Source organism: Myxine glutinosa, chromosome 1 (assembly GCF_964187855.1).
Source record: "Myxine glutinosa chromosome 1, kmMyxGlut1.1, whole genome shotgun sequence".
NCBI lineage: Eukaryota > Metazoa > Chordata > Myxini > Myxiniformes > Myxinidae > Myxine > Myxine glutinosa.
This window is the reverse complement of record NC_136261.1, coordinates 94,455,914-94,519,425: the sequence shown is the minus strand read 5'-3', so window position 1 is coordinate 94,519,425 and position 63,512 is coordinate 94,455,914. Positions and strand designations below refer to the sequence as shown.

The window sequence follows — 63,512 nt, the reverse complement described above, 5'->3', positions numbered from 1 at the left end:
AAACCCTTGTATTATTTTCCATTTCTTTTTAAACCCGTTCTCGTTTGAGTTACTCACTTTCCAGGTTGAAAACGCTGGCGCGCACGAGCCGGGAGGTAAGCGCCTCCGCTTCTTCCTCTTCCCTCCTTCCTCCTGCTTAGCATAGTCAAATCCGTATTTGATCGTCGCCTCCATTAAAGCCCGTTCGGCTATCCACGAGCTCACTGTATTAACCGAGGGATTCGCGCGACAATATATATATATATATATATATATATATATATATATATATATATATATATATATATATAATATATATATATATATATCTATATATATATATATATATATATATATATATATAATTATGTATATATATATATATGTGTATCTATCTATAATTCCAGTAATCTCTGTGTGTGTGTGTGTGTGTGTGTGTGTATGTGTGTATGTGTGTATGTCTGTGTGTTTGTCTGTGACCGCTGTTTCTCGACAACCACGGGTCCGATATACTTGAAACTTGCCAGGTATATTGCTGGGGACCCGAGGATGTGCCTTTTCAAGGTTTCATATTAATCGGACAAGTAGTTACCGAGCTATGTCCAAAAAACGATTCAACCAATCAGAGAGCAGCGAGTTATCACGTGTGCCGAACGTGGCGAACAGACTCTGCCTCGGACGGCACATTTGAGAGCGTATTCATTTATTTCACGTTGGCAAACTATGTTGGCGTTAAACTATGTTTTAAAACTAATTTGCGATTCTTTCGCTTTCCTGCGCGTTTGTGCACGCTATGGCGATTTCTTTACCAAACTCCGCAAGCCGTTCGCTTTGGACCAAACCATTTCATGTAAATAGAGGGGGGGGATTGTCACCGTACTCGCAAGCCGTTCGCTTTGGACCAAACCATTCCATGTAAATAGAGGGGGGGGATTGTCACCGTACTCGCAAGCCGTTCGCTTTGGACCAAACCATTTCATGTAAATAGAGGGGGGGGGGATATAATTTTAGATATATATATAGTACGGGCATGCCCTAGTATATATATATATGTATATATATATATGTATATATATATATGTATATATATATATATATGTATATATATATATATATATATATATATATATATATATATATATATATATATATATAGATAGATAGATAGATAGATAGATAGATAGATAGATATATATTATCCATCCATATGATGAGTGGATACCAGAGATAACGTCACCGCGTGGCAGGCGGGGCGTATCGCTCCCAGCAAGGTGCAGCAGCAGCTGTATGGGACACCTTGCTGGCGGTTCTCCACTGATGATATGAAGGTCGCATAGTGACTGATATATATATGTATATATATATATATATATGTATGTATATATATATTGTTGTGGATTTGAGAAATTGTCGTGTAAATTGTTGTGTAAATATCACCCTCTGTAAAATGTAATGAATTGTTGTAAATACCTCCAAGTGTAAAAGATCAAAGGGCGTCCTCCTAGTTATTTCATATACCACACGTAGCCAATCATATATCCTTCTTTTACAGTTATCTACTTATTCTATGTAGGTTAAGGCTCTGTTCCCACTCGTTGACATTCTCCATTGCACCAAATGAAATAAGGTAGATCACCTTTCAATCCCAAAGCCCCATTCCCAAAGCCTCGATTGCCAACTGCATTCGCCGCCATTGCCATGTGCTCCGGCTCGGAGAAGAAAGGCGTGTCTCCACCTCGTCATAGAAAGGAGGAGTGAGTCGGCCCCGCTCAACCAACCCAGCCAAAGGGGTTTGGCTTGAGCGGGCGGAGAAAGAACGATTGGGGAGGTTCAAAAAGGTTAGAGGGAGGGGCATATATAACCCGCACCACGAGGCCCCCACCTCAGACGAGCTTCAGAGAGAGACGCGAGACGCGTCCTGAGATGAGCCAGAGAAGCGGCAGATGAGCATCAGCCTTGAAATCCACCACCACCAGCTCGGAGCCACGCAGCTTTGACCCCGCCAGGGTGCTAGTATAGCGGCAGCCCACACGACCGCAGCTAGGGCATTGACGGCGGCTGCTGAACGTGCCGATCGAGGAAGGGCGGCGGCTGCTGACTCCCGGGCCAACCGTGCTCCGGTTCGAGCGGAGCGTTCCTCTCCTTCCAGTCCCTTCATTCCTGCCTGCAATTTCCCCATTCGTGTGAGTTTGCTCGTAGTCTGTTTTGTGTGTCTTGTCCTGGGGTATTAATTAAGACTGCATCGGTAAGCTAAGGTGCACTGTGTCCGCTTCTTCTTCTTCTGTTTTTACTTTTTTATCATTCCTTCTCCTTGGTTCCTTTCATTGTGTAAATAGTAAATAAATCATATTTGTATTTCTTACCCTTTGCCTTTCTTTCCTCTACATCCGTCGTTGTTGTCTTTTCCCTCATTGGACACCTGTGGCACGATTTTGGCCAACGTTTCAGGATCGGGTTAGTCTTGGTAACAGTTCGTGCTGCGGTTGCTAAACACCGCTCGGCAATCAAGTAACATCTGTCCGCGGTACGAACGGGGCTGTGCACCGGCCTTTCCGAAGGTCGCTGTGCAGCTTCAGGGACCACGTCGGTCAGTCACAAACGAGGGGACTAATCCCCCCTCAAAGGGGAACCATAGGCCGACGTTGGGTTCCGCAACAATATATATATATATATATATATATATATATATATATATATATATATATATGTATATATATATATGTATATATATATATATATATATATATATATATATATATATATATATATATATATATATATATATATATATATATATATATATATATGTATGTGTATACATATGTATATATATATATATATATATATATGTATATATATATATATATATATATATATATATATATATATATATATATATATATATATATATATATATATATATATATATATATATATATATATACACATACATATATATATATATATATATATGTTAGCCATTAGGGTTTAAACCCCATGACTCAATTGATCATAACATCTGAAATTATATATCGTGCTTCTGAAAACTGATTTGAACTCAGCTGCAGGCAGAGGCGGGTGGACAAAATGTGGTTTCGAGGCTCGAGGTGCAGGATACAGGAAAAACAAGTCCTTGAATGTATGTGCCAGACAGAAGATAAAATGCTCACAACCCACGTACAGGGAAAACATGTTGCCAAACGCCTTCTTCACAAAGGGAATAATTAATTATATATCTTTGTAGTTTCCAGTGTGTCTCCTAAATCAAGGACGTAACCAACCTTGGAAAAGAAATATAGACATTACATATCCTTTGATTGTTATGTATTCAGCATGTGTATTCAATCATTAATCTACTATTATGCTTAGTGTCATGAAAACCATTGAAGATATTATGAGAGCATTTCCTTCGGCCTGCGCTCGGGTCTGATGTGTTTAGATAAAGGGCCAAAAAGGGTCACCCTATCCTATGCTTACATCTTTTCTGTCTAAGTTTGGCCTTCTGCAGGAAGGGACGATGGTAGGTGGGTCTTTACGGCCCAGTTTGCTTTGTCTTTAGCGCAGACTCTTGTCTGATATTTTTGCTATATATGAAATGCCTTTTTACTGATTTTGCAGCGAGTGTCTTGAAATTGCCTGCTGCGTGTCAGGCGGTGCATTCTTGAGCCTTGCTCCACACTGTGTGTTTGTAATCGATTTTATTAAACATTGTTGCTCTGATCCTCGTTCTTCTTCCTTCCCTTGAGGTCTTCGACCCACAAACCTGGTGTCAGGAGTGGGATCATCCAGGTGTGCAGACGAGGTGGTTCCTCACGTTCCAGGTCGGGAAGGAGGCCCTGCCGGCATCTAATTTGGGTAAGCATTTTTGCACATCGAAATTGAAAGCCTCCTGCCTTACTCTGGATGTGTGGACCTCTGTCGGCTGTACTACCTGGCTTGTATTCCGAACTATATTTCGTTTAACCAGAGCAGCAGTGGGTAACGAATCGATTATACAGGGCGCCCGAGATAAGGAGGGATACCCCTCAGGTAAGCTCCCGGCGTGGGAAGCAGGTCGACCCATATGTGGGTGATAGATAATAGGTGTTAAGTTACTCCGGCGTGAGAACTGCGTTTAAGGCTAGAGATCGGGGGGCGTCCCGATCTTAGGACTACCAGGAGGGATTAACCCAAGAAGGTAGGAAGAATGGGTAATAAGGTAGGAAAGGAGGGAGAGCCTTTGAAGAACACTCCAGCATTTTACATGAAAAGAGAATATGGGTATGCTGCTTTGCAACCGGGCAAGGCATGGGCTGTATTGACCAAGGGTTTGAGTACGCCTTGGCCAGAGGAAGGGTCATTTGCAATAGACAGGTTGGATGTGCTATATGGGGCTTTAGATGCCCTAGAGAAGAAGAAGAAGAGACTCTCACCTGATTCATGGAAGGTCTATAGTTGGTGGAAGGTGGAGGCCTTGAAGAGACAGGCAGCCTCCAGACAAGCGAGTTTGCGAGGAGAGTTGGGCAAATACCAGGATGAGCGCAAACAGGGTCGAAAGAAGCAGGATAAACAGATGAAGGCGCTCGCAGCGCAGACAAGCCAGAGGCTAATGGTAGCCCGGATTAATTCCGATAAGAAGGAACAGGATGAGGAAGATGAAATCCCTGTTTCCTATTCCCCCCATGGTCCAGTCCCAGGATCTAAGGCACGTACCCGACACCAGGGCGCTATAGGGGAAACAAATGGGAGACCCCCTAGAGTTCAACAGACCCCACAACCATCAGCCCCTCAGGTCGAGGACGATGGAGATAGCGGCACAGACACCCCGGGGTTTCCACCCCCGATAGGTCCAGGTCAGAAAGTATATCCGTCACTAGTGGAGTATCAGGCACCAGTGCAACGTGCGATAGAAACAAAGGGAGTGTTCCCCATGCGATGCGTGGGAATAGATGCAAACGGCGTGGTAGTAAGGGAACGAGTGCCGTGGAAGGAATCTGATTTAACGGCCATGCAAAAGAGGGTTCAGGAAATGTTGATCGACCAACCTTTGGATATAGTAATATTGCTCCGTCACTGGATTACAGAGGATGCCCCGGATTGGAGAGATATTTGTCATTTGGGAGCATCCATATTGCCACCAAAGGTATGGGCAAAGGCTAAAACCCTTTCATTATGGCCAATAGACGACCCCATGGCTCGGGTGCCACCCATGGCCGGAAACGATTGGGTCATTTTGAAAAATCATCTCCTGACCAACATTGGCAATGCGCTAGCACCACCTGGAGGACCAGATTGGGTAAAAATTGGCAACATAAAGCAAAAGGCAGGAGAATCAATCGGCGATTACCGAGAGAGAATAGAAAAAGCAATAGCTCGATGGGGCGGGTTAGGATTAATCCAAGTCGAGGACCTACCCACTCCCCTGGTGAACAATTACCTAGTAGAAGGGCTTCGGCCCGCATTAAAAAAACAAGTGCATGCCGTCCTTTTCGGTTGGAAAGGAATGGGGACCAATGAATTATGTACAAAACTCGAACAATGTCCGGGCTCCTCCTCGGAGGAAAAGAAGGAAATTAAGGACGAAATGTTGCAGATGTTGGTAAGGGAAAAATTGGCCCAGCAACAAGCAACAAGAACAATGGGGAGCAAGAAGAAGAAACAAAGGGGGGCAGAAATAATGGGAAGTGACAGTGAGAGTGGGTCAAGTGATGACGAGACACTCGGTCCGGCACTGCAGGCAGCTGTGATGCAAGTACCCCGGGGACCACAAGGACCTAGTGGGCCAAGGAATCAGACGTGGGGACAACCCCAACAACCCCAACAACCCCAATGGGCCGCTCCACCATGTTCTGTGCTAGGTCCCCCGCCGGCCTATTGGCCACCACAAACACCCATGCCAGGATGAGGGGATGGTAGCGCATGTTACCCTTAGTACCGCCAGAGGATGGCCACCCGAGAGCATTGGATGGATGATGGACCGACTGCGGAAAACGCCAGTAAGGCGTCGATACAATGTTGAACACCGAACGGTCCATGTGTTGGACAACGATGAGGGGTTCATAATCAATTTGGCACCTCAGGATAGACGAGTTAGATTTGAGATGGTGGAACTACCACCCAAAGCGGCACACATGGTTAGAGCGGTCCCCACGACCCCAGGGGACTCCGATGGGTTGCTCGACACCGTCACCCCGTCACTATGGGCGCAACACGAGAATGAAGTAGGGCGCATTAGGGATGCACCCCCGTTGGTGATTCCAATTAAAGAGGGGTTACCTTTACCACACATTCGGCAGTACCCACTTCGGCACGAGGCCGACGCAGGCATTTTTCCAGTGATAGAATCGCTCGTGCAGCAGGGAATAATAATCGAAACCAACAGCCCATGTAACACCCCCGTTTTCCCAGTGCCAAAACCAATGACAGGAAAGTGGCGATTTGTGCAGGATTTGCGGGAGATTAACAAAATAATTCAGGGTATTCATCCGGTTGTACCAAATGCAGAAGTTCTGATGACTTCCATTCCGCCAGAGGCTACACATTTTACAGTCATAGACTTGTGTTCCGCCTTCTTTTCAGTGCCAATAGCTCCAGAGTCCCAGTACCTCTTCGCTTTCACCTTTAGGGGGAGACAATTCACCTGGACAGTGCTTCCGCAGGGTTTCGCAGATAGCCCCACCTTGTTTTCACGGGCGCTGCACCGCGATCTCGCGGATGTCCAGTTGGAAGGTGGCTCGGTGCTGTTGCAGTACATCGACGACTTATTAATCTGCTCTCCATCCAAAGCAGCCTGCGAGACGGATTCACTAGCGCTGTTAAATGCGCTAGCCGAGAAAGGCCACAAGGTAGGCCGGGAAAAATTGCAATTTGTGCGGGAGATGGTTACATACTTGGGACACGCGATTTCGCATGGGAAACGTGAGCTCAACGCGAGCCGGGTCACTGCCATCCTGGAAACCCCGTTGCCTCGTACACAAAGGGAGGTGTTGCGATTTTTGGGAATGGCAGGGTACTGTCGCACATGGATAATTGACTATGCGTTACTAGCAAAACCTCTGTATGAGGCGACGAAAAACGACCAGCCACGGATGGTGAACTGGACTGACAATCGAATACGCTGCTACGAAGGGCTCAAATGAGCCCTGGTAACGGCCCCAACCTTGGGCCTTCCCGACTATAAAAAGGCCTTCACACTTTTCACCCATGCAGTAGGGGGATTCGCGCAATCCGTGTTAACTCAGACTCATGGAGATAAGGAACGTCCGGTAGCCTATTTCAGCAAAAAGCTTGATGCGGTAGAACAAGGCTTTCCGCTGTGCTTACAAGCCGTGGCGGCTGCCCGATACGCAGTTGAGCGGACGGCCGACATAGTAATGGGACATGCGGTCCTTTTACAGGTACCGCATTGCGTTCATACGCTACTACAACAGCGAAACACACAGCATCTCACAGCCACTCGACTGATGCAATACGAAACGGCATTAATTATGGCACCTAACGTAACGGTGATGCGGTGCACCGTTCTTAACCCAGCGACACTTTTGCCAACAAAGGAGGAGGGAGTCCCGCACGTTTGTACGGACGTGGTCCAGTTAATATCAACGGTAAGGCCTGACTTACAGGACACTCCGCTACAGGAAGCCGATCACACCTATTACGTCGATGGTTCAGCCAAACGGGCATGGGACGGATCCCTGTTATCTGGGTACGCAGTATGCTCGGATACAGAGACGGTCGAAAGCGGCCGCCTCCCGCCCACCTGGTCAGCACAACAAGCTGAACTGTACGCACTCACGAGAGCGTGCGAAGTAAGCGAGGAAAAGGCAGTGACAATTTATACTGACTCGGCATACGCACACGGAGTGGTCCACGACAAAGGGGCCATATGGAAAATGAGAGGGTTCCTCACTTCAGCGGGAGCACTCATCAAAAATGGGGACTTAGTACGAAATCTGCTTCATAGTATTATGCTACCACGTGAAATAGCTGTAGTTAAATGCCGAGGTCACCAGCGTACAGACGACGCTGTGGCCCGCGGAAACGCCCGAGCCGACGAAGCAGCAGGACAAGCGGCAAACCAACAGGTTGGGTATAATATGCCAGTAGTTACGCGCAAACAGGGCGCTAAAGCGACCGCCCAGGCAGACGTTCCGACATCCGCACCTACAGAGTTCGATGTAATACAATTACAAGCCGCGGCCTCAAACGTAGAACATCAAGATTGGATTAAATTGGGAGCTCAGCGCCCCGCGGAAGGACAAATGTGGACGATTAACGACAAACCCGTGGCACCGCGAGCTTTATTGCCATGGTTGGCACGCATGGCGCATCAAAATGGCCATGTGTGCCATAGGGGGGTGATGAGGCAGGTCACTTCCACCTGGGCAGCACCAGGCCTTTCGACTGTGGTTACCATGGTCTGTCGCTCGTGCGCTATATGTCAACGGCACAATAGGGGGGCTCCCCCCAGGCGCCGCCACAACGCGGGCCACCCGGCTCCGGTCGGGCCGTTCTGTCATATCCAGTTCGATTTTTTCAATTTACCGCCTTGTATGTCCTTTAAGCATGTATTGGTAGTGGTGGACATGTTCACCAAGTGGGTAGAGGCCTACCCATGCGTCAAGGCTGACGCTATAACGGTGGCCAAGTGCCTTTTGCGGCACTTCATATGTCGATTCGGCGTCCCGCAGAAAGTGTCATCCGATCAGGGCGGGCACTTCACAGGGGACGTCATTAAAGCCGTATTAAAGGCCTTGGGGGTGATACAGTCGTTCCACTGTGTTTACCACCCACAATCGGCGGGACTTGTAGAACGAACGAATGGCACACTGAAAGGTAAGTTGGCAAAGATTTGCGACGAGACAGGCCTTAAGTGGCCGGAGGCCCTTCCGCTAGCGTTAATGAGCGTGCGCTCCACTCCAGGGCGCACCACTGGTCTCTCTCCGCACGAGATATTGATGGGTCGGCCCATGAGTTTGCCGGTATCGGCGCCAGTGGATATGGCAGCACTTGAATTACCTATCATGGATGACATGCTTTTAAAGTTTTGCATAGGTCTGTCCCATGTGGCGCGCAGCATACATGAACGTGTTCGGGAGGCCCTGCCGGAGCCAACAAGCAAGCCTATCCACACCTTCGAGGCAGGAGATTACGTGCTGGTGAAGCATTTCACCCGTAAGACTGCGCTCGAACCAAGGTGGACGGGGCCATACCAAGTTCTCCTGACCACACCAACAGCGGTGTTTTGTGAGGGCAAGTCGTCCTGGGTACATGCCACACATTGTAAGTTGGCCATACCCACAAACACAGACACCTCAAACGCACCACCACAGATCGAGGATGCTGCACCACCGCCTGTTAGGGGTGGCGATCACACTTAGTTTAATATACCGCTTTGCCAGCACTGCACCTGCCGTGTCACGCCTCAAGTGGGGGGACATGAGGGCATGGGCGAACACGGAGACATATGCATATGGCGACCAAACCGTTAAGGTCTACCGGCAGAGAGTTATCTGGGGTCAGAGGATAAATATACCCTGCTGCCACGTAAAGGAAGACGTATGGACACGGATAATGTGGAGGGCGTTGTACACAGACTCACAGGGAAGGAAGACAGGTTTTGCTGCCCTCAGTCGTATAAAGCAAGCGCCACGACAAGGCGGCGCACCAATAGTAAACATGGCCAGGGCAGGTTACAAATGGGGAAAGGACTCGAACAATTTAACCACGCATGTATTACTGAACAGCGGCACTACTCTGTTACTACAATGTGAATTCATGACCTCACAGAGCTCCCCCTACGCCTATAGGCCACCATGCATCTCACACATATTAATTCCGCACCCACGGATCGAAAGCAAGAAAAAGCCAAAGGAAAATACGTATTGGACAGTGACCCGTGCAATGGCGAAGGTACAGAACCGATCACGTTGTTGGGTGTGTATGCATTTTCCTCACACCAGTACGACAGGGATAGAGATGGTAGTGCTGCCCCTGTCCCTACGAGATATGTGCTCAGGACCCTTGCGTACCCCATGTCTGACCACAACTTTGGAGCTGATAGGCCCAAAACCCCCAGCAGTGTGTTCCCGGGTGTTTCGATATACCCCACCCATTAAGCAGGCTTTGTTAGACAAACCACCTGACCCAGTCTGGGTGACAGAGCAAAAGGGACGGGTGTGTCTTATAGGAAAGGGACACGTTCAGATGGGAACCTCGGAATGCACCCATACCCTGCCATCCGACGCCAGAGGGAGAGAAAAGGGAGGCCCCCTTGTAATAACCATAGATGACCAGGCCCAGCATAACGTAACCAAGCTAACCATATCTTGGGGAGCACCAAGCGCCACCCGCGTTGAAATTAATAAATGCATGGCCTCGGCCCTTATCCCACCCCATGGAGTGATGTTTATTTGCGGAAATAAGGCATATCCATACCTACCCGAACAGTGGGGAGGGACTTGTTATCTGGGATCCATCTTTCCCAAGGTAAATTTGGTAGATCATTTTAATGAAACAGGGTACACCCCTACCCACGAGAGGAAGAAACGATTCTCTCTTTGGAACCCGGATGGAACAGTAAGACTGGACGGACGCTGGTGGCAGGTCCTACTAGGAGCATTTTTTCCCCAGGCGGGAGTGATTATGAATGATTGGCGAATAGATAGTCTCGCATTAGTAATGGAACGAATTGGAAACGAAACCCGCATCGCAGAACTACAATTGGAAGACGAATTAGTGCATATGCGAACGATGGTGATGCAGAATCGAGTGGCTTTAGATATGTTGTTGGCAGAAAAGGGAGGAGTATGTGGGGTAATCGATGGAAAATGCTGCACATATATCCCCGATCACTCGGAAGGAATAGAGGCCTCAATCATTCGGCTTAAGGCTGCGACCCAGGATCTCACGGATAGCCGAAAGGAAAGGGAAGAAGCCAATAATGTATGGTCCAGCATATCAGCCTGGTTCAGAGGATGGACAGGGGTCATTGTAAAATGGCTATTGACAGGCCTGGCCATAGTCGTGGGAATCGTACTCACCGTGGTTATAATGAAATCCCTAATCATGATTTGTGTGAGAAAATGTTTCACAGGATGGACCCCACCCACCGCCACCAACGGGATGTTACTTTCACTATATGGGAAGGATCCAAAGGCCATTGGTGAACCGGCCAACTCTATCGTCTCGGACCCCCACGATTGGGTTGATGGCCTCGACGTTTCGTGGCAAGAGGATGTGGCTTTAGGGATCTACGATTCCTGGCTTGAAATCGATGAACCTGTTGATGCTTGGGATTCTGATAATGATTATGATTTTAGTTGGGATGATTATACCTGTGATTTAGAAAGTGTAGGTTCTTTTAAGAGCTATTGCTATTATGCCAGCAGTGAGGAGCGGATGGCAAACATGTATCCGGGATATCCGGGAGAACCACCTTCACCACCACTTACACCACCCGTAACAAGCAATTTGGGATCGTCTCAGCTTAAGACACCCAACACTTTGAATACTGACGTTGATACAGACTATGTGGAGATGGAGATTTGTGATTATGAGGAGATGGATATTGGTGATGACGAATGTGCCTCCTTTTCTTCCACAGAGCAATCACATGTACAAGGCTTGATGGCATTGGACGTCGATTGTTTGCCCTGATTCGCGAGGACCACACCTGCATAAGGAGGGCCCCAAATCTGGCTGGCAACTGGGTCGCACCTACGCCGTGGCGAGGGTGGATTCGGGATCCGGCCGGGCGGCAGCTATCTCCTAACCAGGCGCCGTCGTCGCGAATTATGGCTAACAATTTATGCGTTGAATGTTAGACGGCCAGTTAGGGCCGGTATCTCTCTTTGAGCATGCGTGACGCTGTGTCGCGCCTGGCATGTGACTAATTGGGATGCTGACCACTGGGGTATACGGTGTCTTTCCAAGGAGTTGTCTTGTAAAGACAAAGGGAGGAACTGTTAGCCATTTGGGTTTAAACCCCATGACTCAATTGATCATAACATCTGAAATTATATATCGTGCTTCTGAAAACTGATTTGAACTCAGCTGCAGGCAGAGGCGGGTGGACAAAATGTGGTTTCGAGGCTCGAGGTGCAGGATACAGGAAAAACAAGTCCTTGAATGTATGTGCCAGACAGAAGATAAAATGCTCACAACCCACGTACAGGGAAAACATGTTGCCAAACGCCTTCTTCACAAAGGGAATAATTAATTATATATCTTTGTAGTTTCCAGTGTGTCTCCTAAATCAAGGACGTAACCAACCTTGGAAAAGAAATATAGACATTACATATCCTTTGATTGTTATGTATTCAGCATGTGTATTCAATCATTAATCTACTATTATGCTTAGTGTCATGAAAACCATTGAAGATATTATGAGAGCATTTCCTTCGGCCTGCGCTCGGGTCTGATGTGTTTAGATAAAGGGCCAAAAAGGGTCACCCTATCCTATGCTTACATCTTTTCTGTCTAAGTTTGGCCTTCTGCAGGAAGGGACGATGGTAGGTGGGTCTTTACGGCCCAGTTTGCTTTGTCTTTAGCGCAGACTCTTGTCTGATATTTTTGCTATATATGAAATGCCTTTTTACTGATTTTGCAGCGAGTGTCTTGAAATTGCCCGCTGCGTGTCAGGCGGTGCATTCTTGAGCCTTGCTCCACACTGTGTGTTTGTAATCGATTTTATTAAACATTGTTGCTCTGATCCTCGTTCTTCTTCCTTCCCTTGAGGTCTTCGACCCACATATATATATATATATATATATATATATATATATATATATATATATATATATATATATATATATATACAGTGGTACCTCGGCTTACGAGTGCCCCAACGTACGAGTTTTTCGGGATACGAGCCGTCGCTCGGGCGGTTTGTTGCTTTGGGATACGAGCCGAGATCCGATGTACGAGCTCAAAAAATTTATTTTTTTGAATTTTCCGGTTGTGGCTTCCGGTTCCGGTCACGTGGTTATCTTGCCGTGAAAGCATCTCTGCTTGGATATAAAACACGCAATCGTCGAAATACATTAGCGAGGAATCTCCTTGCTCCAGCCGGTGACGTCATCGGCGGGGATCCCCCGCCTCCAGAGTGGCTGGTCACGTGACCGCCAAAGCGTGTCGCGCGTGCGGGTATAATGAGCTACACCTGTGGATCACGTGACCACGGAAGCACGCCTCGCTTGAGAGGCATGGCTTTCGGTTTGCGTTTTGCTTTATAAGGCGCGATAAATGGGCTTTTGAGTGTAAGCGGTTCATGGCGTTGACGGTTCATGACGGTTCATGGCGGTTCATGGCGTTGACGGTCAAAAACCCATTACATCAATTTTACCAGGCACTGTACAGTAAGTACAGTGGACACCAAATGCACGGTGGAAGGCTAGAAGTAGAAGATCGTCCAAGACAAGTGAGAATAAGCCATACTTTGGAGATGACGTCATTCGCTGGTCCGATAACCAAAGATGTGGTATAAAAAACCAGGTGAGCTAACAATGCAGCAATGAAGGAATTCGGCCAAGGCACCGGCACACAACGACCTACCTACATCGAAAGACTCAATGCCAATGGTGACAGAAGCCAAGACGGCCGGCTTAAACACCGCCGAAAGACCACGGTGTACCAACTTACGATGCAGAACATCTTGCACTTAATATGATGACAACAGGTGCCATCCTCTGACGTACCATTACAGGTACAGGTACAGTACACGTGAGCACAGAGCAAAAGTTCACTGAAACCGAGATTAAGAAAAAAGAAAAAACACCTCGTGGTCCGTGCTCGATATCCGAGTTTCAATCTTTTCAAACACATGATGCTCTCGGTCACGGTATCTCCTGCGAGCTGCTTCTCCTTCAACCACACAAACAACAACTTCTCCATATCTTCATGGATAGAGGTCCAGTTTATTTCTTTACATTCTCTTGTATTATGTACAGTATATACGAGGTCGTGCTTGTTTATACATTATTTGTTATTTATAAAGTACATTTTTGTTATTTAAAAGCACCTAACAAAAAAAATTGGTGTTTTTTTTTTGAGGCTGGAACGGATTAATAGCATTTCAATGCATTTGAATGGGAAAATTTGCTTTGACTTACGAGCGATTTGGCTTACGAGCTCCGTCACGGAACGGATTAAACTCGTAAGCCGAGGTACCACTGTATATATATATATATGGAGTCAGTCTTGCTGACTATATATATATAATATATATATAATATATATATATATATATATATGGAGTCAGTCTTGCTGACTATATACTATATACTATATATATATGGAGTCAGTCAGTCTTGCTGACTCCACCTCCAATGACGTATATATCTATATGTGTGTATATATATATATATATATATATATATATATATATATATATATATATATATATATATATATGTATATTTATATATATATTGTTACGGATCTTAGAGACGGCACTCCCCTTAGCAAGGGGGGAGGGGGGTTAATCCCCTTGGCCCGTTAAGCTGGCCGTCTCTGGTCCTAGTACTTGAAACGCTCTTCTGCGGGGTGGAATTGATCAGGGTTATTGGTCAAGGTGGTCTCCCGAATACCTTCACCAATCCCTCCGCAAAACAGGGAGACAAGTACCGCTCAAACCACGGACAAGATGGTATTTGCCGAGCGGTTTAGCAATCCGCGGTCCGAGCCGTTATCAAGGGACTAAAGCCGATTCCGAGTGTTGGCCAAATCGTGCCACAGGTACTCAATCGAAAGAAGGGACTAAAGCGATCGGATGAGAAAGAAGAAACCAAAGGTAATAAATAACAGACATTTATTAATTATGTACAGAAAACCAAAGGAAGAGAAACGAAAGTTATATACAGGACAAAGAAGAAGAAGACACACAGGGCAAGCCTTAAAACAGTCTTAATTATCAACGCCCAGACAGAACAAAAACAGACTCACACAAAAGGGGAATAACAGGCAGGAATCACTGGACGAAGGAGAAGGGTCCATGCAGGTGAGAGGGTAGGGCGGTCCGGGCCGGTGCGCAGCGTCGAAGGTCGCTCCAGTCCACGCTACGGGCTCGAGGTGAACAGCCTGGTGTCAGCTCCACGTAGTCGTTTTCACACCCACGGTCGGACAATGTCAATTGACGATTGAATTGTGGTCGCCGACACGGACCCACTCGCCGGATCACCTCTCTCTCTCGTGCCTTCTCACCGACTCGTACCTTTTCCGTCCAACTCCTTCGGAACCCTCTCACTCAACTGGCCAAGCAGTCCCTTGCAGCCCTTTTTATTGCTGTGTTGGAAATCAAGCCGCGGGCTCCGAGGGCACGCCTACCAGTTGGCTCACCGCGGTGCTGGTTGGCCGGTAAGGGCTTGCTGACTCCACCTCCAATGACGAGCCGACTTGCCACACCTTGTTCTGGTGGCTCCTCCCCCTTCTTTCTCGGCCCGACCACATGGCCAATGGTGGCTGGTGGGGAGTTAGAACACCATTCGCACCGCTTTTGAAGGGAAGTTTGGGCCTACTATTATTTGATTAATGCAATGCAGATTCAACTACTGGGAACAGATCCTTAACTGAAACACATAATAATGAAATAACTACGAAGAGGTCCTATGGTTCGCTACGTGTTGTTCATGGACTAACTAGGGTGCGATCTTTACCAAGCCAATTGATGGGAATATTTACAGGGGGACATTTATAAGGGATACATTTACTAAATTTACTAGTGAAGGTTCTAAAAACCGTAACAGAGCACCCGTTTTTCCTCTAGGGTCGTCTCGCCCCTAACTAACTTTACTTAATGTGACACTCAGGTGTAATAACCCTCTTCCATTAACCTTACCCTTGAGTGCGACAGTTTTAAAACAACTATGTATGTCCCACCTGCTACGTTGCATCCTACCTAACAGACTCACACCCACAGGATAACCGAATTGCGGAATGGTCTTCAAACTACACATACATGGTGGGGAGCATTATTTACAAAAACACTAATTTGTATTTACACGGCAAACCCAGGACCTGTCATTTTGGGAGACAAAAAGGAAAAATCTGAAAAAGAGGAAGAGCATGCACTGCACTGCACCAATACACCATACTCAAGTGCCCGGGGATGCTCAATTGATATTGCAGTGCACCCCCGAGCACAAAAGCATCACAAAGCACCAAAGCACCAATCAGCACCAGAAAAACACCAAAGCACCATCCAGTGCTCATTGCACACATTTCAAATAAAAACAAACAAACTGTTGGCCGGTTCTTCTTGCTGCTCCTGCTCTTAGTTAGGGGAGTTATGAAATTTGAAATTACCGGCCGGACTAAAGCACCAAATTTTCACAGCAGTTAGAACATTGACTTAGGAAGATAATTAGCCTCTCCAAACAACTTTTGGCCCCCTATGAGGCCCACAGTGGCCCGTGCAAGATGATACACTTTGGTCTCCATTTATGGATCAAGGGAAGTAACTCAACTTATCTAAAATGATTTTTAATAAATAGATAATGTCTGTGTGCTCTAAAACATATCAGAAATCATAAACATGCATCAAATACCATTTTAGGTGTATAAAACTCTCAAATAGTTATATTTTAACAGTATAATAAATGATTAATATCGAATTACCTCTCTTGAAATAGCTTATATTCCATCAAAGCATAATGCACTATCTTTAGCTTGATTTTTCCTGTAATTATCCAAGAATATTTATTCTACAGTTGCAAAGTAAGGATAAAGGAGTGATGTAATGTGCCATTTACAGAGTTACGTTGCATGTATACGCTATCATAACATTTAATCATTACCGGAACTGTTATTAAGATATTTCACAGTTACATGTGCACAGCCTGGTGCATGGAAGGTCACTCTTTTTACATTTACACCGAACGCAGTTTCCGGTACATCGGCACTTAATCAGTTCGCCACAAGCCTCGGCCGCCTCGGGAAGGGTCATCCATGTGGGTTGTAGGCTCTGTTCGTCGTCTTCCTCCCATCCCCACTGTAGCGGTGATGGGAGATTTTGCAGCGACTGAAAAAGAATAATTATGTAGAATGTAACAGTGCTAGGTAAATTATTTAGCAGAACTTTATAAGATGGAAGATCAAGGAATGAAGACTGTCATGTGGTATATTTATATTATTACCTTGTGTGCCATCATCCAGACTGCTGATTGGTATATTGCTCGCAGAACGTGAAGGAAAAGAGCGTCTTGAGTCGGTGGAAGATTTTCGAAACTGCGGGATTTTTTGCAGAAGAGGTTCAAACGTGTTTGATTCACGGAATCGCTATCGGATGTTTTGTCATATACGAGTACAGTAAATCGTTCGAGTGCTTTGAAGACGCCCGAAGATATGTTGATGGCTGCAAATGGGTTGCTTGATATTTCGAGGAACGTTTGTGTTGCCTCAGGGAACGACTTCCATATTTTGAATATTGTCTTTTTGCCTTTGCCCCTGAAACCTGAAGTGGAATCACTGCCGCTGAATGCGTGAAAAAATGGTAACGAATTGGATCTATCATGTCCGAGGAACTCATAAAGTTTGTTGATCGAGATGACTTTGAGGTCCTTGCCTACTCCAAACTCCACATTTATTTGCAGTTAGGGGTGATCATCAACTATTTGTGAAAACAATCCTACCAAAATAACAATCACGTCGGTATCAACAGTTTTTACCACAATATTCTTGTGTCCATGTTTAGCTGCGTCTATCAGATGGACAACAATCCTGGTGTCTGCTTCCTCGTGATCACACGGTCCAACCGAACTGTCATTGCCCGAAGTTATCACCGGTCTGGAAAAAGAATGTTCCTCTACTTCACGGTTTAGAAATTGAAACAATTCCGTTTTGTTTCGATTGTCACGAAGAAAGTCAGGCCATTTTCTGGGTATTTTTGCGGTAGAGGTAACTTTTCGTCTTACACCTTCGCCTCTTTTCTGACGTGTACTCGCCTTGAAGCTCTTCTCACGATATTCATCCCAAACAATGTCAATGCGCGATCGTGATGCCTCTTTTTCGATATAGGGCAAGAACACATTCTTGGAATATTGGTCAAACGTCGTCATTGTCGTTGGCCGAAGCATGTGAATGAGAGCCCCGCCGTCGAAGATTTTACAATCATGTGTGCTGTTTACGTTTGACTCGGTCGGAGGAATCTCCAATGATGTTAACAAGTCCGACTTTGTTATGCTATGGAGCTTCCCCTGTTTCTTTGATCATTGGGCTTCCTCGTGGGCTTGGTCGAGAGGCATGGTTGAGAATCTGTGGCAGGTCTTCTGTACCACCCAAGCTTTCCGAAGAAGGTCTTTGGCGTTGCTGCTTAGTGATGTGAGGTCTCGTATGTGGACGGACGCCCACCTGCTGTAATTGTGGTGGTCAAGCGTGAAAAACAGGAACATGAGAGCCTCGAGAGAGCGTACATACAGGTCGAAGTTATTCTCGCGGTGAGATCGTATGAATGTTAATACAGTCAATTCCGTCCGTAGAATCAGATCCCAATAGAAGAACGTTGGACTCTTATCCAACATTTCGCCACGCCACTGTTCGTACTCAGTATCTCCGAACTCTTGCTTGTATTCTTCGAACGCTTCCTGTCTGAGATGAAAGAGTGCGCACGCTGTTACCTGAAAAAAGACAAATTTATGAGTAAATTAGTAATAACATACATATTTTTGAAGATGTTCATTTACAATATTATTATACTTGTGATTTTAATTGTTTAATGACTGTGACAATCATTATTGTGACATGCAGGCATGGAGACAGTGACCATTTTAACTAACCTGGTGGGCATGTCTTGTCCGGGTAATGTGCGACACTTTATGAAACGAGTCTGCTGTTCCAGTAGTTGCTAATGAGGATTCAACAAGAGATTCAGTCCATCCAGATTTGTCCATCAGATCACCTAAACTGTTCAACAGTGTCTTTTCAGTATGGAGGCCGCCTAGCATGATCAGCATTTTCCCCTCGCCATATAATTCTGGAAAGCGCCACTGAAGATACTTGCATTGGGCATACATGGGACAGTCGCAGGCTAGTATTGACATCTGACCAGGATTCAAGAGGCGTGTTGCCGATATTAGGATGTCCATGCCGTGTTTGATCATTGCAGGAGAGTCTGCCTTTTCCATGAAGAGAGGAAGAAGGGAAATAATGGCTGGTGGAGAAGTTGGTGATCGTTCTTTGGCTGCGTGAAATGCCGACCAAGACATAGCCTCGTAATCATCAAACTTCTCGTGCGTTACAAGTTCTGATGTTGAAGCCAGCCAGTCATTCTCCTCTCCAATAGCATCGTGAAGATTAGATTCACTCGTTTGCGTCGTGATTTTAGGTACTTGGATAGTTGCCTTGCAGAGCGGAGGAACTATGGTGTAGCTATCTGGTAGATCGTACGTTCACCTAGATGCATCGGCATTAATTTCATGACGAGCTTGACCCTTATTATGTTCAGTGGGATGCTGCATAATTGTCATTGCTGTTCCATGCAGTGATCCAGAGGCTGTTGTGCTTGACGGGTTATGATCTATGTTGTCAATCGTGCCCACAGTTACAAGATCATGCCGAAGTTGCAGCGGACATACTAGACCATCACTGTCAAACTGGGCCAGCTGTTTTTGAGAAATTGATTTTTCGATTTCTAGTACACGCTTATATGATATGCTAACACCTAACTTTTCAAACTTCTCGATCATAGTCTTGCTCCTCGTTGATGTGTGAATGTTCAATCCTATATATACAGGAGCGGGCGGTTCGTGCAAGTGAGAATGTCGTTGTTTGGAAGGTGCTGAAGATGAGGATGCTGCTTTTGGCTTAGGCCGACTCTTCCCATTGTGGATCAGAAGTTGAGTGATAGTATTGGTTGTGGTTGTGTCTCATATATGTCCTTTCAAATTGGCACCATACAACAACATTGAGATTAGTGTTTTAGTGTTTGGGGCTATATCTGGCAATTTTCTGAAAAGTTTCCATCAAAGCTTATTGTGTCTTTGAAAATTTCGTTTCTGCACATTTTAGCAACTCTGGAAAATAGGAGTGCTTCGGCACCGTAGTCACGTGTTTCTAACACTTCTTTGATCAGTTTTCTCACTCCATCTGGAAATATTAGAAACACAATCTTATTAACGGTCTGTTCCTGAATTCCATATTCCATAAAATGGGCGATAATTTTTTCTTTCAGACGTGTTTTGTTTGTGGTGTAATCACACCCCAATTGTTGTAGCCTACTTTGGTGAAGATCATACAGATCTTTGAGTCTGAACATATTTGTTTCTGACATTATTTGTTCCTCGATGTGGTCAACCAGCTCTACAAATGCTCTTCCTTTGGCTCGTTCATGACTACTGTCAGCATTCCTGTTCCTGTTTCGTATGTGCGAACGATACACATTTTTATACTTCGTCATACACGATGAGTGGTATTTTGCCTCGATGGCTATCACATCTCCACCAGCGAGTTTGGCTAGAAGATCCGTGTCCTCCATCTCGGTTGCCATCGTTCTCAACCTTACGTCTATATTGTGCGTACAACATTCATGTAAATCTTCATTGGTGTTTTCAGAACAAAATACACAAGACATGGTGATGATAGTACTGTAGCTTGATTTAGTATCAGACGAGGAGAGGGACTGTCTTTTCGAAGATCTCACTACGTTACCAGAGACGTTGTCATGTTTTCGCTTCTTGTTTACCGCACGTGTTAACATTGTGTCTGTAAACACCTGGCGACAGGAGTTGTGCCAACATGCGTTGTTCTGATGGAGAATTTCTGCGGTGACGTCCTTCGAGAATGAAACTTTAACGGGCATAGCATCGAGATCTTGAAATTTCTGTACGTTCTCTAAAAACGATGCGTATATTGACAATGAATCTGAGTTTTGCCTGTTCTTTGGACATTTGGGTAAATCCGTCTTTTGTACTTGGCAGATTACACACCTGGACCAATCGATTTCCTCGGCCTCATCCATTTTGTAATCACTGTAACAGTAACACAAAAAAGGATTAAAATATAGGTATCCATATATATGTACAAACAACGGTCAACCCATGCAAATATAGGTATAGGTTAATAAGGTATAATATAATATTAGTTAGCAAGTTTGCCACATGGCGCTGGGACGAATCTACTTTAATTGGCGACACTCATGTAGCGCGTCCTATATGAACCGATAGTATTAAAAGTCAATTACAAAAATAAAAAAATAAGGATACATACCGAACATATATTTATAATCCACGATATGTTTGGGTTTCCTGCTCCTGACAGTCCCTATTCCAGTTGATTTTGGATGATTTATCAGAAGAACGCTTGAAGATTTTCGGCGGCCTTGATTGATTCAATATGCATGCACCGGGAAAGAATCCTCCTGGAAAAAAAGTATGTTTACAGTTGAGGTATACCATTTATATTAATCATAAAGCAGATATTTAGATGCTATGTACATAGATATCAAACGTCATCATAAACACCCGTATAGGGGAAGAACAATTTAGGTTTATTGCTCTTCCAGGTTTATTGCTCTTCCAAAGGTTTATTGCTCTTCCAAAGGAGATAATTCGATATTAATCATTTATTATACTGTTAAAATATAACTATTTGAGAGTTTTATACACCTAAAATGGTATTTGATGCATGTTTATGATTTCTGATATGTTTTAGAGCACACAGACATTATCATCTATTTATTAAAAATCATTTTAGATAAGTTGAGTTACTTCCCTTGATCCATAAATGGAGACCAAAGTGTATCATCTTGCACGGGCCACTGTGGGCCTCATAGGGGGCCAAAGGTTGTTTGGAGAGGCTAATTATCTTCCTAAATCAATGTTCTAACTCCTGTGAAAATTTGGTGCTTTAGTCTGGCCGGTAATTATATTGACTATATTAAGCCGTAACTCCCCTAACCATCTGCTGGTCCGATGTTTCTTCCAGATGTTGTCCTTCTTGTTCTTGTGGCTTGCTGCCTATTCGCAATAATGAAAAGGAACAAAACGCGTCCATTTTTATTTAGGGCCCACAGGGGCCAACTATGGGTGGTCCACCTGTAGGGCAAAAGGGGCCACCTCACCGTGGTCTGCAAGCCAACTCTTCTCTGGCCATCATGGCCGGTCCCAGCAGAGGGGCCAGGCCCCAATACGTGGGGTCCATAAGGGTGTGGTGCTTAGCCACAGAAGCATGTGGTCCATATGGTGGTGCTAGGCCGCAAGTCGTGCGGTCCATAAGGTGGTGTACCGATCCAGGCAGGCTGTGCAGCGGCGGCTCGGGCACACAAATGCGGCTCCTGCACGCTTTCCCCTCAGTGCCCAGAGAGCACGGTCCATAGGTGGGGAAGGATGACAAAGCAGAGTCAGCGGGGTGCAAGGGCGCAAGGGTACACATCAATACAAGGCAATGCAGAGGTGAGGTGCGCATGGGAGCGAGCGGAGAAAGCTCGTCCCTATCGTACGTCACCCCCCTGTCACCTAATCTACCCTTGCCCCTTACCCCATATTTACACCAATTTACAATTCGTCTCTACGTCCTGTCTTCCCCATATCTCCCCTAATTCCAAATTCATCAACAATCCCAATTTCTCAAATTTGCCATCAACCAATCTCTCATCAATTCCTCATAAGGAGGAAGAGATGGAACAACCAGCACAATGTCACCCCCACGTCATGATGCGACTTACCATTCCAAAACATTTGCACAAAAAAAAAAAAAAAAAACATGGTGTGGAGTCATGTCATCTCCTCAGGTGTCCTCAGGTTAACCTGTCTCCTTCCTCCAAATCCTGGTGGCGTCTGGTCAAATCCGTTTCTGGTGTTTGTTCCCCCTCCATCCCCTCCCTTACCTCAAATGGCCACACAGTTGACATCGCACGTGACAAAGCCGAATGCCTCAACTCTGTGTTCGCCTCGAAATCCTTAGTCCCAAACCCATCTCTCTCTGTTCCCACCTTTCCCAGTCGAACCCAAATGCTCCTGGACTCTGTGTCCTTCTCTCCTGACAAGGTGGAGGAGTTTTTGTCAAACCTCGACTCTGATTCTGCAACTGGACCAGACGGCATCAGCCCACGGGTCCTAAAATCCTGCTCTGCCGCTCTATCTCACCCTCTCTCTGTTCTTTTCACCCTATCTTTTGCTCAAGGTCATCTGCCAGCATCCTGGAAATCAGCTAACATTACCGCTTTACACAAAAAAGGTGCAAAAACAGATCCTTGCAACTACAGACCAATCAGCCTGCTCCCAATTATCAGCAAAGTCATGGAATCCATCATTGCTTCGGATATGAAATCTTTCCTCTTCTCCAATGGCTTGATCTCTGATCATCAATTTGGTTTCAGACCAGGTCACTCTACTCTGGACATGCTGCTTCTGCTGTCTCAACAATGGATGGAGGTCCTGAATGCCAAACAGGAAATCAGAGCTGTCTCCCTTGACATATCAAGGGCCTTTGATACGGTCTGGCACCCAGCTCTGCTCACCAAACTCTCCTCCTATGGTATCCATGGAAATCTCCATGCATGGCTTGCGGACTTCCTCTCTGGTCGTAGTCAACGTGTGGCCCTGAATGGATTTCTCTCATCTCCCCTTCCTGTTCAGGCTGGAGTTCCCCAAGGAAGTGTGCTGGGCCCTGTGCTTTTTCTGGTCTTTATCAATGATCTCTCTGACTCTCTGGAAAATCCTCTCTATCTCTTTGCTGATGACTCCACTCTCTGCCGCTCCATTCCTCTTCCCTCAGATAGGCAGTCTGCAGCCTCCTCACTCTCTGAAGACCTGGACAAAATCACAGACTGGTCAAACAAGTGGAACATGTCTTTCAATCCTGCCAAATCTCACTCTCTTACTATGTCTCTCCGAAAAGATCGACTGGACAACCCTCCCATCTACTTTCTCAACAATCCTCTCCAAGAAGTTCTGTCACTCAAGCTTTTGGGTCTCACTATCTGCCATGATCTTTCTTGGGAAAACCACATTTCCAAGCTGGCCTCCAAAGCCAGTCGCCGACTGGGCATCCTCCGTCGTGCGAAGTCCTTCCTCGGCACACCTGAGCTCCTCACCACATACAAGGCTTTCATCCGCAGCTCAATGGAATACTGTTCTCCCCTATGGGCTGGTGCTCCTGCCTCACACCTGGCTCGGCTTCACGCTGTTGAATCCAAAGCTTTCAAAATCATTGGAATCTCCCGCGATGAAGCTATCTCTGAGGGCCTTTCACTCACTCACCGCAGGCAGGTAGGTGGTCTTTCTGTCTTCTACCGACTCCTCTCCGGCCTTGCTCCCCCAGCTCTCTCCGTGCTCTGTCCCCCAAATATTCCTACAGGTCGCACAAGATCTGCCAGCAACCCTCTGATGGTTAAACTGCCGAAATCTCGGCTCTCTGCTCACCTTCACTCTTTCATTCCTCTTTTCTCCCGCCTGTGGAACAAACTCCCACACTCCCTTCAATCCCTCTCCTCCCTCCAGGTCTTTAAAACAGCTGTTCACCACCATCTCTTATCTTCCCCCATCCATAACCTTGATCTTTTCTACCCCCACTAATTCACCCCAGATCCACCTTGTTTGAAATTCCAACTTATTTCCTGGAAATCCTGGCAGTGTCCATATGTTTATACCTCTCCCACCCCCCCCCCCCTTCACATGCCTCCCCCCCTTCACATGCCTCCCCCCTTCACATGCCTCCCCCCCAAAGCCCTCTCCCTCCCACAGATCTCTCGATGTCTCCATGTCTCTCGGTCCCTGCTCTCAAATGCAAATGTTGTGTTTGTGTCCTTCCCCCTCTCTCCCCATCTTGTCTACCGCTCCCGATGTTATTTGTTTTATGTGTCTGTTTGTCTTTCTGTGTGATTAATTTTCGCTCTTTCACGAGCCTCGATCTTGTATACAAAAAAAAAAAAAAAAAAAGAAAAAAAAAAGTGAGTGGCGGCAGTTGGTGCGAAGGGATTTCCATCCTAACTATCCTCTAAATGACTAACATTTTTACTCGACCCGGGGTCTTTCCCTGCCAAACCACTGGCCACTTTACTCTATGCGGTTCTAAAAACCGAACTCCCATTGACCAAACTGTGCTGCTCACCAATTTGGGTCTCACTCCCCGGGTTCAACTCCCTGTGCCTTCACATAATTTCCGGGCTGGATCGTGTGGCTCCCCTAGCAGGTCTACTCACCTGCACACCTCCGCCACTGCAGTTGCCTTCGAGCTTACCTGCTCCTTACCCGAACCTATCTACCTGGGGAAGGCCCTCTGGCGCTCTCCCCACTCGGTGCCCTCTCTGGCACTGGGCTACCCGGGTCCGTCCTCCGGATCCTCGGGCCCCATTCATAACTCTACTGGCTCCCAGAGCCCACCTGCGGCCTCACCTGGCCGATATCCTCACAGTGGCGGAGTGCCCATTTACCCACACACACACTAACAGGCCACACGCCCAGCCATTTCCACTTCACTAATGCACCCATCCAAACACCATTCTACCACACGCACCACAGATGCCAATATCCAACCACAATTTACCTATACCCTCTACCTACTGTTAAACTACCCTCCCCGGGTATTCGTGAAAGGGGTCCATCTTCCCCATCCACTCCTTTCGCACCAACCACTCCACTCCACATATTCCACACTACTCACTCCACACCTTCCATTCCATACTCCATTCCATCTATTCCATACTCCATTCACTCCATGCTCCATGCTCCATTCACTCAAGACCATCTATTCCATACTAGCTATTCCACACAACCATTCTCCACACACCTGTACTTCACTTACACACCTGTGCTCACACACACCGGGTGGCTCTTGCACCCATCTCTCCTCCAGGACCATTCATTCAATACTACGCACTCAACTCACACTTTTCACAATACGCTGCTCAATCACCTCCTTCACACACACTGCATCGTCTAAGCTGACTACCCCCCTTCTGAAACTCGCGCTTCCCAGTCACCCCTTATACTATTGCGCTCCCTCATCGATATAATCCACCTAATCTATTCTACGTCCCCACTACAGGTACAATGTCGCTACTTAACCCTACAGTTACCTATTGTCATTTCTCTAGATCGCTAATCCATTATCCAAACCCTCCCTGGCTTGGTTTGCACCGCCATAACCCCATAACTAATGCCCATGTGCCCGGGGTGGATGTGAGGGATGGTGAATTTACCATCCCTCTACATCAGGCATCTCCCACTATCAATTTTGCCCATCCAATTTTTGCCAATCAAAATTTGCCAATCAAATTGCCCATCAAATTTGCCAATCCAATTTGCCAATCATATTCCCTATCCCTAACATCGTCCATTAAACTTCGAGCGTCGGTGCGTCATTACATTTGCAAAACTCGGCTTCGCAAAGCCGCGCAATGCATACGGGTGGTTTGGTCTCCTGCAGGTTGGGTCCGTCCGGCATTCGGTTCAGGGACGGAGGTTTAGTTGGGCCAAGGTTTAAAGCACCATACCGGCACAGGGCCTTTCGCTCCCATGCGCGGTGGGCCAACCCTGCCCGGGTGGGACGCCGCCACCATGGGGGGGGGGGGGCGGGGGGGGCGCCGTTCCGATCCCTCCTACCTTCTCTCAAACCGGGCCGGTCGCTTTGCCCGGCAAAGCCCAGACTCGACCGTGCGGGGCGGGGCCCGGCCCGGATCGTGTGCGGCGCTCCGAACAGGAGCCACGCGGCACCGATCCCCGCCGGCTCCCGCAATACACACAACCCGGCAAGGACCGAGAGCTCGCGTCGGGTAAACGTCGGTCTAACCGCTATCCCGTTTAACGTCGACGCTTCACTTGCATGCTCACACCACGCGTTCCTTTTCCTCCCCACACATCCAGGTGTCTCAGCGCCTCTCATGCAACCCATATATTCTACCACTGTACTCGCTCGTGCATTCTCTTTCGCTCCATACTCCCGTCTACTCATAACGCCCACCACACACTCTCGCGCACATTCTTGCGCACCCATTCTCCTCGCACACTCTATTATCACGCACACCTCCGTTCCACACCTCTCCTCCGTTACGTCCTCCGTAACACTCACCACGGGTGTGCACTCCTGCACATACCCACTCACGCGCTCCGATGTGCCCTCCCGCATCCGCGCCACAACCAACTCAGGTGTGCCTCCTCGCACCCACTCCTCATCCATCTCCCTCTCCGCGTCATTCTCATCACACTTACACTCTGGCGTGCATTCTCGCTCGCACTCGGTTTCACTCCCACACACTGTCACACACTCACTCTCCGATGCACACTTTTTCCTCACAAGCGCGCCATTTCCACTCGCACCACTCACAAGGGACCATCCACCAACGCCCGGGTACTTTCTCGATCCCAAGCGTGCGAAAATTCTTTTTGCGCCAAACATGCTCCTGCAAAATCTCCCCGCACAATATACAGGCCGACTCACCTGGGGCATTCTTCTTCCTCCTCGCTCCAACACCTGCAAATCTTTATTGGGGTTATTAAGCACAGCATCGTGATGTGAGCACGGACTTTGCACATTATCCATCTTTTCCTCCAACGAGTGGTTTTCTAAGTCCGGCGTGTGCTTAATCCCAATTTCGATTATTTATTTTTCTTTATGGATTAATTCTTCTCCTCCAACAACCGCTGGCCCATATGAATTTGATTTGTCCAATTCAGTGGCCGTCGGGTTTTTCACACCCCGTGTCGCGATTTCTACCCCAGTCCACCCGGTTGTGCTTTGCTCACACTCGCTTCCCCCGCGCTTCTCAAACCACGTTACCTCATCGCGTACCTGTGTGCCTTTCCCGCTCAACATGCGATCCATGCCCTCCCCACATTTTTGTATCTGGTTTCCCAATTGCTCCCTCATTTCGTTCATTTCCCTCCTGGATTCGTCCCCATGCAGGTTGATGGACGCCCGTACTTGTGCCATAAATTGCACCATGAGGGCTTGCATGTCACCCACCCCCATTGGCGCAGCTGGCGCGGCTACCGCGGCCATGTGCGAGGCGCCATTTTATGCTCCTCCAACCTCGTGCGAAGGGGCCGCCATCTTGTGCGCCTGCAACCTCCGCTACCCCACCCTCAGTGCTCTCCTCCTCCCTGGGGTCCTGGATTGCCTCTAAACCCTCTTCTACCTCCCCTACTGGCATCCGACCACCTTGACCATCCATGGCACGATTTAAATTTGGTGGTGATAATAAAATTTCGGCCGCTCGTAAATTTTGACCAAATTTTTGGATGTTTTTTAAACATTTGGTTCGGGCCTCAAATCCCACTCCTCGACACCAATTGTTACGGCCAATAGCACAATTGGTGTCCAAAATTTGGTCGAAATACATTTAGTCCCAGGTTCCAGATCCCAACTCCTGACTACCAATTGCTACGGATCTCAGAGACGGCACTCCCCTAAGCAAGGGGGGGGGGGGTTAATCCCCTTGGCCCATTAAGCTGGCCGTCTCTGGTCCTGGTACTTGTAACGCTCTTCTGCGGGGTGGAATTGATCAGGGTTATTGGTCAAGGTGTTCTCTCGAATACCTTCACCAATCCCTCCGCAAAACAGGGAGACAAGTACCGCTCGAACCACGGACAAGATGGTATTTGCCGAGCGGTTTAGCAATCCGCGGTCCGAGCCATTATCAAGGGACTAAACCCGATTCCGAGCGTTGGCCAAATCGTGCCACAGGTACTCAATCGAAAGAAGGGACTAAAGCGATCGGATGAGAAAGGAGAAACCAAAGGTAAGAAATAACAGACATTTATTAATTATGTACAGAAAACCAAAGGAAGAGAAACGAAAGTAATATACAGGACAAAGAAGAAGAAGACACACAGGGCAAGCCTTAAAACAGTCTTAATTATAAACGCCCAGACAGAACAAATACAGACTCACACGAAAGGGGAATAGCAGGCAGGAATCACTGGACGAAGGAGAAGGGTCCGTGCAGGTGAGAGGGTAGGGCGGTCCAGGCCGGTGCGCAGCGTCGAAAGTCGCTCCAGTCCACGCTACGGGCTCGAGGCGAACAGCCTGGTGTCAGCTCCACGTATTCGTTTTCACACCCACGGTCGGACAATGTCAATTGACGATTGTATTGTGGTCGCCGTCACGGACCCACTCGCCGGATCACCTCTCTCTCTCTCCTGCCTTCTCACCGACTCGTACCTTTTCTGTCCAACTCCTTCGGAACCCTCTCACTCAACTGGCCAAGCAGTCCTTTGCAGCCCTTTTTATTGCTGTGTTGGAAATCAAGCCGCGGGCTCCGAGGGCACGCCTACCAGTTGGCTCACCGCGGTGCTGGTTAGCCGGTAAGGGCTTGCTGACTCCACCTCCGATGACAAGCCGACTTGCCACACCTTGTTCTGGTGGCTCCTCCCCCTTCTTTCTCGGCCCGACCGCATGGCCAATGGCAGCTGGTGGGGAGTTAGAACACCACTCGCACCGCTTTTGAAGGGAAGTTTGGGCCTAAACTCTTATTTGATTAATGCAACGCAGATTCAACTACTGGGAACAGATCCTTAACTGAAACACATGATAATGAAATAACTACGAAGAGGTCCTAGGGTTCGCTACGTGTTGTTCATGGACTAACTCGGGTGCGATCTTTACCAAGCCAATTGATGGGAATATTTACAGGGGGACATTTATAAGGGATACATTTACTAAATTTACTAGTGAAGGTTCTAAAAACCGTAACAATATATATATATATATATATATATATATATGTATATATATGTATGTATGTATGTATGTATATATTTATATGTATATATATGTATGTATGTATGTATGTATGTATAATGTGTGTTGAGTATAATGTGTGTTGATATATATATAATGTGCGATATATATATAACTCGAAACAAACGAAGAACCGGAGAAAACTAAATAACTGAAAAATATGCACATTAATAATTAAAATAATTTTTTAGAACATGCAATTGTGTCAACACTAGATATGTATACAACTACTTGACCAAATCTCAAATACCACCGCTTGATTTACACTGAAATAACTTATTCAACTGAATTAGGCTCTTCGGTACTGTCATTATGAACTTTTCAAAGAAGCAGAACGCTTTGCTGTGCAACTTGTGGGCAGGAAAACCAGGCATCCGTGCGCAGTTTACTCTTCCAGCCGCATTTATCCTCACGATGTTGTTTGGGAAACCGCAGTTCTCGGTCCGCAGCTCTTCCTCCTCACGATCACTATCAAGATGACCGTGAATGAATCTCCCTTGCGCAAGAAGACAAAATGCGACCATTCTCTATAGGATCCAGAACGAGAAGGAACGAGAAGAGAGAAATAGCCGTCGTTCCAATTGTTTTGTACATGAGGCTCTGACGTCATCCCACGACGTCTCCGTGTCCGCTCCTATCAGCGAGTCCCATCTTACCAGTCCCTGTGCCAATCAAATCCCGGAACAATCACTGCTCTTCTAGGCGTGGCTCCACTGACCTTTTGTCCTGTGTGCTCACCAAGTCTATGTTATCCACGGTAGTCTTCGATGCCTTGTTTCCGGTTGGTTTTTATTTAGCGTTATTAATTATGATGTTGATTGCCCGGCCTGGCTATGGGGTGCAGTGCGGTGTCAAAAGGAACACAGGAAAATATTACAGAGGCAATTACATACATGAGATTAATTTACCCATAATCCCTTGCTAATTAACAAACGCCACCCCTCTCATGGGGACGAAGATACAAGCTCTTTCACGACATATGGTCTACACAAATTTCCTACTTGTGATACATCGAGGTTTCTTCTCCTTCACGACAGTCGGAGCACACTAATCTATACACTCTACCTGGCTTTGAGGTAATCATTGTCTACCCCCTACACACGCATTCAGAAAGTATTCAGACCCCTTCACTTTTTTCACATTTTGTTATGTTGCAGCCTTATGCTGAAATCGTTTAAATTCATTTTTTCCCTCATCAATCTACAATCAATACCCCATAATGACAAAGAGAAAACAGGATTTTAGAAAGTTTTGCAAATTTATTAAAAAGAAAAAACTGAAATATCACATTGAAATAAATATTCAGACCCTTTGCTATGACACTTGAAATTTAGCTCAAGTGCCTCCCATTTCTCTTGATCATCTTTAAGATGTTTATACACCTTGATTGGAGTCCACCTGTGGTAAATTCAATTGATTGGACATTATTTGGAAAGGCACACACCTGTCTATATAAGGTCTCACAGCTGACAATGCATATTAGAGCAAAAACCAAGCCATGAGGTCGAAGGAACTTCCTGCAGAGCTCAGAGACGGGATTGTGTCGAGGCACAGATCTGGGGAAGCCTACAAAAATTTCTGCTGCATTGAAGGTTCCCAAGAGCACAGTGGCCTCCATAATTCTTAAATGGATGAAGTTTGGATCAACCAGGACTCTTCCTAGAGCTGGCCGCCCGGCCAAACTGAGCAATCGGGGGAGAAGGGCCTTGGTAAGAGAGGTGACCAAGAACCCCATGGTCACTCTGGCTGAGCTCCAGAGATCCTGTGTGGAGATGGGAGAAACTTCCAGAAGGACAACCATCACTGCAACTCTCCACCGATCTGGGCTTTATGGCAGAGTGGCCAGACGGAAGCCTCTCCTCAGTGAAAGACACATGAAACCCGCTTGGAGTTTGCAAAAAAGCACCTAAAGGACTCTCAGACTGTGAGAAACAAGATTCTGTGGTCTGGTGAAACTAAGATTGAACTGTTTGGCCTCAATTCTAAGCGTCATGTCTGGAGGAAACCAGGCACCGCTCATCACCTGCCCAATACCATCCCAACGGTGAAGCATGGTGGTGGCAGCATCATGCTGTGGGGGTGTTTTTCAGCAGCAGGGACTGTGGGACTGGTCAGGGTTGAGGGAACAATGAACGGAGCAAAGTACAGAGATATCCTTAATGAAAACCTGAAACAGAGCGCTCAGGACCACAGACTGGGCCGAAGGTTCACCTTCCAACAGGACAATGACCCTAAGCACACAGACAAGACAATGCAGGAGTGGCTTAGGGACAACTCTGTGAAGGTCCTTGAGTGGCCCAGCCAGAGCCCTGACTTGAACCCAATCAAACATCTCTGGAGAGACCTGAAAATGGCTGCCCACTGACGGTCCCCATCCAACCTGACAGAGCTTAAGAGGATCTGCAGAGAAGAATGGCAGAAAATCCTCAAATCCAGGTGTGCAAAGCTTGTTGCGTCATACCCAAGAAGACTCGAGGCTGTAATCGCTGCCAAAGTTGCTTCAACTAAGTACTGAGTTAAGGGTATGAATACTTATATCAATGTGATATTTCAGTTTTTTCTTTTTAATAAATTTGTAAAACTTTCTATAATCCTGTTTTCTCTTTGTCATTATGGGGTGTTGAGTGTCGATTGATGAGGGAAAAAATGAATTTAAACGATTTCAGCATAAGGCTGCAACACAACAAAATGCGAAAAAAGTGAAGGGGTCTGAATACTTTCTGAATGCACTATTATATATATAATTATATATATATATTGTTACTAATGCAACATTTTGAAGTGTAGTTGTTGTTGTTTTTTCGTATGCATTTTTTTCTAGAAGCGCAGCTGTGCCACTGATGCAGTGCCCGTTACCAGTAAGCTGGTCCTCATTTTGCCGACCTCGGAAGTAGAACAGGCTGAGTCAACCCACCTAGTGGTACTTGAACAGCACGATAGGGGCTCAAAACGCAAAACCCTAACATCTTAAGCCAGCCACCTTAACGTTCAAGCCAACACCATGCTTCGAAGTGCAGTAACAGGTGTCGATGACTAGACAACTTCATATTGAGTTCTCTCCATAAAAGAATTTTTTTTTTTCCAGAGAACATTGTTTTTTGGTAAATGTATGGCAAGGCCAAAATTTTATTGTAATATTTACTTCATCACCTTTTACAAGGAAGCATTTTGATCATTCTTTGGCTTTTTGTGGGCATGGTATGTCGTGAGTGTGATGTCTATCAGATGAGTATGTTTTTTCTAGAAGTGAATGTTCTGCAACCTCTTCATCCTCCCAAACAAAAGTACCCCCCAGTGAAAATAAGTCGATAAACTGATGGATTGGATCAATGTGGCATTGTTGATGGAATGCTGGCATCTTGGGCCAAATGGCTTCCTCCTGTGTCCAATCTCTTGCATAACCTGTAATGTTCAGCTTAAGTATGGAAAATAATTACACAATGATAATTAAATTTCTCAATTTGTAAATAGATTATCGCACAAATAATCAAATGTTTTTTTTCTTCTATAATGTCTACTTGTGAATGCACAAAACACAATGGATCATTTGACAAATATTATTCCCCATTCATCCCCCTTTTTCCACTTGTCTACCTTCCATATAAACCGCAATCTCCGACATCCCCTCCTTCTGCCATCACACTTCTCCAGTGACTCGAGATTAATTATGGATTATACAGCAGGGGCTCTTCGGTGTTTTGAGGAACTGTATATAAAATGCTGGGTAAGTAGAAATTTCAGTCGAGTTTGTCGATTCCGTTTGTGCCAATTTTTTGTGCATTCTTGAAAAATTGTCAAAAAGTATGAGATTTATTTCCGTGGTTGCCTTCTTACTGACCTGCTTGCTGATATCTGCTGCAGGTAAGTTCATTATCAAGGAGCATATATAATCAAAGCTATAAATGATGACATTTATACCTCTGTCTACTTAAGGTGGACGGAGGTTATCTTTTCCTTCCTGTCTGTCTGTCTCTGTTTGTCTCTCTGTTTGATCCGGCCTATCAGTGGGATGCAGAACAGAAACTGTTTAGCCTGGCTGAGGTAGTGAGGTATGCGCTCTACCAAGTGCCGTCATCTATCTATAATTCCAGTAATCTCTGTGTGTCTGTGTGTTTGTTTGTTTGTCTGTGACCGCTGTTTCTCGACAACCACGGGTCCGATATACTTGAAACTTGCCAGGTATATTGCTGGGGACCCGAGGATGTGCCTTTTCAAGGTTTCATATTAATCGGAGAAGTAGTTACCGAGCTATGGCGATTTCTTTACCAAACTCCGCAAGCCGTTCGCTTTGGACCAAACCATTTCATGTAAATAGAGGGGGGTGGATTGTCACCGTACTCGCAAGCCGTTCGCTTTGGCTTTGCGAATGGACCAAACCATTTCATGTAAATAGAGGGGGGGGGGGGGGGGATATAATTTTAGATATATATATATAGTACGGGCATGCCCTAGTTGTTTCTAACTCAGAGTATCAAGTTTGAACCGATTTATCAATTGTTGAAAATGTATCGAAATTAATTAATTGCAACAGCATTTTTTCAAACGAATGTAAACTAAATATTTTGCTGTGAAATGGGCTGGCGGGAAGGCCTAGAGGTGTGCACACTAGTCTCTGAGCCGTCGAGCCTGGGTTTGAATCCCGACTCAGATAAAAGCACTCATCCCGGTATTCCGCATGCAGGGCGAGGCAACAATGGGTTTTGGAGTCCTGTTTGCCGGCATTAGCTGGTGGACATTAAAGTTCCCATGGTGGGTGTCCTTTGTAAAGAGTAGGTGAATTATCGCCGGTACCCCGATCAAATTCCAAATTCTTGCTCTATCCCACAAGGCCCAGTATCAGCAGCACAGCCACACACCAGGCAATAATGCAAACCTGTAGCCACGTGCTGCACACAAAATGATGGCGTGATGACAGCTAAAGATTATCATTAAGCCAAAATTAACAAATTGGATCGGATGAAGATCACTTTTATGCCCAACTTCCTTTCTGTAGATTTTGAGAAAACGAATTTGGAAAAAAAGAGTAAAATGGTGATTTTAGAATCCGAAAAGCTTAATTCAGTATTCGCCACTCAGACAATCGTATTGTGTCCCAACCATAACCTCTCATTTATCCTTTCACCTTTATTCCAAACACAGCACTTCGAGCTGAAGCCAATCAAGGCATATCCACACTAGACTGTGCTTTTGTCCATTAACTCTGTACTTTGTTGCATAATCATGCTTCAGAGCCTTTATTTATATGGTTGGGGAAAGAAAATGTTCCCATCCCTGGTTTTATGCTTCAGGATATAAATCTTACTGGTTGTCTGTGATCCGACACCTTTCGATCAGAGCCCAGTGCTTCTCTTCCTGGAAGGCAAACCCCAACTGAAGGCAATCTCAGATCGTTCCAAAAGACCCGCAACAATTTTGTGCTCACTCTCAGAAGAGCCAGAAAACAACATCTGTCCAACCTCAAGAATGAACTTTAAAACTTGTCTCCCGCCTCTAAACCTGATGGCACCTTGTTAAGTCTCTTCATGGATGTATCCCCCCCCCCCCCCCCCTTCTATCCCTTCCCTCTCTTCAAATGCCACCACAGCCGAGTCTGCTCATGAGAAGGCTGAATGCCACAATTCTGTGTTTGCTTCCAAATCTTGTGTCCCCAACACATAGCTCTCTGTACCCACCCTACCCAGTCAAACTCAACTGCTCATGGAGCCTGTAATTTGCACATGAGCAGGTACAGAGGTTTCTGGCAACATTCGACCCTGATTCTGCACCTGGACCGGCCGTCATCAACTCACATGTCCTGCTCTGCTGCTCTTGCACATCCTCTCTCTGCCATTTTCACCCTACGATTTACCATAGGCCATCTTACATCTGCTTAGAAATCAACCAACATTACCACATTACAATAACAATGTGAACAAGTACAAAAAGTTATAATTAAAACAAAAGCCGCGTCGATGTTACACAATGCCTAGATGCAGCGTTGCCTATAACGTCGATGTTATAGGCACAGGACATTCCTATTGATTCGATTACTTGATGTTATTTTTGTGCAAAGTGAAAATATATCTCGGCAATTTCCCGTGTGTGGCGACGAATTTTTAATATATCTCGGCATTTTCCCATCTGTTATTTCAGGCGGTGTATGACTGACCATGCCGCGATTTAAAAAAATATATATCTCGGCAATTTCCCGTATGTGGCGACACGTAAACGAAGCTATGCTCCTCTCTCCACATTATTGTGACGACGTATAAATTAAATATTTCATCGTGACGATTGTCATCAAATGGACGAATTTTTAATATATCTCGGCATTTTCCCGTCTGTTATTTGGGGCGGTGTATGACTGACCATGCCGCGATTTAAACAAAATATATATATCTCGGCATTTTCCCATCTGTTATTTCGGGCGGTGTATGACTGACCATGCCGTGATTTAAAAAAAAAATATCTCAATGGACTTGAAGTTACAGGCCTTTGAGAATTCATTTCGGTCTATAAAGGGCAACTTTCATTCGGATTTTCTTCCCGTTTTTTTTCAACCGAGTCTAAAACTATGTTAGCGACTGTGAAAAATGAAATGATATATCGAATTTGATTTGAAATAAAACTGTGTGAGAGAGGAAGACACCATGGGCCTACAAAACAGGCCTCAAAGCTATGCGAGTTAATAAAATGGTGGATAGTTGTTTATATGAAGCCTCTCCCAAAATGGGTGGAGCTATGGTTCCCAGAATGGGTGGAGCTTTGAGGTTTTGTCTTCTCTGCAAGAACAACAACAAGAAGAAGAAGAACAAGAAGAAGAAGAAGAACAACAACAACAGCAGAGGGCACTCTATGACCAGCGTCTGCGACGCGGCTAAAAATTCGATCTCTCAACTATAGACCTATGAGCTGGCTTCAAATCATAGGTAAGGTCATGGATTCCATAATCACAGATGACATAAAATCCTTCCTTTCTCAAAGAGCCTCATCTTAGGTCATCAATGCAGATTTAGACCAGATCGCTCTACCTTGGGCATGCTGCATCTACTCTCCAAACAACATAGTGAGGCCCTCAATAGCAGGCATGAGATCAGCAGACATGAGACCAGGATCAGCCTGTCTCTCCATACATATTTTGATGCAGTCTGGCATCCCGCCTTACTCTCCAAACTCGGTGCATATGGCGTCCAATGCCAAAATCAAGACTCGCTGCTCACCTTCACTCTTTCATTCCTCTTTTCTCCCACCTCTGGAACAAACTCCCTCACTCTCTTCAATCCCACTCCTTCCTCCAGGTCTTTAAAACAGCTGTTCACCACCATCTCGTATCTTCCCCCATCCAAAACCTTGATCTTTTCTGCCCCCGTTAAAACACCCAAAATCCACCTCTTTGAATCTCCAACTTATTTCCTGAAATTCCTAGTAGTGTTCCTTTGCTTCATACCGTATACCCCTTCCCTCCCCCCTGCTCCCCCTCCCCACCTCCCCCACCAGCCCTATACCTTCCACAGATCTTTCGATGATCCTGTTCTCTATTGTTGTGCTTGTATGCTTTCCTCTCTCTCCCCCTCTTGTCTCCTGCTCCCTTTATTTATTGTATGTTTTTATGGGTTCGTGCATGCTTTCGTGTGTAATGTGTGAGCTATTACACGAGCCTTGACTCTGTATACAAAAAAAATAATAATAATAATAATAAATAATCCACACATGGCTTATTGCACTCCCCTACTATCATAGCCAATGTGTGGCATTCAACGGAAACCTTTCATTTCTTCTCCCTGTCAAGGCTGGGGTGCCCCAAGGCAGTGCTCTGGGCCCAGTCCTATTCCTAATCTTCATCAATGATCTCTCTGATCTCTTGAAAATCGTCTTTATATATTTGCTGATGACTCCACCTTCTGCCATGACATCCCTCATCCTTCAGACAGGCATGCAGCAGCCTCTTCCCTCTCTTCAGTCCTCGATAGAATTAAGAATTGGTCAAAAACTTGGAATATGTGTTTCAATCCTGACAAATCCCACACCCTCACTTTCTTTCTCTGAAAGGATCTTCTGGCAAACCCTTGCATCTACTTTCTTCACAATCCTCTCGAAGACGTTCTGTCACTCAAGCTTTTGGGTCTCACTATCTGCCATGATCTCAATTTGGGTAAACCACATTTCTACGCTGGCCTCCAAAGCCAGTCACTGACTGGGCATCCTTCATGATGCAAAGCCTTTCCTTGACACACTAAAACTTTTATCAACTTTAAAGACATATTTCGATGCAGTGCTGCTCTCTCTATAGGGGTTGGCCACAATAGAGTTGTTCACCACCACCTTGGGTCATCCCTCATGCACACTCATTTATATATCTATATATATATATACACGACTCACAATAAGTTAGGGATATTGTGGGAGTGAGTTTATTTTTTTTATAGGGGTTAGGGTTATGGTATTGAAATCAAGAATGCTGTGTTTTTTCACACTCATTAATAACCATAGAATTAGGACCAACAACTTTTTTCAACATAATTAATACACAAAATCAACCACACCGAAGGACCTGCCAATATCCCTTACTTATTGTGAGTAGTGTATGTACATATATATATATATATATACATATTTTTATATATATATTTTGTTACCGATATTGAACCTCAAACATCACCCCATTCATTTTCATGTTATTGTGCTTCCCACCCCCTCTCTGTCACTTCCTTTTTCATTTTTGTTGTATTTCTGTTTCATTCCCAGTCTTTCTCGTGTTGATCTGTGTGTAAGCTACCTTCCAGCTTGTTTACTCCCCCTCCCCCTTTCCTCTTCCCCTTTGATATCATTCCTCCGCATGCGCCTCTGCCTCCAATTGTCCCTCTACGTTGCTGCTTGTGTGTTTCCCCCTTTTCCACTATGTTCTTTTTCTTCTGTTATGGTTTGCTCTTTTCTGTCCTGCTCTGTGCTCCAGAATCCCCACAAGCCTAAGACTTCTATACATAAAAAGTAAGTGCTATTCTTTGTGATGCTAATGATTGCAACTTTGATGACATGTACAGCAATTGCATTTACAAAAATATCTGAATTTTTTTTTTTGAATACAGAATCGAGGCTCGGGTAAGCGCAAAAACATTGAACATGAAAACATGCACAGACACATAAAACATACAATGAAGGAAGCAGGAGACAAGGTGGGGAGAGAGAGAGGGAAGCACATAAGCACAACAGTGGAGAACAGGGATGTCGGTAGATCTGTGGAAGGGGGAGGGCTGGGGAGGAGGGAAGGGCACACAGTATAAAGCAAATGAACACTATGAGGAATTTCACAACAAGGAATTTCAGGAAAGAAGTTGGGGATTGAAAGAGGCGGATTTGGGGTGTTTTAACGGGGGTAGAAAAGATCACAGTTTTGGATGGGAAAGATAAGAGATGGTGGTGAATAGCTGTTTTAAAGACCTGGAGGGAGGATTGGGATTGAAGACAGTGAGGGAGTTTGTTCCAGAGGCGGGAGAAAAGAGGAATGAAGGAGTGAAGGTGAGTAAAGAGTCTTGATTTTGGCAGTTTCACCAGAAGAGGGTTGCTGGCAGATCTTGTGTGACCTGCAGGAATATTTGGGGGACAGAGCACAGACAGAACAGGGGGAGCAAGGCCAGAGAGGAGTCGGTAGAAGTCAGAAAGACCACCAACCTGCCTGTGGTGAGAGAGAGAAAGGCCCTCAGAATCAACTTCATTGCGAGAGATTCCAATGATTCTGAATCCTTTGGTTTCCACTGCGTGAAGCCGAGATAGGTGTGATGCAGGAGACCCAGCCCAGAGGGGAGAGCAGTATTCCATTGAGCTGCAGATGAAAGCTTTGTATGTGGTGAGGACCTCAGAAGTGCCCAGAAAGGACTTCGCATGATGGAGGATGCCCCGTCAGCGACTGGCTTTGGAGGCCAGCTTGGAAATGTGGTTTTCCCAGGAAAGATCATGGCAGATACTGAGACCCAAAGCTTGAGTGACAGAACTTCTTCAAGATGATTGTTCAGAAAGTAGATGGGAGGGTTGTCCAGACGGACGTTTCGGAGAGACAAAGTGAGAGTGGGAGATTTGTCAGGATTGAAAGACATGTTCCACTTGTTTGACCAGTTTGTGATGTTGTCCAAGTCTGCAGAGAGTGAAGAGGCTGCTGCCTGCCAATCTGAGGATTGAGATATGGAGCGGCAGATAGTGGAGTCATCAGCAAGGAGATAGAGAGGATTTTCCAGAGAGTCGGAGAGATCATTAATGAAGACCAGAAAAAGCACAGGGCCCAGAACACTGCCTTGAGGAACTCCAGCCTGAACAGGAAAGGGAGATGAGAGAATTCCATTCAGGGCCACACGTTGACTGCGAACAGAACGGAAGTCTGCAAGCCATGCGTGGAGGTTTCCATGGATACCATAGGGGGAGAGTTTGACAGGCATGGTGGAGTGCCAGACCGTATCGAATGCACGAGATATGTCAAGGGAGACATCTCTGATTTCCTGTTTAGCATTGAGGATGTCCAGAGTAGAATGACTTGGTCGGAATTCAAATTGATGATCCAAGATCAAACCATTGGAGAAGAGGAAGGATTTGATATCCGAGGCAATGATGGATTCCATGATCTTGCTGATTATTAGGAGCAGGCTGATTGGTCTGTAGTCGCAAGGATCTGTTTTCGCATCTTTTTTGTGTAACGCGGTAATATTGGCTGATTTCCAAGCACATGGCAGATGAGCTTGACCAAAAGAGAGGGTGAAGAGAACAGAGAGAGGGTGAGAAAGAGCGGCAGAGCAGGATTTTAGGAACCATGGGCAGATGCCATCTGGTCCAGTTGCAGAATCGGAGTCGAGGTTTGACAGAAACTTCTCCACCTTGTCTGGAGATAAGGGCACAGAGTGCAGGAGCAGCTGGGTTCGACTGGGTAAGGTGGGTATAGAGAGAGATGGGTTTCGGAAAACAAGACTTTGAGGCAAACACAGAGTTGAGGCATTCGGCTTTGTCACATGCGGCGTCAGCTGTGTAGCCATTTGAGGTAGGTAAGGGATGGATGGGAACAAACACCAGAAACAGATTTGACCAGACACCACCAGAATTTGGAAGAGGGAGACAGGTTTGAAAGTTCAGTCTTGAGTGTGGAGAGATATTGTTTCCTGACTCTCCTGAGGGTAGACACACACTTGTTCCGAGCTTTGTGAAAGTAACTGAGATTGCCTTCAGTTGGATTAACCTTCCAAGAGGCAAAGGCAAGTTGTTTCAGGGCAACTGCCTCACCACAAGATCCACTTTAACAAGCACATGATCAGAAGAACCGATTGGAGCAGAAGAAGAGCAGCAGACATTTGCAGGGAAGTTAGTCATAACCAAGTCTATAAGAGAAGATACTCGTTGACTGAGATCCGGGGAGGGGGGAGATTAGAAGGGGAGGGGTGTGGAGGTGGTTTTGGAGGGGAGGGCGAGGGGGAAGAATTGAAAGGGAGGGGTGAGGGGGGAGTTTAGAAAGTGGATGATTGATGACAAACGAACATTTATTACAAACTGGGTTTATTGCGATTTTCAAGACAGAGATCGGTTTGAAAACGATAGAGGAGGGGTGGAATGAAGGTGAGTTTCGAGAATGTAGGGAGGAACAACTGTAAGAGATTGAATTTATTTTTGAAATGGAATGATTTGATGAGGAAATTTAAAAAAGCCTTTTAAGTAGGAAGAAAAACAGTGTGTTGTCATATACCACTGAATAAAACAATGCAGGGGAAAGTTTAAACATATTTAAATAATATTTAAACAAAACTGTGAAAAACAATCTGGGAAAGGCCCTGAAGTGAGGGCATGGATTTGAGAAAGAAGGAAAAAGGGTTCAAAGAGTATGGTGGAAACTAGAATTGGAAAGGTGAGTATCGGCTGGAGAGGTAGAAGAAAAAGGAGATAAAGGGGGTGGGGCGAGACAACATGCATGTGGTCGTGGGTGGGAACCGTGAGGAGAGAAGGAAAAAAAAATTTGTATTTAAAACGTTAGACAAAGGGTAAGATGTTTGGGGGAGGTAAGGGGAGAAAAGAAAATCAAAGAAAAAATGCAACACAGTGAAGGAAAGAACTTAAGTTTACAAAATACCGACAGGGGAGGGAAGCCTCGAGGGACCAGGCCGCGCACGTGGTGCAAACAGAAAATGATTAATTACACACAAGTTTGCACGAATTACAAACCAAAACGAACTAGAAACACACAGTAACACATACACAGTAAAAGAAGCATTCTGAGTATTGCGCTGCAATACATGTCCCCTACCGGCAGTCTGTCATCCGGAAAACTCTTGGGGAAATTACCAAGGGTTATTTATCCACATGTTCCGAATCGTTCCCAATCGCTAATTACCTCAGGACGGTCTCACCTGTGATTCACACTCGGGACTTCGATTTATACACCTTGCAGACAGGTCAGCAGAAGCACGAGAAAATAAGTTTTTGATAAAGAACCTTTTGAGTCACTAAATATCAGTAATTTATTATATTTTCCGGTTCACGATCAATGTTCGATGTGCATATATACCTTGTTTGGCTTGGCTACGCCCCTCCCGGAAGCGCGCGCTGTGTCACGCTGTTGACGTTCGCGAGACGAGGTTGAGGGCGTGCGGTGCGGCTTGAGGAGAACACTGGAATAAACAAGAGATATCCATTTAAAAAAAATATTTTCGTTTAATTAACGATATCTGCCAAACCACGTGCCCCATCGCAAATTCCAAAAGGACATTTTAGTGGACTGACGTGCTGAACAGATCTGTGAAGTTTCCCCTCGATTGGATCAAAAATGAGGGAGGAGCTCGGTTTTAAAGGCTCATGCTTAAAAACGTCATAACTCTGAAACCATGTGATGCATGACGTCATGCTCGTTAACTTTTTTGTTCGTCATGGGTATGCGATCATGCCTGCAAAGGTTGGCCTCGATCTGTTCAGCCGTTGCAGAGAAAAAGGGGTTTTTGTGTTTTCACGAAAACAATATGGCGGCCGAACCACGTGATCTGTGACGTCATAATTACCATTAAATTTTCTACAGACGGATTCCCTACTACGGTGAAAATTTGATCTCAATCGGTCCTATTATTGCAGAGAAAATATTTTTTAAAGGAAATTAAAACTTAAAATGGCACTGAGTTAAGGATCATCAGAATTATCAGAATTCCCAAAGTTCAAAGTGCATAACTTTGTCAAAAATGATCGAAACGTCGTGAAGTTCGAACTTGACCTGTAACATATCAAGAGGAAACCATGTACCAAGTTTGAAATCTTTAGCGTTGAGCGTTTAGAAAAAAAGTCCGGAAAACTGTTCTTTGCGTGACGGACTCACGGACTGACGGACTGACGGACGGAGGGACGAAGTGCAAACCGATAGTCCCCTCCGGTGTACACCGGTAGGGGACTAATAACCTGTGGAAATTTCACAAGACACGAATGGGAAAATACTTAACTTTGATGATGTAGAGAGCTCGAAGCACGCTTCCTCGCCGTAATAACCGGAAGCAGCAGACGAATATTGAAGATAGGCATGGCTCAAATCGTGCACACCCCAAGTTATTACCTCTGCCACCCGAAGGGGGACAGAGGTTATGTTTTCACCCTTGTTTGTCTGTTTGTGAGCAGGAAATCTCAAAAGGTCTTGGACGGATTCAAACGACACTTGGTGGATAGGTTTGGTGTGTGACAAGGAAGGATTGTTAACAATTTGGTGAAGACCCGAATACAGATCTGCATACTGTATTTTTAAAAGTGATTCTTCACGATTGAGGGATCGTCCCACAAACGATATTATGATGTCTCAAAAAGTTATGGATGGATTCGGACAAACTTGGGTGTGTGACAAGGACCAATCGGTCCAATTTTGGTGAAGATTCAGGTTGATTTATTTAATTTTCCAAGTGATTATTCACCATTGAATGATGCAAGGGCCCAGAACGGCCACGCCTACCCCTCGGGCGTGGCCGCCGCCCACTTGGTGTGCGGAATGATGTCACCACGCCAGTGGGCTTTCGTGTCCGCCACAATATCATGATATTTCAAACAGATATGGATGGATTTGGACGAAACCTGGTGGATGAGTTGGGTATGTGACACAAACCAGCCAATTAGATTTTCGTTCTGGTCTGGATGCAGATCTGGCTTAGCAGTGGACTACAAAACGGAAACTGTCCAGTCTGGTGGAGGAATGCTCTCTACCGAGTGCCATTCTAGTTACCTCCGCCACCAAAGGTGGATGGAGGTTATGTTTTCACCCCTGTCTGTTTGTTTGTTTGTGAACAAAATATCTCAAAAAATTGTGGACGGATTCCGACGAAATTTGGCAGAGATGTAACGTATGTCACAAGGACGAAACGATTAGATTTTGGTGAAGATCCGGATTCGGCTACTAAAATTGTTTAAGTGATTCTTCACCATTGGGAGATAGGGCCAAAAACGATACATAGCAGGATATCTCAAAATATTGTGGAGGGATTTGGACGAAACTTGGTGGAGCGGTTGTGTGTCTGACAAGGACGATTCGATTTGATTTTGGTGAAGATCTGAATATGTATTCGGATATGAGAATTATTTCATTGTTTAAGTGATTCTTCACCATTGGGAGATCGGGCCAAAATCGATACATAGCAGGATATCTCAAAAAGTTATGGATGGATTTGGACGAAACTTGTTGGACAGGTTGGGTGTGTGACAAGGTAAAATATTCAATTTTGGTGAAGATCCAGATCCAGCTGGTATACTTGTTAAGTGATTCTTCATCATTGAGTGATATGGCCAACCAGGCGGAGGTATGCTCTCACTGAGTGCCATTCTAGTTAATAGTTTGTGTTCACATTGATGGACCATATGAAATTCATATTCTTTAGAATGAATGCAATAAACTATAATTTGCAGTGGATATATTTAACTGATATATACTGTACTTTAATGATATATGATCAATATGAGCTGTGTATATGTTTTCCCATTCGGGATTTGTGGCAAATTGGCTCAATGTGTCTGCATTTCAGGCATTCCATTGAAAGGGTGCACCTCTCTGTCAAAAGCAAGTTGCCTCAACAAGAAAGAGGTGAGAATTACTTAAGGCACTTTCACAAAATTTACATTCCTAATTTATCTGAAAGGCCGTCCCACAAAGTAATTGAAATAATATGCACAAAACAGCTCACGAATATTAATGACACTTGTGTACCATAGGCAGCAATGCTTCCTGTGTCAGGGGTGAAATAACACCTCTATTGTTCTGACTGATGGCTTTGCTGACTACCATAGTCCCTAATTGACACCTCTATTGTTCTGACTGACGGTTTTGCTCACTACCATAGTCTCTAATTGACACCTCTATTGTTCTGACTAACGGTTTTGCAAACTATCACAATCTATAATTGACACCTCTATTGTTCTAACTGATGGTTTTGCTAACTATGGTAGTCCGTAATTGACACCTCTACTGTTCTGACTGATGGATTTGCTAACTACCATAGTCCATAATTGATACCTCTATTGTTCTGCCTGACGGTTTTGTTAACGACGGTAGTCCGTAATTGACACCTTTATTGTTCTAAATGATGGTTTTGCTAACGACCATAGTCCATAATTGACACCTCTATTGTTCTGCCTGACGGTTTTGTTAATGACAGTAGTCTGTAATTGACACCTCTATTGTTCTAACTGATGGTTTTTCTAACTTTGGTAGTCAGTAATTGACACCTCTATTGTTCTGACTGATGGTTTTGCTAACTACCATAGTCCATAATTGACACCTCTATTGTTCTAACTGATGGTTTTTCTAACTATGGTAGTCAGTAATTGACACCTCTATTGTTCTGACTGATGGTTTTGCTAACTACCATAGTCCATAATTGACACCTCTATTGTTCTGCCTGACGGTTTTGTTAACGACGGTAGTCCTTAGACACCTCTATTGTTCTATGGTAGTAGAACCTCTATTGTTCCTCTCTATTGTTCCTCTATTGTTGATGATGGTTTTGATGGTTTTTTGGTTTTTGTTTTTTGGTTTTGGTTTTTTGGTTTTGATGGTTTTTGATGGACTGATGGTTTTGCTAACTACCATAGTCCATAATTGACACCTCTATTGTTCTGCCTGACGGTTTTGCTAACGACGGTAGTCCGTAATTGACACCTCTATAGTTTAGAATATTTGGCTATTAAAATATTAACTCTACACCTGAAGTTGCTGGAAGAACACAAAAATAGCTGAAATTCACATCCATGTTACCCCCCTCACGGTTGTCAGAATGAGCTCATTCGTCACAAGGTCACGAATTGCTTAACCTCACCGTTCCAAAATTCCAAAATTTCCAAAACGTTCCAAAATTCCAAAACCGTTCCAAAACCGTTCAAAAATTCCAAAAACGTTCCAAAATTTCCAAAACGTTCCAAAATTCCAAAACTGTTCCAAAAACGTTCCAAAATTCCAAAAACGTTCCAAAACGTTCCACATTTCCAAACAAAAATCATTTCCATTTCCATTCCAAAAATTTCCATTCCATCATAAAAAATTCCATTCCAAAAATTCCATTCCCAAAATTTCCAACCGTTCCAAAATTACATAACGCTATTTTATTTTAGTAATTACATAATGTAACGCTTGATTATCATGCATTTTGATGTACCGTGCATTCTGACCAGCTTGATTAAACCTTACTAGGTCGGTGGTTGTACCGCCGACCTATATGATGGTTTTGATCCAGTACGACTAGGTGCCCGTAACACCTGGGGGTACCCGGTTTCCACGTCCACCTGCACCAAACCTATTTTGTTGGCAACCGCGTACCCTATGCTACGCCATGCCGAGCCCCCTTCCGCCTAGCTCCGAGTTTCTCGACCACTACAATAACGACTCCTCTGACCGACCCGACTAGGTGCCCGCTGCCCGTCCCTTCATCGACTCCTCCATATGGCCAGGTCTTGGCGGCCGTACCACAGCCGCCCCACATGGATTCTTCCCTCAGAGTCCACCTCCGCCCGGGCCGGCCACCTCTGGCAACTACGGCTAGGCCCCGAGTGGCCGCTGCCGAGCCCCAAGTTCCTTGATCACTAGGGTCGTGACTCGTCTGGCAGACCCGACTGGGCCTCCGTCCCTTTGCGCGGGCCGCCTCACCAGCTCCTTATCGCTTCATTGACTCTTCCATATGGCCAGGTCACGGCAGGTGTATCACTGCCACCCCGCATGGATTCTTCCCTCAGAGTCCACCTCCGCGCGGGTCGCCACACCGGCTCCTCACCGGTCGTATAGCTCGGTGGACCGGTCGTAGCGTCCATGATTCCATCTTCTCCGATGAACCTAACAAACAAATATATTTTGTATCGATATTCTTTTGGCAAAGTGAACTGAGACCGGTAACTGCATGTAATCTGAACGCTGGAGAGCAAGCCAAATGAAGCGGCCGCCTCCCAACTATGGTGGCGTCTATAGAGGGCGCCCGTCCATTGAACCCTCCGTCGGATCGGTCTATAATCAGCAGAGGCCTACAAGCCTAATATGTTAGGCCCACCGGAAAACCAAGATGGCGGCCATATAATTTTGTCTCGGTGCTATGGTAGGTGGAGTCAGTTGTCCTACGAATGAGTTCATATTTCAAAAATCGACCCCCAACAAGTACCCCAGCAACAACAACAGCAACGTAAAGCTATTGTAGACCAAAAGCTTGCAAAATCTTGTAGATATCGAAAAAACGACGTAACAATTCCACAAAGGAAAGAGGGAAAAGTAAAAGACGTGAACGGAAAGTTGTGTAAGAATGTGAATTGGTTACTGTGTGGCGGACACGGAAGCCCACTGGCGTGGTGACATCATTCCGCGCACCAAGTGGGCGGCGGCCACGCCGAAGGGTAGGCGTGGCCTCAGGATATACACCGGGCGCGCAGCCCGGAGCGCGCCAGTGTTACAGTGAGCTCTTGAATAAAGACTCTTACAAATTACCGCGTTGTCCGCTTCCTCCTTGCTTACAAGCAGCGCGCGTAACACCGCGCTTTAACTGGATGAATAAATATGATTATGGTGAATTTAAGAAAGGCAAATAGCCGAAGTTTTAAAAGGGACAAGCCCAGAAAAAAAGAATTTTTAGGGCGTAGCCAATAGGGCAATGTCGTCTGGAAGAGCATTTGTCTGTCCATCCTGTGTATTATGTATGTCTATTCCGCCAGCCTTTTTCGGGTTTATTCCTTTTAAATTTTGTTTTCTCTGCAACCGTTGGTGCGATTGACACAAAATTTTCAACATAGGAGCACCTCCTCCTGTACAATTTTTAATGATAACTATGACGTCATGAATGAGCCGTCATGAAACACCAGGTCCTCTGATGAACCATAGCAGTGCTCTACCCTATAGCTCAGATGTTACTCAGCCTGGGTTGACTCAGCCTGTCATCATCCCGAGGTCGACAAAATGAGAGCTTACTGGTAACAGTGTAATTACGGACTGCCATCAATCCGTCTGTCCATAAACACTAGCAACTTCTTTTCCGAAACCGCTGAAGGGATTGTGCCCAAACTTGTCACAAATGATACTTGTTGTGTTGTGACTAAAGTTTGTTCACGGCATTCACGTGGTGTGGGCGCCATCTTGGAAAAACAGAAAAACATTGCACCTGTATATCTACGAAACCACTCCATGAAAAAAGTTGAAAGGTGGCTCATTAATGATGATTTCATCGGCACCTTCATTATGACATCATAAATCGACATGTAGAACACTTGATCCGATCAGTATGAAATTTATTGAGTGTGATCTAGGGATAAATTGGTCAAGAAAAAAAAATTGATGACGGCATCGGTCACGTGGTTCGGCAGCCATAATTTTATGGCGTAGGCCATAGGGCAATGTCGTCTGGAACAGTGTTTGTCCGTCCGTCCAGTGTATGTATGTACAGTATGTCCCTCACAAACGTCCACCAATCAGAGCTGAGGATCTGGTCACATGACAGGGGGACAGCAGATCCTCCACTCAGCAGATCTCAGCTTGGCTTCGTCGGTGTTAGACTATCGGACTTGTTTTCACAAACAAAACAGTTTACTTAAGTATAAAAATTTGTACCCTGGCGAAAGATAAAAAAAATGAATCTCTACCTTTTTGTATTTCTGATCAACTGTGGCCTAAAAATAGCTGAAAATGTGATGTTATTAATATACTTAAAGAAATTTTCATTTCTGTTGAAAATGCTGTGAAAGCTTCCTATTGTCGATCACAAAAACTTACTCACTCCCATTTTCTTTCCTTTGTACTATACCACAGGGCTGTCCCCCAGCTGATCTTAAAATGGAACCACGTGGGTTTTTCCTGTTCCGGGTGAGGCACGTTGCTTGATTTGTGAAATTATGTACCCTCATGAGTTTTGAGCACACGTACCAATATGAATAATTCCAGTGAAAGATCGACAATTATTGTAACTGGCTCGATTATCTGTGAAATCCTTTTCTGCTTTGCATACTTAAACCAGAGCAATGCGACTGTGTCGCCAAGATGCCCCCGTTCATTGTCCTAAATATAAACAAGTTTGATTTAAATCCCTTCAGCTGTTTTCAAGTATCACATTTTCACCAGCCATGAGAGGTTTCACATCGATCGGTGAAGCGGTTTCAGAAAAGGGATTTTTTAAAATATCGACTTTCAAGCTAATATGGGTGCCATACCACATGACATATGACCTTAAAAATGTACACTCTGCATATGTATGGGTAGGGGATCACATTTGTGAAGTTTTGTGTTGATCAGATAAGATTCGTTTTTCTATCCAAGATGGCTGCCAAACCACATGACCCACGATATCATCATTTTCAAACTATATGCAACAACGGTGTTGGATGATATTTGTAAAATTTTGCATCGACAGGGTAAGCGGTTTCAGAGATATAATTATTTCATATATTCCTTCAATCCAATATGAATGCCACACCATATGACCAATGATATTTTGTGATCATCTTTTAATCGCCATGCCAAGTCAATGCCACAAGTAAAGTTTTGAGTCAATCGATTTGGTGGTTTGGGAGAAGATGTTTTTGAAGGTTTTAGGTTAAATCCAATATGGCTGCCAAACCATGTGATCTGATGTCATAAATTTGCTATTTCAATACAAATGGGTCATAGATCATGTGCATGCAATTTCAGATTTTTAGGAAAAAGGAATTCGATTAAAAGATTTTTGGCTGGTATACCACATCACCTATGATGTCATCATTATCATGCTTTTGTTCCCCATTGGCAGAACTTGACAATGTTGCAAATTTCTTTTTTTTCCATTCAGAGGTTTCCAAGAAATATTTTATTTATTTATTTGCGTTTAATCCAAGATGGCTGCCATACCACGTGACTTTATGATGTCACAATTATAATAAAAACATTCTGCATAGGTGTTACTCCTATCCTGAAAGTATAGTCTCAATCGGACAGGTGGTTGCTGAGAAAAACGAGGTTTGGCCCATACGGACGGATGGACGGACAGACGGACAACCCGAAAACATAATGCCTCCGGCCACCTTCGGGGGTGGAGACATTAAAAAAAAAAAAAAAATAAAAAAAAAAAAAAAAATATATATATATATATGAACAACATTATAAATAATTAATTGACATGTGTTTGGCAAATTACACACCCAGATGAGGAATCAAACACCAAGTCCTTTGATGAACCATAGCAGTGCTCTACCCTGTAGCTCAGATGGTACTCAGCCTGGGTTGACTCAGCCCGTCATCATCCCGAGGTCGACACAAAGAGAGCTTACTGGTAACAGGAGGCACTGCATCAGCGGCACAACTTCACTCCCAGAAAGGATGCAACCAACAACCAGATACTGTATACAAATAATAGTAAAAGCTGGTGCATGTTAAAGATCCCGCAGTGTCCTTAGGGAAGAGTACATGTGAACCCTGTCCAAATTCCTAATTCCTGCCATAACCTACATAGTCAGGCAGATAGGTGTATCCATCATAGGAATTGTGGGTTTAGACGTACAAGCATGAAATTTGGCACAGTCATAGATAATAATCTAATGAATAATTCCAGATATGGACCCACCGCGAAAACGTCCTATGGTAGCCATGGCGGCCATTTTACAAAATGGCCGTTTTGACCGCGATTATTTTTTACCGGACGACACAAATGCTTCTTTATGTTCTAATGAAATGACTAGATACACATATATGCCATAATTGTATCTATCTATAATTCCAGTAATCTCTGTGTGTCTGTGTGTCTGTGTGTTTGTTTGTTTGTCTGTGACCGCTGTTTCTCGACAACCACGGGTCCGATATACTTGAAACTTGCCAGGTATATTGCTGGGGACCCGAGGATGTGCCTTTTCAAGGTTTCATATTAATCGGAGAAGTAGTTACCGAGCTATGGCGATTTCTTTACCAAACTCCGCAAGCCGTTCGCTTTGGACCAAACCATTTCATGTAAATAGAGGGGGGGGATTGTCACCGTACTCGCAAGCCGTTCGCTTTGGACCAAACCATTTCATGTAAATAGAGGGGGGGGATTGTCACCGTACTCGCAAGCCGTTCGCTTTGGACCAAACCATTTCATGTAAATAGAGGGGGGGGGGGGGGGATTGTCACCGTACTCGCAAGCCGTTCGCTTTGGCTTTGCGAATGAACCAAACCATTTCATGTAAATAGAGGGGGGGGATATAATTTTAGATATATATATAGTACGGGCATGCCCTAGTTCTCCAAATGACCACAATTTGCATTTGTGTTGCCAGCAATGTCAATTAACCCACCAAGCACTGTAACGGTAACTTATATTACTAGATAGTTCCAGTTTGATCTTGTTTATACGTCACAATTTTCTCCACCACACTGGCACAAAGCGGTACATTTCAAACTAGCTTGTTTGCACTTGCATCGTCCCTTGCAACCCTTTTTGCATTTACAACAAATCAGCTCCCTTGATGAAATGCTGGCTTCAGGAAGCATGGACCACAGGGGTTTCCAGTTGTTGGGATCGATCCATCCCCAATCCCCAGGTGAGGGCAGATCCATAACAACCTTGAGCATGTTTCCCCAGCAGTGGCCACCCGTGTACACAGCCCTCTTGATTTGTTGTACCAGGGCTCCTCTGGTAGGGGGAATAGCTTGCATGGCTCGTCCTTTCTTCGTGAAGAGTGCCTGTCGAGCTTCGTCTATGTTGACGAGATTGCTGGTGCGATCGTAGAGAAGAATGGTGAACCGCTCGAGCACTGCCACAACGTCATCAGAGATGTCTGCTGTCCCCGTGGAGAGATGAACTAACGCTGGCTTCAATCCGTCAAATACTTTCCAGGTATCCCAGGCTGTATTCTTGCCCCCTTGTATTAAATGACGAGACTGTGTCACACCCTGTGTATGCATGGAACATCGGGAGGGCCTGTGACTTATCTGGTCCGAGGAATGCTGCAATTTCATGTGCTGGAATATACCTGAAGTGCTGGCCTGTCCCAAAGGCCACCCAAAGCTCCTGGATTTTGAGTTTGGTTGTTGCTGCCACAGCCGATACCACTAGATCTGTATCCACCGTATGCAGAAGAATTTTCTGAAATCCATCATGGACTGCATCCGCGAGATGTATCATCATTCGTGTATCAGCCTCCTCATGGTCACATGGGGCAAGATGACTGGTGTCGCGTGCGGGAATGCACGTCACATCTGAACCATCCGTGGTGACTATCTGCTTATCTGATACAAGATGTGTGATGTGTTTTGTCAAGAAGGCAAACAGTTCTGTTTTGTTTGCATCAATTCTCAGGAACTGCTGCCAATTTCCTGGAAGAACAGTGGATCCGTCAACTCCCCTTCGAATGCCTTTCCCACGTTTGTCCCTGGCTTGAGATTTTTTGGCACAAAACGCACTTGTTCCAATCCGTCTGTACCTGCGCCTTTGATTGTCCAGGTTGCAGTAGATCCACTAGCTGATAACTCTTAGACATTTCGCTGTTCGAAACACCAACTGAAAAAAAAGATAAGATACGATAACAAGTTGCAATAAATAAATAAAAACTTTATTTAATTTGCTAATTTGCACTTTATTTAATTTGCTAATTTGCACTAATTTGCATTAAAATGATACGTGGGACATTTTTTCAACTATTTAACATAGCAAATCATTTTCTACACATTTTTTCCTATCTATAGACACCAATGAGAAGTATATTTCGGGGGGGGGGGGGGGTGCACGAGACCCCTATCTAGCCGCTAGACTAAAAGCGGCCATTTTGTAAAATGGCCGCCACGGCTACCATAGGACGTTTTCGCGGTGGGTCCATATCTGGAATTATTCATTAGACTATTATCTATGACTGTGCCAAATTTCATGCTTGTACGTATAAACCCACAATGGTTACACCTATCTGCCTGACTAACAGGGGGAATTCTTCATCAACACAGCCATGCCCGCCTCAGCCTATTCTGCTTCTTGCAGCCGTGTGCTGCAAACGAAAGAAGAAGAAGAATTATAGCAGTGGTCGACAAATAAGTTTCTAATGGACAATAGGATACAACCAAACCAATTTTTGATTGGCCTAGTTTTTAGCTCACCTGTAACGAAATTCAGGGGAGCTTATGCGATGGTGCGTTGTCAGTCTGTCAGTCCATCAGTCCGTAAACACTTGCAACTTATTTTCCGAAACCGCTGAAGGGAGTGTGACCAAACTTGACACAAATGATATTTGTTGTGTTGTGACTAAAGTTTGTTCACAGCATTAAAATAAATCGGGGTCTCAGGGGGTTTACCCTGGATTACCGTCTAAGGGGGTTTACAAAGTGGATCCAGGTTTGATCCCCCAAAATAGGTATTTGCTTTCTTCTCTGAAACTACACGCACTATTTCGATGAAACGTGACCACAACCTTTACCACCAGCGCTGTACCAAAGTTTGTTCACAGCATTAAAAAAAAATCTGCCCCTTTGGAGTTTTACGGGGCGGTTGCCCCCCAAAATAGGTATTCGCTTTCTTCTCTGAAACTACACGCACTATTTCGATGAAACGTGACCACAACCTTCACCACTCGTGATGTACCAAAATTTGTTCATGGCATTAAAAAAAAACTGACCCTAAGGGAGTGTTTGGGGGGAGGGGGTGGCATCCACATCTCCAGAGGAGACCCCCTGTTCCGACAACAAAGCAGAATGGAGAAAAAAGAGCGAGGGAGATTAAGAGAGCAGGAGACGAAGAGAGCCAACAAGACGAAGAGCGAGAGAAACAGAGAACGATCTCCTTTCCAAAGGTTCCATTCCCGTATGTTCACACGCATTTGCAGACCAGGAAAAGGTCATGGTTTTGGATTGGGGATGATCTGAGATGATCTTGAACAGCTGTCATGAAGATGTGGAGGGAAAATGAGATTGAAGAGAATGTGAAAATTGCTTCCACAGGCGGGAAAAACGAGGAATGAATGAGTAGAGTGAGCGGTGACTTTGGATTTTGGAAGTTTCACCAGAAGGGGGTTGATGGTGGACCACGTACACCCTGCAGAAATGTAGGGGGGGGGGGCAAAGCATGGAAAGAGCAGAGGGTGCAAAACCAGAAAGAAGAGAAACCACCGACCTGACTGCGATGGGAAAGTGATCGGCCCATAAACTCAGTTTCGTCACAGGACATTCCAATAATCTTGAAGGCCTTGGTTTTCACGGCACCCAGAGGCAGGAGCTCCAGGAAAAAGTGGATAGCAGTACTCCATCAAACTGAAGATGAGGGCATTGTAGGTGGAGAGGAGTGCCAAGGAAGGACTTTGTATGATGGAGGGTGCTCAGTCGGAGATTGGCTTTGGAGGCCAACTTTTAAATATGGTTTTCCCAAGAAAGATCATGGCTGATAGTGAGACCCAGGAGGTTGAGTAACTGAACTTCCTCAAGAGGATTGTTAAGAGGGTCGACAGGAGGGTTTGCCAGACGATCCTTTCAGAGAAAGAGAGATATTGAAGGTGTGGGATTTTTCAGGATTGAAAGACATATTCCAAGTGTTTGACCAGTTTGTAATTTTGTCAAGGTCTGAAAAGTGGGAAGAGGCTGCAGCCTGCATGTCTGAAGGATGAGGTATGCCATGGCAGAGGGTGAAGTCATCAGCAAATAGATAAAGGTTTTTTTTCCAGAGAGTCAGAGGCTCAAAACAATGCCTTGGTGGAGTCCATGCATGACAGGGAGAGGAGAAGAAAGGGTGGTTCCGTGTTGAGAGCCACACATTGGCTACGAGAGCAGAGGTAATAAATAACCTGAGTGGAGGTGGCCTTGGATTCCACAGGCAGACAGTTTGGAGAACAAGGCAGGATGCCAGATTGCATCGAAACCTCGAGATTTGTCCAGAGAGACGGCCCTGATCTCATGTCTGATATTGAGGGCCTCCATCCATTGCTGGGTGAGTAAAGCAGCATGTCCGAATTAGAGTGAAAAGGTCTGAATCTAAATTGATGATCTCAGATGAGGTCATTGGAGAAAATGAATGATTTATGTTAACTGTGATGATGGATTCCATGACTTTGCTGATTATTGAAAATACACTAATTGGTCTGTAGTTAAGAGGATCCGTTTTTGCACCTTTTTATGTCACCCTGTTATGTTGGTTGATTTCCAAGCAGATGGAAGATGACCTGTAGTAAATGACAGGGTGAAAAGTGCAGAGAAAGGAAGTGCATGAGCAGAACGAATCGGTGCAGGTACTTGATATATTTAGCTTTTTCTGATAGATTGAGACAAGAGCAAAGTGAATGAGCACTGATATTCAACTGCAACACCGAATGTGGACAGAGGTTAGGTTCTCACCCCTGTCTGTTTGTATGTGAGCAGGATATTTCAAAAAGTTGTGCACAGATTCGGACAAAACTTAGTAGGCAGATTGCGTGTCCCCCGAGGACGAGCCCGTTCGATTTTGGTGAAGATCCAGATCCGGATACTGGAGTTTTAAAATCACAAGTGATATTTCACCATTGAGGCATGGGGCTAAAATCGACATACAATTAAAAAAACAAAACAAAAAAAAAAAACACCTTTAGAGGCCATTTTTTCCCCACAAGCGGGGGTTGGCCTTTTTCGGGGACCGTGGTTGTTGTTGTTTTTCGGTCCCCTTTTTGAAGCAATGTTTTACGGCCGGATGCCCTTCCTGCCGCCAACCCTTTTTGTCGCCTTTTACGACAAGCAGGGAATTACCAGTGAACTGGTACTCAATTAGCCGACCTCGGAAGGATGACAGGCTGAGTCAACCCCCCTGGCGTTAATTCAGCGATCGACCGGGATTACGAATCCAGGATCCTAGGATCCTAAGCTGGCACCCTAGCCGCTAGCCCAACACCAGGGTATTCAACATACAATATAGCACGATATTTCAAAAAGATACGGACAGATTATGACAAAACCTGGTGGATGAGTTGGGTAGTTGACATTAACAAGCCGATTCGATTTTGGTGTGTGACAAAGACGAATGGGTCGATGCAGATCTTATACCTATCAGTGCGACACAAAACGTAAACAGTTCAGCCTGGCGGAGGTATGCTCTCCACCGAGTGCCGTTCTAGATTGAATAGCATTACTGTGCTATCTAGTTGTTATTTCGTTGTTCCAGACAGTTGTCTAGACTAAGTTATTATTTTGTGAATGCGTATGTAAAGGCATGCATTGGGCACCATTTATTGTAGCTTATTATAAGCACAATAGATTTTATTACTTATATATGAATATTGTTGCGTGTAATTTTATTTCCAAATAGCCAGTCACCTCTGACTCTCCCATTATCTACCTCTCCCAACAGCCTCGAAATGGAAGAGACACCAAGACTGCAAAATGTTGTTTGTCGAATTTGAGATTGGCTCCTATTTGATGTCCTGTAATACGGGACTTTCGAAATGATGTATGAATGCTTACGAAGCCTTTCACGCATATGCTGTGTTTGTGTTTTTAGCGAAGATCACCTCTGTTGGCAGGGGGACTTTTAACCTGCCATCACTAGCACAGAAGCTGTATAGTATTTTAAACATAATTTTCAGAATTTAAATGAAAGGGTGGCAATTTCAAAATGGTTAGCTATAATTGTTGCGTCCCCGGATGCAAAATCTGACTCACAAAAATATAGAAATACGAGAAATATCCGTGGATGTGAGTTGTCGAGTTCCTACAACTTACTGCTCATGCAAGCAAGGGACACTCTTGCAGTACAAACATACACGCACACACACAGGTGGACACCTTGAGACCTGGTAGGTCTCCATTCTATCTCCTGAAAACCACCCACGCATGGAGATAGCAGCCAACAACAGCATCTTGCATTAACAACCATGGAACCAATAAGTTCCACATTCCTGTGGCACCTTCAGTCGCACGTCAGACATGGACAACAGGTTCGTGAAAGACTTAGGTTAAAAAAAAAACGGCGAATGTGAAACCATGAACCAATAAATTCCACATTCCTGTGCCACGTGTAGTGGCAGTGGCTTGAGACTTGAGACTTACTTTTTCCACATGCGAAATTTGTATTTATGTTTATTTAAATTATACAATGGACTACAAAATGTAAATGTTTCATGATATTTGTTATATTATATCACCTTTATCTATCAATATTGTTGAAATGAAGATCAAATAGCTGTATGTTGAAATATGTTGAAAAAGTCAAAACTTTACATGGGGTGTACTTAATTTTTCACGTGACTGTATGTATGTATGTGTATATATATACACAAAGAATTAAGTTAAGCACCCCCCCCGTTTTTTTACAACCTCGCACATTACAAGTTTGTTGTCGTCAAAACAGTGTAATATACCCATGATATTGCTATATTTTCTGGAGAAGTGATATTATGGTCACATAAAAACACAACAATCATGCCGTTTTCAATATTTTATTCTGAATAATTTAAGGTGAAATTTTTTGGGAATTTTAGGCATATTTTCACCTCAATTTAAGTATGGAGCTATAGGTCCATCACGGACAGTGTGGATGACGTTTATGTTTTCTAACGTACAGTCATTGTTCTGAGAAGACCTCTAGCGATCTTTGCGTCAATAACGTGTGTAGGACCCACGTGATCGGATCACTGACTCAACCCTACGTCTCATAGACCCTGTAAGCCGTCGTATGCGTTGCTGTGGCAGGTTGTTCCATTCCCGATGTAATGCACGTTCCAATTCATCCAGATTGGCTATTGGAGGGACCATCTTCGCAATTTGTCGTCCCAACATGTCCCAAACGTGCTCGAGGGGGTTCAGGTTCAGGACAGGATTAGGGGGTGCTTAACTTAATTCTTTGTGTAGGGGTGCTTAACTTAATTCTTTGTGTATATATATATATATATATATATATATATATATATATATATATATATGTACACACATACACATGAAGGAGGATACTTTAAGTCCTGGGAGGACTCCGATCCACCTTCTGAAACCCGAATTATGGAGATAACAATCAATGGCTCACACACCTTCTAGCAATAGATGCAAAAAATTGAATGTAATGTCCCTTGTGGATCAAAACAATATATTTATAATTGCCCTCACAGTTCCTCCCCAAATGCCACCTCGAAACCAATATAATTAAGGGTACATATATTAATTTAAAAAGTTGATTTCAAACTTACCCTATGCATTCACAAGCCACATATATGTCCTGTTCATTGGCATTCAGGAGCACCCAAACCACATACGGGGGCCTCCCTTCACCTCTTTGTGTGCAATGGTGCACCCCAGCTTTCTCTCATATACTTTTCCAAGTATTTTCGGCTTCTTTTAGAAGCTTCCTAAGCCATTTTAGGTAACAATCTTTATCGTGCATACATGATAGAAGTTAACATGCCCGAAGATCGCTATTTCTAAGGGCTTCTGAGCATGCGCGCCAAGCATTCTGTGGGCGGATTACATCATTTCATAAGTCCTGTATTGGATAGCAATTAGTGTCATCGTTTAGCCATGTAGTCAGGTTTATACACCAGAAATATAAAGCAAACATAATACTTATATACCCAAACCTTACTAAACGTTTGCTTAAACTTTGTTCCCTGCTCTTAATGTTCAGAGTATATCATTTAATTATTGTGTTCTGATGGTGTAAGATTCAATTAAAAATGGTTATGTGTGCTCATTCTAAACAATTATCATTCAATATTTCAAGGTTAATTCTATTTGATGATAATAATCTCCATGATTCATGAACACCTCGTTCATTACGGAATACTTTATGTCAACACTGATAAAATACAAATGTTTTGTGCTTGTCTCAAAAACAGAAAGACCAATGAAAGTTAACTTTTGAATAAAGACATACGATGATGGATTATTTTGTCTGAATCCTTCCTTAAACTTCATGAGCACATCACTGAATTTCATGCAGACTGTCAAGTTACACACTATGAGTGCATTCACAAGGTTAATTGTATTGCCTCTCATTGGAGTCGATGTGGTTCCTCTTCCTTTTCTCTTTCCTAATCCTGGTTATTGCATCACGCTTTCAATGTGATAACTCACTGAAAGTTCAGACTCAGAGGAGGTGAGAAAGAATATATACACAGTACTGTGTATATACAGACTTGGCATTTAATATGGAATATATTTTTTTTCTTGACTTTGGTTTCCTTTCTGAACTCAGAATATCAATCTGGTGAGTTTCTTTTACGCTTCGGTGATTTCTTTGTTAAAAGAACCATGTCACTGATTGTCTGTCGCAGCAAGAAGTCAATAACAGGATTATATCACAGGTGGCGTGATAAAATGTACGGACAGATACATTTGAGGATTGGCTTCACAATCGGGTATACAAGGGTTGTTGCGTTCTGTATTAGTGGAAAACAACTGCTACACGTCTATAAAAGTTATTGCCGCTTCCTCTGGCGATGGTCTGTCAACTCGACAATGCTGTTTGTCATGGAGTGGTGGCTTTACGAAATTCCGGCATGAAACAGTGTGCTATTGCTCGGCAGTATGGCATCACTCAAGGTCAGGTGTCAAAGATCCCGAAACGAAATGCTCGGAGGGATGTCCCTCCTCCAATATCGAGGCTAGGACGTCCCTGCAGAACCACAAGGAGGGATGATCGCCAGCTGCACCGGTTAGTCCGCAATGGCCGTACCAAGTCAGCTAATCGGATTAGGGCTGAGTGGCAGCAACTGACATATGTGCCTGTATCCAGCAGGCTAGTCAACCAACGACTGGTTCAAGCAGGCTATCATGCCAGGCATCCCCTGAGAAAGCCACGCCTGAAAAGACAACACCGCCAGCGCCGATTGCAGTGGGCCAGAGAGCACCGTCAATGGCAGCCAGGACACTGGAATCACGTGACCTTCACTGACGAGTCTTGATTTCTGGTCTATCGTCAAGATGGCCATGTCTGAGTGCGCAGACAAGTGCATGAAGCCTACAACGAAGATTGTATAGTGCCAAGAGTCCAAGCTGGAGGTGGTGGGGTGACCGTTTGGGCTGCTTTTCATGCAGGGGGCAAAACTGACCTGGTTGTTCTGAATGGAACCCTGAACCAGTTCAAGTACAGCGCCATTCTGGAAGAAACATTGCTTCCATTTGCTCGTGTAGCCTTTCGAGGAAACTTTGTCTTCCAGTATGACAATGCATGGCCTCGTCATGCTCGCATGATCCAACACTTTCTTGCTGACCGTGGTGTAGAGCATATGGAGTGGCCTGCCATGTCCCCGGATATGAATCCGATAGAGAACTTGTGGGCAGAATTAACGCATCAAATCGACAACTTGGACCAGCAGCCGACCTCTGTGCGTGAATTGCAGCAGGCTATTGTCACTGCATGGCAAGCGATTCCTGTCCAAACCTTGGCAAATCTCGTGAACAGCATGCCTCAACGTGTACGTGCTCTCCTGAATGCTCGTGGGGGTTACACGACGTACTGAACTGTAATTTTACTGTGCGTAATCCCAGTCATAATTTAGCTTTTGTTTTTGTTAAAAAAAATTTTGGCTAATGTGCAAAGTCAAGAAATACTTCTGGAAAACGTCCAGAAGTTTAACACAGTACTGTCCGTGAATTGAGTTCAATATCAGTTTACATCACTTTCAAGGATCAATTTATTTGCTTCGAAATGTCAAATGTGTTTTTTGTTTCTTTTAAAGGTCACATTAACAAAATCTAGAATAATTTCAACATAATTCCAATGAACTTTTGGTTCTAAGTCATCTTGAAAAGTAAGTTCACCCCCACAAAAAAAATATTCCATATTAAATGCCAAGTCTGTATATATATATATATATATATATATATATATATATATATATATATATATATATATATATATATATATATATATATATATATATACAGTGCCGAAAGAAAGTCTACACCCCCTTTCAAATTTTTCACCTTTTGTTGTCTTATAGCCAGGAATTAAATGCATTAAATCAGACTTTTTCCACCTTTATTTACACATCGTAACTCACAACTTCCAATTGAAAAACAAATTCTACAAATTTCAGAAAATTAATTAAAATATAAAACTAGAATATCTTGGTTGGATAAGTATCCACCCCCTTATAAGAGAAATTGTAAATTAGCTCAGGTGTAACCAATCGCCGTCAAAAGCACACACTAAGTTAATTGTCCTCCACCTGTGTTAAATTGTAGTGATTCTGATTATTTCAGAATAAAATCAGCTGTTCCTGTAGGTTTTCTCAGCTGGGTAGTGCATTTCAGAGCAAAGACTCAACTATGTGCACCAAGGAGCTTTCAAAAGACCTCCGAGATAAAGTTGTGGAAAGGCACAGGTCAGGGGATGGGGATAAAATATTTCAAAGGCCTTGAATAGCCGTTGGAGCACAGTCAAGACAATAATTAAGAAGTGGAAGGCATATGAGTAGTGTAATAATGTTGATCCTGGGACACCTCCAAATTCCCATTGACTTACATGTTAATTACGTGTACTCATGTTTCAGTCATAGCACTTTAATCCTGGGACACCTCCAAATTCCCATTGACTTACATGTTAATTTTCCTCTCTCCTCATTAACCCAAAGCACCTCTATTTCTCTCACCCTGTTCTTTACGAACCTTCTCACCTTTTGACATGCTATCCTTATTCATTAGACCACTTAAACACCTGTGATCCTTCTGACCTTATGGACCTTTTAACCGTTTACTCTTAATATCATCTGGTGAATATAACCCACTCAAACATCGACCCAACAAATATTTGTTTATGTGTGGGAAATAATTTAATTCTCCTACAACTCTCTTCACCGTCTAATATATTGACAAAGTATATGTTTGAGTTTGGTTCTTTTTCAAGATATTTTAACTGAGTTAAAATAAAATGATAAACCTCCCTCAATGTTCTTGTTTGGGTGCCTCCAGTGCCACATACCATTTTTAAATTAAAGTATATATTTTCCTGATAACCATTAAAGTTTTCCGTCCACTCAAAAATATTTCCATCTTTTTTACCCAACTCACCAGTATTTAAATTAATTCTCTTATTTGTTTTGTGAACTTTTTTACCAGTTGCCTTTTCAATTATACCTATTTGATATTTTTCACATTCATTATGTTTTCCATTTATATACCAAGGTTGATTACACCTCCACTCTTTAGTCTGGTTGATACTTGGTTCTATCATTTATATATTAATAAAAAAGGCAGCGGTAGCCCTTAAAATCCCTAACCCCATTATCTTATCACTTATATATATCTTATCACTTATATATATCTTATCACTTATATATATCTTATCACTAATATATATATCACTTATATAGATCTTATCACTTATATATATCTTATCACTTATATACTTATATAACCATAAGGGAGACTATCAATCCCATTTTCTAAAATAAACCTCTTATCATCAAAAGCTCCTAATGCTTTCTTATTTATCTCTTCTGTATATAATTGATGTTTATAACTTCTTATTCCATTAATCTTTCTAAACTCTTCTTTCTTTGTTGTTAAACAGTTATAATAATCCTTAAAGTTTATTGTTTCTTTGATAACATTTTTCTTTACACCTTTTAACTTCTTATCAGTCTTTTCAACGTTATTCACAATGTATTTATAAGCATAAGCCTTGGACCTCAATCCCACAAATTCACTCATAACATTTCCTCCTAATTCATCCTTGAACTTTCCAATCACCTTTTTATTTTTAGAAGAGAACAACTCACTCTCTGGACTATAATTACTTGTATCATAAATATTAATGTCCTTTTTCATGTCTGAATAAACATCATCAGTATTAATTTTCAAAATAAAACTATCTGTATCCATGTAAAGTAGATTAACATCATTTTGATATTTCTTCCTCAAGTTATTATAAAAGTAATCATACATTAATGACTTTGACAAATCAAGAATTGATGTTCCAATATAAATAGGTTTGTCCATTTCAATACTCTCTTTAATCAAATGGATCGCACAAAAGTTCTCATTAAAGACCTCAACTCTCGTAAAACTCGGTCTATTAATTAATTTTGATGCTTGTTTCCAAGATGTTGATAGTCTGATATTTTGTCTTTTCCTCACATTTTCCATGGTCTTACCAAAGACCGCATTATTCATCAATTTATAAAAGTCTTTCTCAAAATCTGTTTTTGACTCTGTTCTTCTTTGTGTATTAAAATCAATGTACCCCTTTAACCAATAACTTTGATTGAACTTTAGAATCCTATGTATCTTTTCAACACGGAGACCCTTTGAAAGACATTGTCTCAAATTTCTTTGATGAAGAACATAATTTTTCTTGTTGTATAGTGTTGTTAGAAGCTTCTCTGACGCTTTACCCTTTACATTAAATAAACCACCGTTTAGGTGGGTAGACCCTTTACATTAAATGATTGTTGATAATCACTTAACCACTCATTCTTTGGAATTTCCTTTTCACAAGCAAATGGGAGATCTTTGTGTAGGTTATGGAGTTCCTCTGGATATTTCAAATCAACTTCAAAATAATAACCAACCTTTGAATCATCCAATT

The 63,512-nt window shown here is 44.3% G+C and overlaps 1 protein-coding gene across 1 annotated transcript; it reads left to right on the top strand.

Moving 5' to 3' along the window:
• Positions 1-2,953: 2,953 nt before the first annotated feature.
• Positions 2,954-12,670, top strand: LOC137426219 (uncharacterized). The gene is made up of 2 exons (XM_068114906.2): positions 2,954-3,834; positions 9,035-12,670. Exon 2 carries the CDS (start codon positions 9,229-9,231, stop codon positions 11,614-11,616), a length of 2,388 nt encoding a protein of 795 aa, XP_067971007.2. The 5' UTR covers positions 2,954-3,834; positions 9,035-9,228; the 3' UTR covers positions 11,617-12,670.
• The last annotated feature ends 50,842 nt before the right edge of the window (positions 12,671-63,512 follow it).

Coding starts and splice junctions, on each gene's coding strand:
- LOC137426219 (XM_068114906.2), top strand. CDS start 9,229: ATGCCACACATTGTAAGTTGGCCATACCCACAAACACAGACACCTCAA.